Genomic DNA, 72089 nt, shown 5'->3' with positions numbered 1-72089 from the left:
TTACTTCCTCTTCTTCCCTCTTTTTCCCCTTCCTTCCTTCCTATATTTCTGAGCTTCTAATTAGGAAAACTTTCCATAAAGAAATCACTTACTATTTCCCTCAGTGCAGATCTGATTGGGATGCATTTCCTCAACTTTGTTTCATTTGAAAATATTTTTATTTACTTCTTTTTTTAATATATATTTATTTTAATTGGAGGTTAATTACTTTACAATATTGTATTGGTTTTCAAGGATATTTTTGCTGGGTATAAAATTCTAGGTTTTTCAGGTTTTCTTAAATCCCTTGAAGATGTCATTTCATTGTTTTCTGTCTTTTATTTTTCCATTGAGACTTCAGTTGTCCATCTTCCTAGCGCTCATTTAAAGGTAATGTTTTCTTTTTATTTTCTGGCAGTCAAAATATGGCTCACTGAAAAGCCTAATAAAACCAACACATCTACGGCAAAGCTTATCCAAAAAAAAGAGAAATAAAAAATACCACACTAGCAATACAAAAAGAAACATATGGTTCCTATGATTTCAAAATAATAAGAAGAAATATTATAAAATAGCATTAAGCCCACACTCTATAAATGTATTTTCACATTTATTTGAATGCACAAAATTATTGAAAAACACAATGAAGCAATTGTTATAACTAGAAACAGAAGATCTGTATAGTTTCATATCTATAACAGATATTTATTTATAATTAAAAACTTTAATGCAGAGAATGCTAGTCCAAAAAGGCTTCATTCTGAATTCTTCCAAATGTTTACAGGAGGGAAAGAAACCACTGATTTACATACACAAAGTTTCCAAAGAACTGGAAAAAAGGTAATACCTCTCAGTTTACTATATGAGACCAGCATAGTTTTGATACCAAAACCTGACAAAAACTTTATAAGAATGAAAGATTACAAGTCAATTTCTATCATATACACATTTTTAAAATTCTAAGCAAAATGTTAAGAAACTAAATCTAGTGATATAAAAAGAATAATACATCACAACAGACCTACATTTATGCTAAGAATGCAAGATTGGTTTGTTACTATTAAATCAACCAATATCTGGAGACAAATAAAAACAGAAACTGTGATCTAAAAATCTAAGGGACACAGCAAAAGCAGTTCTAAAAGGGAACTCTACAGAGATACAAGCCTACCTCAGAAAACAAGAAAAATTTCAAATAAAACCTAACCTTACACTGAAAGGAACTATAAAAGAATAACAAACAAGACCCAAAGTTAGCAGAAGGAAAGAAATCATAAAGACCAGAGAAGAAATAAATAGAATAGAGTCTAAAAAAAAAGGAAAGATGAATGAAACTAAGAGCTAGCTCTTTGAAAAGATAAACAAAATTGATAAACGTTAAGCTAGAATCATCAAGAAAAAGAGAGGAGCCAAATAAATAAAATCAGAAATGAAAAAAAAGTGACAACTGATATCAGAAATACAAAGAATCACAAGAGACTACTATGAACAATTATATGTAAATAAAATAGACAATCTAGATCAAATGAATAAAGCAAAAATAAACAAATGGGACGACACCAAACTAAAAACATTTTGCACAGCAAAGGAATCTACTGACAAAATGAAAAAGTCACCTACTGAATGGGAGAAGATATTAATATTTGCAAATGATATTTCCAATAAGTGACTAATATCCAAAATACATAAAGAACACATATAACTCAATATCCAAAAAATGACCTGATTTAAAAATGGGCAGAGGATCTGAATAGGTATTTTTCCAAAGAAGACATGAAGATGGCCAACAGATACAAGAAAAGATGTTCAAAATCACTAATCAGCAGGGAAATGCAAATCAAAACCACACTGAGATATCACCTCATACTTGTCAGAATGACTATTATTAAAAAGACAGCAAATAAGAAAGAAGTATTCATGAGCATGTGAAGAAAACTGAACCCTGATGCACTGTTCATAGGAATGTAAATTGGTGTACCATTATGGAAAACAGTATGATGTTTCCTCAAAAGATTAAAAACAGAACTACCATATAATCCAACAATTCCACTTCTGGACACTTTTCTAAAGAAAATGAAAACACTAATTTGAAAAGATATATGGACCCCCTATGTTCATTGCGGCATTGATCACTATTAATATCCAAGATATGGAAGCAACCTAAGTGTCCACCAATAGATGAATGAATAAAGAAGATGTGGTGTGTGTGTACACATATATAATGGAATATTAGTCATAGAAAAGAATAAAATCTTGCCATTCATGACAATCCGGGTGGATAGTGAGGTTGTTATGCTAAGTGAAATACATCAGACAACAACAAAAACTGCATGATTCCACTTACATTTGAAAAACAAATATAAAAAAAACAATGAATAAACAAAATAGAATCAAAATCACAGATATAGAGAAGAAACAAGTGGTTGCCAGAAGGGAGGAGGGTGGGAGATGAGTAAACCAGGTAAATTAAGGGAAATTAGGAGGTACAAACTTTCAGCTATACAGAATAAATGAGTCACAGGTAAAAAATGTACACTATGGGAAACACAGTCAGTAATAATATAATACCTTTGTATGGGGACAAATGGTAACTAGACTTATTATGGCGACCATTTCATAACATATAGAAATATCAAGTCACTATGTTGTACACCAGGAATTAAAACAGTGCTGTAGGTTAATTATACTTCAAAAACAAACTCATAGAAAAAGAGATCAGATTTGTGATTACCAGAGGTACGGGTAGGGAAGAGGGGGAATTGGACAAAGGTGGTTCAAAAATACTTAATCTTAAAAAGCCCTAATTTTGAAAGCAATTTCAAACAAATGAATCTAACTCTATGTAGTTTGTGGCTTAACTACACAGAGATGAACTATTCCAAGATACTTTAAAACATGACAATTTATAAAGAATCTGCCTGCCAATGCAGGAGACATGGGTCTGATCCCTAGGTAGGGAGGATCCCCTGGAGAAGGAAATGGCAAACCACTCCACTGTTCTTGCCTGGGAAATCTCATGGACAGAGGAGCCTGGCAGGCTACAGTCCAAGGGGTTGCAAAAGAGTTGGACAAGACTTGGCAACTAAACAACAATTTGTACAAGTCTAGTAAAATGCAGCCTACAAATGAAAAGAATGCCAAAAACATTAAACTGTTACTGTAACCACATTATTGGTGTAGTGCTGGTACTGTTTTCTGAGTCTGTTCTTTGAGTAGTGTGTTATAATAAATTAGTAATTATGTTGATATAAATGAACACTAAGATTTTTATGGTGAGAGAAAGGAGATACAAATGTAAGAGTAATGAAATTAACTAAATACCTTATAGTTCTTAACTTGAATTGGAAAGATTAGTATGAATTTGTGATTTTACTTTTTAAAAATTGCATATCCCTTAGTTCGGTAACTGAAAATACCTAGAAACGTTGACTCAATCCTGTAGGAATGAGCACACCTACCACCCAGATTATATGTCTGAATAATATCTCCCACAAAAAAGAACTGAAGGATCCTGGGAGAATGGTTGATTCCAGGTCCGAGGCAGGAAATTTACAAAATGAATCTGGGTATTTATAACACCAGAGAGCAGACATTCTCTTAAAAATGAATGAAATGAATCCCTCACTGCAAGGAAAATGAATGATAGTATTTGTTGCAAATACTAAAATTTAAGATTTTGAGTGACAGTTATAATTTTGGAAAACTTTCCTCTACCATGGTGAGCCGGTAGCTTCCCAATAATAAAAGACCATCTGATGAGAGCAATGGTGGTATTGATAAATATTATTTTTATTGCATAATAAAATGTGTCCACATTTGGAAGATCTGTATAACTCAGAGAGTCAACATTTCCCAAACAACCAATTGCTGTTGTTGTTGTTTAGTCATTAAGTCATGTCTGACTCTTTACGACTCCATGGATTGTAGTCTTCCAGGCTCCTCTATCCATGGGATTTCCCAGGCAAGAATACAGAAGTGGGTTACCATTGCCTTCCCCAAACAACCAATAAACCTGATTTTAAAAGTATATAGTGGAAGGAAGGGACAAATGGTCTAAGCACTTTAATATTCACCTTGTAGACTTTCCATATTCACTTACTACATGAAAAAAAAAAACCTAGCTCAAATCTAGAGTTTAAATTTTAAAAATGAGATATGAGTACATACCACTATAATGATGAAAATGTAAAAGGCTGGTAATACTAGTAATACTAATTATTCAAGAATGTGGAGTAACTGTGCGGAGTAACTTAAAACTCTTAAGTTGGTGGGAGAATAACTTGAAACAACTAATTTGGGAAACCACTGGCAGTATCTATTAAAGTTGAGAACACTCATACTACATAAACAAGCAATTTCTACTACTAGATACACTGTTAACAGAAATGCTATGCTAACGTGTGCACCAAAAGACATAGGGAAAATATCCATAGCAGAATTGTCTATAATAGCAAAAATAAACTTGAAAAAATGTCCATCAACAAAAAAATGGATAAACAAATTGTGATATACTCATACAACATGATAAACAGCAGTTTAATGGATGGATTCTTGCTACACACAGCAGGCCAGATGAATGTCACATGTATAATACTGAATTAAATTAGCCAGACACAAAACCATAATACTATATGATCCTATTTTTATGACATTGAAACTCATTACAATAGTGATATTTTCAGATGAGAGTAATGAGGTATTAGTGGTTCAGTCATGTCCAACTCTTTGTAACCCCCATGGACTATAAACCACCAGGCTCCTCAGTTTATGGAATTCTCTGGGCAAGAATACTGGAGGGGTTAGCCATTCCCTTATCCCGGGATCTTCCCAACCCAGGGATCAAACCTAGGTCTCCTGCATTGCAGGCGGATTCTTTACTGTCTGAGCCACCAGGGAAGCCCAATGATAGAGGAGGCTGAGGGGGGCTTGGGGTGCTGGTAATGCTCTTCTACTTCCTTATCTTCATGGTGATCGCATGATTGTGTTGGCTTTGATTATTCAGCAAGCTGTACATGTATGATATATGAACTTTTATGTATGCTAATATATGATATATGAACTTTTATGTATGTCATACTTCAAATAACATTTTAAAAATAAGATTTACATGAATCAGCTAGTACTAAGTGGAAATTTTGGGGCTTTAAATTCATAAATCCATACATTAGAAACAACAAAACCTGAAAAACAAAAAGCTAGAAATCAAATAGCAAACTGATTATAAAGAAATATGAGAAGGTAAATAATGTTAAGAGCAGAAGTCAATGAAATAGAAAGAAAATATACAAGAAAGAGAATCCCCAAAACTTAGTCCTTGAAAAGGATATTATAATAAGTGACTGCCAAGTCTAACCAGGAAAAATGAGAGCTGACAATAATATTAGGATTGGAAAGAAGAATATCACTACAGATCCTGTAAATGTTAAAAGATTACAAAGAGGACATTATAAAAAAAACTTTATGCCATATTTAGTGTATATTTTAGCTTAAATATTTGAAAATTTAGCTAAAATTAATGTATTTCTGGAAAAGAGAATTTATAGAAATGAAACAAGAAGAATAAAATTACTAATATTTCTTTTATGGTAAAGAAATGTGATTTTGTGATTTAAAACTTTCTTACAAAGAAAACTTAAGGCCCAGAGAATATCCTTAGTGAATTCTATGAAGTATTTGAGAAAGATATGTCACCAATCTTAATATGACCAGAGACTAGAAAGAAAGGAGAGGAAAAAAGAAAAACACTTCCAACTTGTTTAATTAGGCCAGCATAACCTTGATAGCAAATCCTTAAAAGAAAGGAAAATGACATGCCAATCTCAAGTGATGAATACATTATTAAGATGTCTTTATTGGTTGTTTTTATTTTATAAGAACATCATTTTGATTCTAAACAAAACAGCTGTAATGTTTGCTTAAAGATTCCAAAGAGTAAGCATAATGTACCTGAATTCAGAGAGTACGTTTTTGAGGTATGTCAATAGAGTTCAGTTATGAAAATAGTGTATGTGTACATGGCAATCAGATGGCTCTATGAACAGCCAACAATTTGAGTTGGGACAGAAAGGCTTTTCTCTTTCTCTGCAGCACAGAAGACTACACGATCTCATATTCATCCCTAGATTCTAAGACAAGTCCCAGATGAATACATAATGACCTTCTGTGTTTAAAGATTGAGGAGGAAATTCTTATCCTAATTATTTTTCACATGGCACTTCCCTGGTGGCTCAGATGGTAAAGTGTCTGCCTACAATATGGGAGACCCGGGTTCAATCCCTGGGTCAGGAAGATCTCCTGGAGAAGGAAATGGCAACCCACTACAGTATCCTTGCCTTATTATTGCCAATTATTTTTCATAAATGCAGTATAAAAGAGACATGTAACTTATTTATATCTTGACCCATTCTCTCCTCATCAATTAAAATTGGGAACAAAGTGAGTAACCACCTTTATCATTAAGTTTTGGTTTTAAAGAATAATCCTTACCAATAAATTCTTCACTTCCCATACTTTAGTCAGAATCCTAGATTGTGATCTATATTCATTTGACATTCTGCCAAATGATATTTCTGATATTCACATTATACGCATTTGAGCAATATAAAAACCTCTTAGTAATTCAGTCTACTTTCATCCCAACCCAGCTAAAGAGTATTTAGACTCTGAAATACTACTGCAAATATTGAAGGCAACGAAAATCAATAGGTCATTAACATTATCATACATGCTGTCAAAACTTTCTCACTCATACATCTCCCCAAAGCATTGCTTTTCTCTTTTCTAATTAAGTTATGATACTCTTCTCTCCTTTTCACTAGTTTGAGGTTTCCATATTATACAAAGAATACTAGTGTGGTGTCTCCATATATATGAATCTGAACATATTTCATATAGCCTGCATGCTTCCTTAGATTCTGCACTCTAACGTTTTTCAAAGTGTGGTTATCAGCTTCAAAGGCAAAATAGATATAAGGAAATATCCAGTTAACCTATGGGCAAGTCTACTTGGGGAATATACGTTAGCAAATAAAAACATCCAGAAAGCCAAAAACAGGCTACCATCCTGTTAACAAATGACACTGCAAAGGGGAAATATCTTATGCCCCATAGATCCTGGCAAAAGAGAAGTTGCTTTAATTTGGTTTAGTTTAATTTAGACTGGTATGTTAAAAATATAATTTTCATGTGAAATTTTTAATAAAGTCAGTTTATGCTGTTGTGCATTTTGGGGACACTAATATTTACTATCTTTAAAAAACTGCCAATGCAGTTTTTAATAGGAAGTAGATATATCACAGATATCATCTAAAAAATTAAATTATCAAGAATCTTAACAGAAAAAAATTGACATGAGACTCATATTGCTTAGCTGTTGCACAGTAGGTCAATTTTGTTTATATCTGTTAAATATTATCAAAGGAGAGATACAGATAAAATGTTTTCCTGAATTTCTTTTTTCCTGAATTTCATAAGCTGCTTTTTTTAGTATTGTAAACTATACTAATGTACTCTAAAATAAGAGAGAAGAGCTTAGAGTAGAACAAAATGGAAGTACATATACATCAACATGATTCTGTGTGATTCGAACACAGTTAAAATTATGAAATTGCAGGCTTTTCAAAAGATAGATCATTTCTAAAACTGAAGCAAGAAATACCTTATTTCTTGAATTCTGTAGTTGTTCTTAAGGCATTCAATGAACACCATGACAAGCATTCTTTTCTAAAGCATCAAAAGACTGGATCAATATGCACTTCGAGGAAAAAGTAAGTGATAAATGCCTGTGTTGAATTACAAATACTCCAGCTTCATAGAAGTTATTTTTGTCCATGTTTTTATACAGTAAACTTTCTTTATATGTAAGGAAATATCCAGCCCATAGAAATTAACAATGAACCACCGATAAAGCAAAATATCAACGATGATGGAAAGATTGCTCAACTGGATGGATGATATGGCACAACAGTCCTCCATGACAAAATAGTATATATCTCTGTTACTTTATCACTCACATAAGTTTAAACATTCTGTGACAGGGGACATATTCCTGTTATTAGCTATATTCTTTCCTTCTAAGTGGATAATTTTCCTTCTAACTCTCAGATCCATTGATCTTCCTAATGCTTACTTATGTTTCCTTTGCAGTCTAGTCAAAATTTTTCTCTCAAACAATTCCTAATTCTCAAAATTCATGGACATTACTGATATTCTTATCTCTCCTTGTTACAGACAGCAACGAAAAAAAGAAAGAAATGGTGAATTCTCTTAACAGAAGGAGAGTTTATACATTGTGTTTTGATACCTGAAATACTAATATTCTGTGCACCAATTTTCTCCCTTAAAATTAGCTGCACTTTAATTTTCATTCATGCAAATTTCACAATGTAATTATGTGCATTCCTGCTAATCACTTTGTCATCTACAGAAACTGGACTGGTATTTAGCCCCAGAAAACAGCATTGATGTTGTTCATGCTAGCTTTAGACCAGAAAATCCCTATTGTGTTGTTTCATGATTATATATCATAAGGAAGAAAATAGTTATTGAAATAATGTATTTGAAAAGGGCCTTTAAACTGCTAGCTATATATAAACATAAAGTAAAAAAGTAAATTTTTCTCTACCACTCAATTCATAGATTCACAAATTGAATCATTTATTCATCAATAAGTATTGACTAATCATATAGTATATAATGGATTCCATTGTATCATGCTGTAAATATTAAATATGCAAAATTATAAAGATGCGGTTAACATCATTATTTGAAGTAGAGTAACTTATAACCCAATTTCCCCCTTATTATCTGAAATGGTATGGTAAAATGTTCCCCTTCCCTAACTTCTGCGTACCTTCCTCCCTTGTATCCATGATCTCTATAAGAAGTCGGAAAGAAATACCGGGAAATTGCTAATCCATTGCTCCCACTTCACTTAGAAAGTTTTGAAATACCAAGGGCCACTGTAGATGAACGGAAGTATTCAAATAATTTAATCTTTCTTAGGTGCTGCTGCTGCTGCTGTATGTGCTTAGTCATGTCCGACTGCTGCAAACCCATAGACTGTCAAGTCCCACAGACTACCTGCCAGGCTCCTCTGTCTATGGGACTCTCCAGGCAAGAATACTGTAGTGGGTTGCCATTTCCTTCTCCAAGGGATCTTCCTGACCCAGGAATCAAAGCCTGGTCTCCTGCATTGCAGGCAGACTCTTTACTGACTGAGCTATGAGGGAAGCCTTCTTAGGGACATTACATCTTAACATGGTATTTACTTATTTCAAATTTTACTGGCTTCTAAAATAATAAGAAAATTAAATCCAAGTTGAATGGACTTTAAATGGGAAGTGCACCTTGAACACACAAATGTTTCTGACATGGCAATTACGCATCTGTCTTCTTTGTGAAATGCATCAGTAAGAACACATAATAAAAGATTGTCAAGTCCTATACCCAACTGTATCATCTTTCTGTCAGTACAAATAAGTGTTCTCAGACATGCTTATTATTTCTATATATTTACAAATACCGTGTGGAACTATTATCTATGTTTTGGAATATCATTATCAAAAAAGACTACTTTGTCAAAGTGGTAATCATTGTAAAATATAGCCTAGGGAATATCCTGCATTTTATTAAATGGTATAGCATTCACAATCCAATTCACTGCCTTCTCTACCACAAAACCTTCTCTGATTCCCTCTTCCCTGTCTAGATGTTCTCTTTCTCCCTTCTTTGAATATCTGTTACAATTTATTTTTACATGTTTTAGGTTATCATCATGTTTAAATCATGTATTTGTTATGGTTTGAGTAAATGTCTCATCATCCATGGTATTAAGTTTGTATTATGCAAAGACTCTTCCATAATTTTCATTCTCAACTTAGGTATCAGAATGCCTTAAACATATCTGTCGCTCAAAATATGTTTTCTAATGAAAGGATATTTGTTTCAAGTAATTCCTTAAAGAAATTCATAAAAGGAATTATTCAAAGACATCCCAGGTTGTTTATTACCTGTTCCAGAAACTTTGGTGGTTTATTCTTTTCAATTTTATAACTTTATACTGTATTACTTTAATTGTTCTTTAATAGATTTGAATTTCTTACCTTGGTTTTTCAAAAATAAACTGTAACCTCCTTGAGGCCAAAAATGATCTCTTTTAACACCTGAATCTTCCCAGAATCCTTAGTACAGGGGATGCTGAGCAGGAGTGTTCAATTCTATGGATTACATGCTGCCAAAGACTCATAAGAAACATTTTAGAAACACCTAGTGACCATCTCCTGGTCAAGGGAATCAAATTCCATAAAATATGCTTACCATGGCATTGACATTTGCATGATCCCCTTTCCTATTCCGAATCTGGATACAGGATATTGGTACATTCAGTTCTACCCCAGAGGCCAGATTTCTCAGGTCAGCAGCAGTGTATTCCCCATGCAACAGCAAACTGTTATCGTAACCAAGTCCCAGGGAGGCCCAATAGAGATAAGTATGAGAAAGTCTTTCAACTGTAGTGACATCTATTGTGTATGATGACATGCAAGGATTCGAAGCCACCTTGCTTCCATACCTCAGCTCCTCTGGAGAGTGACAGCAGCTCTGAGTGCAACAACCTGCACTCTGGCTCAACTTGCTACACACAAAGAAAAGTAAACACCCCAGAAATAAAAAGGAAATACAGGCCAGGGCAATTGTTAAATACAGGTTCTGGGCAGAAAGGTGCCCTCCTGTTTCCCAGCCATCTTCAAAGTCTGGAAGGACCTGAGGGGCAGAGCTGCTCAACAGCACACCCAATGTGACAGAGGTGGAAAGTGATGGGTCTCCATGGTCCTGAACCACCACCACCACCTTCTGTTTAACTGCATCAGTGGGAAGAACTAAACGAGCAGTACGGAGCTCTCCCACGTTGGCTAAAATTCTGAAAAGGCTCGAGTCAGAAGCCTGAAAGATGTAGTAGGAAAGCCAAGCATTGGAGCCACTGTCTGCATCTTCTGCTATCACTTTTGTGATCAAGTATCCTGTTCTGGCAGAGCGGGGCACGATTTCCACTGGGACAGAGCCATTTTTGGGCAAGGGAAACAAGATGACTGGAACATTGTCGTTCCTATCTACCACAAACAAGTTCACAGTCACTGTTGCACTTCTGGGAGGAAAGCCACCATCCCCGGCTTCCACTTGGAAGTGAAACCCCCTGAGCTGTTCAAAGTCAAAGGAAATTTTGGCAGTGATGGCCCCACTGAATGAATCTACTGCCACCAAGCTTGAGGCTGCCTGCCCTTCAGAGATAATATCCAACAGCTCATAGAAGACAAGGCCATTCTTCCCCAGATCTGGGTCCTGGGCAAACACATGTCCTATGGAGGCCCCAGGGGCATTGTTTTCAGCCACAAAAAGTTCCTGTTTCGATTTAGGAAAACTTGGTGTGTTATCATTCACATCAGCAACTGACACAGTCAGTGTCCTGCGAGTGCTAAGTGGAGGTGAGCCACCATCCAAGGCAGTGATCAGAACCTGGTATTCACTGACTTGCTCCCGGTCCAGCGGCCCATCAGTCAGCAAGCTGTAGTAGTTGCCAAAGGAAGCCTTCAACTTAAAGGGGCCTCCACTGTACATGCTACAGGTGACTTTACCATTGGGACCAAGGTCTTCATCCCTTACACTAAGGAGAGCAATCACTGTGCCAGTGGCGGCGTCCTCGGAAACGGGACTGCAGAGAGTGAGAAGGTTCACCTCAGGGGCGTGATCGTTCACATCAGTCACCTCCACCAGCAGTTTAGCGGTGCTGGCTAGACTGAATGCACCTTCATCCCTTGCCTCAATGTATGCCTCCAACAGCGTTTCAGGAGGACCTAGCGAAGCAGCGACCCGCACTTCCCCATTTCTAGGGTGCACGTGGAAGTAGTGTCGCAGTTTGGCTTGGGTGCTATCGCTTAAGGAGTACCGGATTTCCCCATTGGAGCCTTCATCCGGGTCCGAGGCTTGCACTCGGAATAACACAGTCCCTTTGGGTGCAGTCTCTGGCACCTTGGTGCGGTATACTGAGCGCTCAAATACAGGTGCATTGTCGTTTGTGTCCACCACGACGATGGTGACTTGTACCTCACCGGAGCGCGCTGGCAGCCCGCCGTCCCGAGCGGTGAGCACTAGCCGGTGGGTGGCACGCTGCTCCCGATCCAACGCTTTCTCCAACACCAGCTCTGGGAATTCGCTGCCGTCGACCCGCGAACCCATGTCCAGGCGAAAGTGCCGGCTGGGGCTCAGGCTGTAGCTTAGCAACCCGTTGCTTCCCTCGTCGGCATCTTCGGCATTAGGGAGAGTAAAGCGGGCTCCTGGCATAAGGAACTCAGGAATATGGAATTGCACGTCGCCGGCAGGGAAGTGAGGCGAGTTGTCGTTGATGTCCAGAACGTGAACATGGACCTTGTGGAGCTCTAGCGGGTCCTCGAGCACAAGCTCATAGATCAGGACGCAGACAGCTTTGGCCCCGCACAGCCGTTCGCGGTCCGCCGGCTCTCGGACCACCAAGCTTCCGCTGGCCAAATCAACCCCGAAGTAAGTCTCGCCGTGGCTGGAAAGGAAGCGAAAGTTCCGCAAGGACAGAGAGGCCGCTGACAGCCTCAAGTCCTGGACAACACTGCCTACGACTACGCCCCGTTCGGTCTCCTCCGACACTGAGTATTCGAGCTGCCCCGCTACAGAGCCGCAGGAAATCCACAAACATAGAACCGCCGCCCTCCAGCCCACCATCCCCCTCCCTCTCGGCGTCCTCGCTCCACCAGCGGTGACCCGGGACCATGCTCCGGACTCCCGGAGAGTGCGAGCCGTGGTAAAAGGAAAAAACCGAGGGCCGGTCGGCCGCCGCTGCCCGCTGGAGGTGCAGAAGCAGCCGACATTCGCCTTCCGAACGCGGTAATTGCCCGGGACCGGCCGGCCGAGAGCAAGGCTTGCTAGACCGGAGGTTCGGCAGCCGTCTGGGAAAGCGGACCTGCGGGAGCGGAGGAGCGCAGCGCCGCCTAGGGGTGCAGAGGCGAGGAAAATCGCCGGGTTCCGGGAAGAGCGGTCTCCGTTCCCCGCCCACTGGGAACTCGCCCCGCGCCCAGGCTGCGAGCGCAGGGCGGGGCAAAGAGATGCTCCGAGAAACTAACACATCTTCCCTTAAACTGCGTTTCCTAGGACAACGCCCTGACCGCCTCAGTCTTAACGTCTACAAACTCTACCTGAAGACGGCTTAAAACTGGGGCTGAGCTCGGCTGGGCGTCTCTCAACGACTATTTTGAGAGCCGAGCATCGGGTCCCGGGCGCTCGGACCCACTGACTCCCTACAGTGCCGGCAGAGAGGGAGGAATTCCGAGAGGAACGGCCGGGCCTTACACGTTGGGAGGTGGGACCACGACCAAGAACCACTACGCCTTCTAGGCTTAAGGAAACAGGAACCCTCAAATCAAGTGCTATGGTGCGTTCCGTGCTGGATTCTCAGCCTCTCCGCTGCGAGTTTAAGTCTCTCCTGCCCTTTCTTATATCCCCGGAGACGCCAAGATTTCTATAGCGAGAACCAGCGAGGGGCATATGGGGATCATTCCCTGGCACTCTCGCTTTTCAAGGCACAAAACTAGGCGAGCGCAATTCCTGTTCAACGTTCCCTCTTTTTTTCCAAATCAGCAGCTTTTCTTCTTTCCCCAGGAGCCCCTAAGGGGAGTGTTCTGCAAGCTCTGGGCGAGGAAAGTGGTTAGAACCCAGTCAATATCAAGCATTAGAAACTCAGAAAGATTGACAGCTCATCCCCAAACTGGACCTGGACATACAAAACGAAGGGGGAAATACTGAGATACTCCCCAGAGCGTGACCAGGAAACTGTTCTGTAAATTTGCTCTTATTCAGAAAACAGTGGTGTAAGAGCAGACCTGATGCCCGTCGGTTCCCCAGCTTTGTTTTTAGCCGGTCTTCGGCACGGAAATTGGGACAGTGATCTGTTCTATGAAAAACAGCTCTTGCCCACAATACTTCCAAATTCCACCTAGCACCCTACAACCAGTGGCTTCTCCTGAGAGGGTGGAGAGCTGAAAAAGCTTAAACACTAAACACTAAATTCCTCACTCAAATCCTTCTTTTAATACAATTTCAGTGTCCAAAGCTCCAAGAACCAAAATTTGAAAGACAAAAGCTGAATACAGATAAAAGAAATGAAGCTCTCGGGGCATTATATTTACTGGTCAGAAAACTGCCTAAACATACGGCTAATTACTGAAGCTGAGTACTGGATACATGGAGTTAATTACACAATTCTCTCAACTTTACTGTATGCCTGAATATTTCTCTAATAATTTTTTAAACTGTCACTTAAAATGTAGGTGGGGCAGGCAGGGATAAACAGGCACCTCCAGGTTTCTGGTTTTAAGACAAGTGTGATTGGTAACTTCACTGTGCCACTAAACACCAATCACCTCCTCTGTCCATCACAAACCCACCCCTTCTTTCTTTCAAGCAAGGAGGGTAGGCTGCCTCTTGTCGTTTTAGTCACTAAGTGGTGTCGGACTCTTTAGGACCCCATGGACTATAACCCACCAGGCTCTTCTGTCCATAGGATTTCCCAGACAAGAATATTGAATGGATTACCATTTCCTTCTCCAGGGGAATCTTCCCAACCCAGGGATCGAAATTGCCTCCCCTGCAGTGGCAGGCAGATTCTTTTACCACTGAGCTACCTATTTATTTTATTTATGAGCTGCCTATTTATTTAATATATATGATAATTATAACAAAGCACAAATGCTTCTATTATACTTCAGTTTTTAAAATAATTCTGCCTCAAAGCCTGTCATAAAGTAATCATTGAAATGTGGCATGTCAAAAGTTACTCCTCTGCTATCAAGGACTATAAAATGAAAAATAATACATATCACTCCTCCCCTTGGGTTTCCTTGGTGGCTCAGTGGTAAAGAATCCACCTGCAAAGCAGGAGCTGCAGCAGACACAGGTTCAACCTCTGGGGTCGAGAAGATCCCCTGGAGGAGGGCATGGCAACCCATTCCAGTAATCCTGCCTGGAGAATCTCAGACAGAGAAGCCTAACAGGCTACAGTCCATAGGGTCACAACGAGTCGGACACGACTGAAGCAACAGCACACACTCAATGTTAACTGATATAAACTAGAGTTTGTGGGAAAGTAATATTTAGATATCTAAATATTTGGATATCCAGAAGATGAGAAAGTCTTAAAACTTTTTTTCTTATGTATAATATTACTGCTGCTGCTGCTAAGTCATTTCAGTCGTGTCCAACTCTGTGCGACCCCATAGACAGCAGCCCACCAGGCTCCCCCCATCCCTGGGATTCTCAAGGCAAGAACACTGGGGTGGGTTGCCATTTCCTTCTCCAATGCACAAAAGTGAAAAATGAAAGTGAAGTCGCTCAGTTGTGTCCAACTCTTAGTGACCCCATGGACTGCAGCCTACCAGGCTCCTCCATCCATGGGAGTTTCCAGGAAAGAGTACTGGAGTGGGTTGCCATTGCCTTCTCCGATAATATTACTAGTTAAGGTTAAAATCATGAATTAACATAACTTCTCTATAGCAGAACCCTTCCTTTCTAATATTTCATTTTGCCAGTACATGGCATTTTCTTTTTTGTGTGTGTGTGCAATAAAATTTTATTAAAGTATAAAGGAGATAGAGAAAGCTTCTGACATAGGCATCAGAAGGGGGTAGAAAGAGTACCCCTGGCATTTTCTATAGTGTCTCCTAATTCAAGTATTTTCAAGCTTTTAATTAGGTGCAAGTGCAACTTTAAGAGGACTCTGTGCAAAAACATTGTTCTGATTCCTGCTTGGGTTCTATTGCAAAGACTATTATTATAAAGCTCTCCCACCAAACTTGGTTGTAATCTGTAAATTCAAGAGATTGCTAGTCATAATGCATAAGTTCATGTTAGAGATCCTGAAGCCAAACAGGAGAACGATCTGAATATCCACCAGAGTTTGTCAGTAAGATGTTATTGTACTCAAGATTTTCTTAGTAATTAAGATTATTCTTTTGGGAGTATATTCTGTACTTAATGGGAAGTAAATTAAAAAACTGGACATCACAACCACATTAAGCAAATTTTTATCCCATAATATTGCTTTATGAAGGTTTCAAATCAAGCCTAACAGAGTGTGAATTGTTTGAGGGTAGAGATCTGTATCACTCAATTTTGTCTCTGAAATATCTAGCTAAGCTCTAGGCACATAAATTAAGTGGCTCAACTACTCTCAGTACACAACAGCCTGTGTCAATCATTGTTTTTTTTTTTTAACCTAAACACTTCACCAATAGCACATTACTATGGAACATCTTTCTCAAGTTTGTACAAAGTTTTTCTCCATAACATATTATATAAAGTGTCTCAGACATTTTTTTCATGAATCTTCACTCTAATTAACTCTATGCTGTGTTTTCTTACTCCTTTTTATAACTATGCTAATTTTTCTAGAATTACCTTTTTATAAAATCTTACTCTATTTCATCTTCAAAGTATAGTCCTCAGAACTTAAAGTCATGCTCCAGATTGGTCATAATATCCAAGGAGACGAGATCTTGCTTTTTCATTCTAAATACTCCATATCAAGTAAGGGTCTAAACTTGCATCTGGTTCTTTAACAGCCACATCACATAACTTTTTTATGATGGATTTAAAGCTAAAATTCATATGTGCTTTTTTCCTAGATGTTATTAAGCCACAGATCAAAAAATCCTAGACTTTTACACTTAATTTTTTAAAGCCAAATTGGCTGAATGTCATTGTATTAAGAGCTAGCCAGTCTGGTTCAATCACATATTTTACCTATATCAAATTTCATATTCCTACATATTTGGTAAACAGTCACACCAGATCTTCCTCTCAGCTGATGAAAAAAATTTCATCACATGCGGCTGAAAAGGAAGGCTTGCAAACACTACCAATCTCCCTATCTGACATCAGCTTTATAGGAGTGCCTAACCTAAAATAAAGATCTGACAAAGGCACTATCAATATTCTCCAAAAAAGAATCTACATAAATCTCACATTATAGTTTCAAAATGAAGTATTTCCAGATCATAATTATTTATATGTTTTTTTTAATTTTGATAAAAATTTCACAGCTATCACCCCCTAAAATGGCCATTTTTATTTTAAACAATAATAATACCAGAATTATTGCCATGAAAAATCATAACAGCACACTTTATGTAATAGCTATTATTCAATACTGACTTAGAAATTCTAGACAACACAAGATAAGGAAGTGTGTATGTATATGCGTGTGTGTTAGAGAGGAGGATAAAATAGACTGTTACTAATAGATGATAAATTTATAGGTAATAAAATTTTCTATTCATAAACTCCCAGAGAATTAAAGAAAAATAAATTGAACTAAAAGAGAGCTCAATGAGATGACTAAGTTATAAAACATAGTTTTCCTACATATCTGCAATAACTAGACAAAAAGAGGGATTTCAATCAATTATGGATAAATGAAAATGGATTTCTTCTCCATAAAACCTACCAAAAACAACAGGAGAATAGCCAACAAAAAGTAAAACTGTGTCTTTGATGAAACTCCTTAAAGCATTTGAACTTCAACCATAGTATATATGGAGAGAAGTTACCAAGTGCTAAGAAAATTGGACCAAGATGCCAGAAAATGCTGAGAGAGTATTCTTGCCACTGGAGACCTTGGAAAGAGCTGGTAGATTAGAGTTTTCCAAAGTACTACTTCACACTGAGATATAAAACAACAGATCCCTTATTTGAAACAAAAATATCTAGGTGCCTAAGTTAAATCAGGCAGGGCTTTTCCATAATCCTATTTGTCAGCACAAAATAGGAGAAAAAGCAGGAGTGAATGCACTAGTGAGCAGATGCACAATTATTTCAAGAGTGAACCTAAGTATGAGGTAAAATTAAGAGAAAACTGTGGAGGACAAATTGCTCTGTAGCTGCCAGTTCTCATTATTGGGAGATATGCAAAAGCTAAGGTATACACAAACCCCTCTGCTGCTGCTGCTGCTGCTGCTGCTGCTGCTGAGTCGCTTCAGTCGTGTCCAACTCTGTGTGACCCCAGAGACGGCAGCCCACCACACTCCCTCGTCCATGGGATTCTCCAGGCAAGAACACTGGAGTGGGTTGCCATTTCCTTCTCCAATGCATGAAAGTAAAAAGTGAAAGTGAGGTTGCTCAGTCGTGTCCGACTCTTAGTGACCCCATGGACTGCAGCCTGCCAGGCTCCTCCATCCATGGGATTTTCCAGGCAAGAGTACTGGAGTGGGGTGCCATTGCCTTCTCTTACAAACCCCTCTAACAAATGGTAAACAGGAAATGCTCACCTTAGTCCAGAGCACTACTGGCCCATCCATCTACATTTTCACCTGCAGAGAGCTGGTCCTAAAGGAGCTCCTCTCAAAGATAAATACTAATCAAAAAAGAGCCAATGCAGGACCTATATAAATATTACAAGAAGGAATAAGAAAATAAATATGAAAAATAACAGATAATAACACAGAGATCTCTAAAGGTCTCTAGTCAAAAGATTCATGAAACAGTTTTAAAGAGTCTCGGAGAATTAAGAACTCAGGGATACAGAATTTCAAAAAGAAAATGAAAATGCCACAGAAGACCATGAAAATGGAGCTGATACAACTCATGAAATAAGTGGAAAAGAAATATAAAATCAGAAATAATAGAATATAATAACAGAAATTAGAGCCACATTGGAAATAGTAAAAAAAGTGAACAAGCTCTGCTTGGTATTAATACATAGTCAAGAACAATAAGAAACACTTGAGAAGGCTGAGAAAAGTACGTAGAAAGAACAAACTTCCAGTTTCACCTTCAACACGTAAAGAGCTTAGAATTTATCACTTTTTTTTTCTTGTAATAACAACAAGAAAAGCTAGATACATGACTTTTCCTGAACCCATCAGAGAACTGAGTTTACAGGAAAAACCTCTACTCTAAAATCTGGAAAGAAAAAAAGTGAAAATGAAGTCACTCAGTTGTGTCCAACTCTTTGTGACCCCATGGACTGTAGCCTACCAGGCTCCTCCGTCCATGGGATTTTCCAGGCAAGAGTACTGGAGTGGGTTGCCATTTCCTTCTCCAGAGGATCTTCCCAGCCCAGGGATCAAACCTGGGTCTCCTGCATTGTAGGCAGATGCTTTACTATCTGAGCCACCAGGGAAGTCACAAAAATCTGGAGAAATAAGCAAATGCAGAGAGTCAAGCAAGATCTGTTTCCATGGAGCAGAAGCCTCTAGAGGCACAGCCTGGTAGAAACACCTAAATGGAAAATTTGACAAATTGCTGGAGGCTGAGTTGTGGACTATCTTAAGAGTGAGAAACTCATGGAGGTCACAGTTGGGGTGAAGGTGGAGCATGCCTACTTTTATGGACTTTACTTTCAGGAATCCCACTAGGTTCTCAAAGTGAACATCCAAGAAAGATCTCCTTGGCTCTGGCAGGGAGAGAGGAATAGTATTCCTTCTGAGGTAGGCCCAGAAGCTTCTCCTTTCTTCTTTTAAAAAACCAATTGTATGTAACAATATGTACAAACATATTTCTGGGCTTATAATATATAGAAATGAAACAAAATTGCTAATTATAGTACAAAGGAAGTAGATGGAAGAACAGCTGTATTGGATAAGGAAATTTCAATGCAGGGCAATAAATTAACAGAACCAGAAATGGGAAATGAGAAACACTATAAATATATAATTGCTTTCCTTTTTCCCTCAACATCTTTAAAAGACATAAAATTATATAATGTAATAATTGTAACAATGTACTGTTGGGTTTGTAATGTATAGAGATGTGTATTGCTTTCCTATAGCTGCTGCAAAAAAGTTACCACACATTGGGTGGCTTAAAACAGTTTTTCTCACAGTTCTGGAGGGGAGAAATTCAAACTTAAGGTGTTGGTGAGGCTGCACCCCTTCTGGAAGCTCTAGCAGAGATTTCATTTCTTGCCACATACAGCTTTTGATGGCTGTGTTCATGACTCCACTCTGCTTCTATCTTTACATGGCCTTACCTCTGTGTCTGTGTCCTCCCTTATTCTCTCTCTTATAAAAAAACACTTCTCGTTGGAATTAGTGCCCACTAATTCCAGGATAAACTCCTCATCCCAAGATCTTTAACTTAATTACGTCTTCAAAGTCCTTTTTTTCCCCAAATAGGTCACATTCACAGGTTCCAAGGGTTAGGAAGTGGACATACTTTTTGGAGGCCACAATTCAACCCCCTATAAGATGTAATACATATAATAATAGAACAAAGAGGAAGAAAGAAAAAGAGTTATATAGGAGTAAAATCTTTATACCTTAATAGAATTAAGTTACTATAAATCTGAAGGAGATATAGATATTATAATGTATATAATAAACTCTAGAGAAACCACTGAGAAAATAACTGAAAAATACAGTTTAAAACCCATTGAAGGAATTAAAATGTTACATTTGAAAATACTCACTTAATAAAAATATTGGTAAAGGAGGAATATAAAAACAAAGAAGAATTAAGACATAAAGAAACCAAAAGTAAAATGGCAGACAAGAGGCAATTGCAGAGCAGTTTGCCTATATGCACGCCTCTTGTGCCATGGTAGAAAGACTTTTTCCCTTCCCCATTAAAAACAGATACAACAGGACTTCCCCGGTGGCACAGTGGAAAAGAATCCAGCTGTCAATGCAGGGGACAAGGGTTTGATACCTGGCCTGGGAAAATTCCACATGCCCCGGCACCACAACTACTGAGCCTTCACTCTAAAGCCCATGAGCTGCAACTACTGAGCCTTAGTGCTGTAACTACTGAAGCCTGCAGTGCCCTAGAGCCAGCATACTGCAACTACTGAACCCTCAAGCTGCAAGAAATGAAGCCCACATGCCTAGAGCCTATGCTCTGCAATAAGAGGAGCCACCACAGTGGAGAGTAGCCCCCACTCTCTGCAATCAGAGAAAGCCCACCCACAGCAATGAAGACCCAGTGCCACCAGAAAAACAAAACAGATACAACACACCCCGATGTTCAGAGCAGCACTGTTTACAACAGCCAACACATGGAAGCAGTCTAAGTGGCCATCAACAGATTAACAGGTAAAGAAGATGTGGCATGTGTGATATACACCCACAATGGAATACTGCTTAGCCATGAAAAGAATGAACTCTTGCCATTTGCAGCAAACCTGGATGGATCTAGAGAATATCAGACTAAGTGATGGAAATCAGAAAGGCAGATATTATATGATATCACTTAAAAGTGCAATCTGAAAATGCAAATGAATATATTTACAAAACAGAAATAGACTCACAAAAATAACAAACTCAAGGATACCAAAGAGGAAAGGGAAGGAGGAGGGATAAATTAGGAGTATGGAATAACATATCATTGTTCGTTGCTAAAAGATTCATACTACGAGTGAGTGACTGAAAGTTATTCAGTCATGTCCAGCTCTTTGCAACCCCATGGACTACAGCCCACCAGGCTCCTCTGTCCAGGCAGGGATACTGAAATGGATTGCCATTCTCTTCTCCAGGGGATCTTCCTGACCCAGGGATTGAACTCAGGTCTCCTACATCACAGGGGGATTTTTTACTGTCTGAGCCATCAGGGCAGCCCTACTATATGTAAAATACGGAATTCCCTGGTAGTCCTATGGTTGGGACTCTGTGCTTTCACTGCCAAGGACCTGAGTTTGATCCCTGGTTGTGGAACTACGATTCCACAAGCCTCACAGTGTGGAAAAAAATAATAAATAAAATAAAATAGATAAACAAGGATTTACTGTAACAATTTTTACACAGCAAACAATTTTCTATAATGAAAACTAATCTGAAAAATTATACACACACACACACACACACACACACACACATATTATGTGGGCTTCCCAGATGGTGCTAGTGGTAAAGAACACACCTGTCAATGCAGGAGACAAAAGAGATGTGGATTCGATCTCTGGGTCAGGAAGATCCTCTGGAGGAGGGCACGGCAACTGACTCCAGTATTCTTGCCTGGAGAATCTCCATGGACAGAGGAGCCTAGCAGGCTAGATTCCAGTTCAGCTCAGTTGCTCAGTTGAGTCTGACTCTCTGCAACCCCACGGACTGCAGTACACCAGCCTTCCCTGTTCATCACGAACTCACGGAGCTTGCTCAAACTCATGTCTGTTGAGTCGGTGATGCTATCCAACCATCTCATCCTCTGTTGTCCCCTTCTCCTCCTGGATTCAATTTTTCCCAGCATCAGGGTCTTTTCCAATGAGTCAGCTCTTCGCATCAGGTGGCCAAAGTATTGGAGTTTCAGCTTCAGCATCAGTCCCTCCAATGAATATTCAGGACTGATTTCCTTTAGGATGGACTGGTTGGATCTCCTTGCAGTCGAAGGGATCCCAAGAGCCTTCTCCAACACCACAGTTCAAAAGCATCAATTCTTCAGCACTCAGCTTTCTTTAAAGTCCAACACTCACATCCATACATGACTACTGGAAAAACCATAGCTTAGACTAGACGGACCTTTGTTGGCAGGGTAATGTCTCTGCTTTTTAATATGCTAAGATTGTCATAGCTTTTATTCCAAGGAGCAAGCATCTTTTACTTTCATAGCTGCAGTGATTTTAGAGCCACCAAAAAATTCTCTCACTCTTTCCATTGTTTCCCCATCTATTTGCCATGAAGTGATGGGACCAGATGCCATGATCTTAGTTTTCCGAATGCTGAGTTTTAAGCCAACTTTTTCACTCTCCTCTTTCACTTTCATCAAGGGGCTCTTAAGTTCTTCTTCACTTTCTGCCATAAGGATAGTGTCATCTGCATATCTGAGGTTATTCTTATTTCTCCTGGCAATCTTGTTCCAGCTTGTGCTTCATCCAGCCCAGGATTTCACATGATGTACTCTGCATGTAAGTTAAAAAAAGGCAGGGTAACAATATACAGCCTTGACGTACTTCTTTCCCAATTTGGAACCAGTCTGTTGTTCCATGTCCACTTCTAACTGTTGCTTCTTGACCTGCAGACAGATTTCTCAGGAGGCAGGTAAGGTGGTCTGGTAGTCCCATTTCTTGAAGAATTTTCCACAGTTTGTTGTGATCCACACAGTCTAAGGCTCTGGTGTAGTCAATAAAGAAGAAATAGATGTTTTTCTGGAACTCTCTTGCTTTTTTGATGATCCAATGGATGTTGGCAATCTGATTTCTGGTTCCTCTGCCTTTGCTAAATCCAGCTTGAACATCTGGAAGTTCATGGTTCACATACTGTTGAAGCCTGCCTTGGAGAATTTTGAGCAGTACTTTGCTAGTGTGTGAGATGAGTGCAATTGTGCGAGATGAGTGCAATTGTGCATTGCCTTTCTTTGGGAATGGAATGAAAACTGAACTTTTCCAGTCCTGTGGCCACTGCTGTTTTCCAAATTTGCTGGCATATTGAGTGGAGCACTATCACAGCATCAACTTTCAGGATTTGAAATAGCTCAACTGGAATTCCATTACCTCCACTAGCTTTGTTCATAGTGATACTTTCTCAGGCCCACTTGACTTCACATTCCAGGATGTCTAGCTCTAGGTGAGTGATCACACCATCGTGGTTATCTGGGTCGTGAAGATCTCTTTTGTATAGTTCTTCTATTCTTGCCACCTCTTCTTAATATCTTCTGTTTCTGTTTGGTCCATACCATTTCTGTCCTTTATTGAGCCCATCTTTGCATGAAATGTTCCCTTGGTGTCTCTAATTTTCTTGAAGAGATCTCTAGTCTTTCCTATTCTATTGCTTTCCTCTATTTCTTTGCATTAATCACTGAGGAAGGCTTTCTTATCTCTCCTTGCTATTCTCTGGAACTCTGCATTCAAATGGGTATATCTTTCCTTTTCTCCTTTCCTAAAATGTCAGTGTTCACTCTTGCCATCTCCTGTTTGATCACTTCCAATTTACCTTGATTCATGGACCTAACATTCCAGGTTCCTATGCAATATTGTTCCTTACAGGATCGGACTTTACTTCTATCCCCAGTCTCATCCACAACTGGGTGTTGTTTTTGCTTTAGCTCCATCTCTTCATTCTTTCTGGAGTTATTTCTCCACTCTTCCCCAGTAGCATATTGGGTACCTACCAACCTGGAGGATTCATCTTTCAGTGTCATCTTTTTGCCTTTTCATACTGTTCATAAGGTTCTCAAGGCAAGAATACTGAAGTGGTTTGCCATTCCCTTCTCTAGTGGGCCACATTTTGTGAGAGCTTTCTACCATGACCCATCTGTCTTGGGTGGCCCTATATGACATGGCTAATAGTTTCATTGAGTTAGACAAGGCTGTGGTCCATGTGATCAGTTTGATTAGTTTTCTGCAATTGTGGTTTTCATTCTGTCTGCCCTCTGATGGATAAGGATAAGAGGCTTATGGAAGCTACAGTCCCTAGGGTGTCACACATGCATGCATGTATATCTGAATCACCTTGCTATACACCTGAAAATGTTACAATATTATAAATCAACTATACTTCAATAAAAATAAAAAGAACTTTTTAATTGGAGTTGGATAGGTGCCACATGATGTACATGCTCCAAGCAGAGCATCTGTTGAGCCTGAAACAGGGAAATGTAGCCCCACATTGTATATATACCTAGCAAAGGCTGTATGGACTCTTCATCTCTTGATAAGGAAATGTTCCATTCCTTATCAAGACCCATTCTATTTTCTTAGGTATAATTTTTTGTTGTAAGTTCACGTATTTAAATAAACAACTCATTTTTGAAAATGTACAAACTGTGTAGCCATAACAATCCCACTTTAAAACAATTTTATTACTTTACAGCACAAATATTTCTCAAACATGAGTGACTACATTTGACAATACCTTCTTTTTTAAAATAAGTTACATATGTACACCATACTGGTTCACAGTTACTATAAAATACAGGGTATATTCCTTGTGATGTACAATATATCCTTGTAGCTTTTTTATTTTATATATAATAGTTTGTACCTCTACAAACTACTATGTTTGTATTCCCTCCCCTGTTATCCTTCCCCATTTCCCTCTCCCCACTGGTAACTACTAGTTTGTTTTCTATATCTATAGGTATATTTCTTCTTTGTTACATTCATTAGTTGGTTTTATTTTTTAGAGTCCATAAATAAGTAATATCATACAGTATCTGTCTTTCCCTATCTGATTTGCTTCACTTAGTATAATACACTCGAGGTCCATCCATGTTGTTACAAATGGGAAAAGTTCATTCTTTTTTATGGCTTCATCTTCTTTATCCATTCATCTGCTGATGGACACTTAGGTTGCTTCTATTGGCAATTGTAAATAATAGGCTGCCATGAGGGCTTCCCTGGTGACTCAGACAATAAAGAATCTGCCTGCAATTCAGGAGACCCGGGTTCCACCCCTGGGTCGGGAAAATTCCCCAGAGAAGGGAATGGCTACCCACTCCAGTATTCTTGCCTGGAGAATCCCATGAACTGAGGAGCCTGGCAGGGTACAGTCCACTGGGTCACAGAGTCAGACATGACCGAGTAACTAAGCACACAAACATGCTGCTATGGACACTGGGGTACGTGTATCTTTTTGAATTTGTGTTTTCATTTTAAAATATATATATATATCCAGAACTGAAATTCCTGGGTCACATGGTAGTTGTATTTTTAGTTTTTTGAGAATATATCATACTGTTTTCCATAGTAGCCACCAATTTACGTTTCCACAAACAGTGTACATGGGTTCCCTTTCCAAGACCCATTCTTATGTAGCTGAACGAGGGTTGAAAGACTGTGCACATGAGACTGCCCTTCTCAACACTAAGTCATAAAACAAGCTTCAATAAATTGTTTAAAATTGATGCCATACAAAGAATATTCTCTGCCCACAATGATATGAAACAAGAAATCATAACAAAAGGAAGTTTGAGGAATTAAAAAATATGTGAAAATTAGATGACATATGCTAAAATAACCAATGGGTCAAAGAAGAAAGAACAAGGAAAATCAGAAAATACTCTTAAATGACCAAAAATGGAAACACAACATATGAAAACTTATGGGATGCAACTAAAACAATCCTTATAAAGAAACATACAGCTATAAATGTTGACATTTAAAAAGAAGAAATACCTCATATTAATAACCTAATCTTCTACTTCAAGACACGGTAAAAAAAAAAAAAAAGCAAATAAAATCTAAAGCAAGCAGAAGATACAAAATAATTAGCATTAGAGCAGAAATAAATGAAACTAAGAATGGTAAAACAGCAGAGTAAGATAATAAAGCCAAAAGTTGGTTCTTTGAAAATATCAACAAAACTGGCAAAACTTTAGCTAGGTTGACCAAGAGAAACAAACCCGAAGACTAAAATTACTTAAAACCAGAAATGAAATAAGGGGCATTATTGGTGATCTCACAGAAATAAAAAGGATTATAAGAGAATACCATGAACAATTGTATGCCAATATATACATAGATTATATAAAAGACAAATTTATATAAAATACAAATACAAAACCTGAGTCAAAAAGAAATCAAAAACCTGAATGGATCTATAAAAAGTAAAGAAACTGAATACATAATGATAGAAATACACACAAAATGAAAACAAATAAATAGGACCAAAAGTTACTATGAATGAATTCTACCAAACACTTAAATAAGAATTAACACCTGTTCTTTACAAACTCTTTCAAAAATAGAAGAGAAGTAAACACTTCATTCTGAGGGCAACATTATCCTGATACCAAAACCAAAGACATCACAAGAAAAAAACTGGAGACCAATATCTCCCGTAAATATAGAAACATACATTATCACCAACATACTAGAGAACCGTACTCAGTAAAGAAATTATTCACTATTACCAAGCAGGAGTTATTCCAGGAATGCAATTGATTTAACATCTGAAAAATCAATAAATATAATACACCACAGCCAACATAATATTCAAAGGTGAAAAGCTGAAAGCCTTCCTGCTAAAATCTGGAGCAAAACAAGAATGCCCACTCTGACCACTTCTATTCAACATAGTATTGGAAGTCCCAGCTATAGCAATCAGACAAGAAAAAGAAAAAAAAAATCCAAATTGGAAGGTAAAATTGTCACTATATGCAGATGACATACTCTATAAAGAAAACCCTAAAGAATCCACAAGAAAACTATTAGAACTGATAAACGAATTCAGCAAGGTATAGGATCAAGATTAACATACAGAAATCTACTGCATGTTTTACACTAACCATGAAATATCAGAAGGAGAAAGTTTTTTTAAAATTCTGCTTAAAATCAAATTTTAAAAAATGAAATACCTAGAAATAAACCTGACAAAGGAGATGAAAGACTTACTCACTCAATGAGAGCTATAAAACATTGATAATGAAAACTGAAGATGATTCAAATAAATGGAAAGATATTACATGTTCTTCGATTGGAAGAATTAATATTGTTCAAATGGCCATCCCACCCAAAGCAATCTACAGATTTAATACTCTCCCTATTAAATTACCCATGATGTTTTTCACAGAACTAGAACAAATAATCCTAAAATTTATATGGAACCACTAAAGATCTGGAATTGCTAAAGCAATCCCAGAAAAAAGAACAAAACTGGAAGCATAACCCTTCCAGACTTCAGACAATACTATAAAGCTACAGTAATCAAAACAGCATGGTATTGGCACAATATATGGATTAACAGATACATAGATTAATGGAACAGAATAGAGAGCCCAGAAATAAACCCACACACGTATGGGGAAAAAAACTTTAACAAAGAAGGCAAAAATATACAATGGAGAAAAGACAGCCTCTTCAGGAAATGGTGTTGGGAAAGCTGGACAGTCACATGTAATCAATCAAATTAAAACACTCGCTCACATCATACACAAAAATAAATTCAAAATGGTTTAACAACTTAAATATGACACACCACCATAAAACTTCTAGAAGAGAACATAAGCAAAATATTCTTGAACATAAATCATAGCAATACTTTCTTAGATCCATCTTCCAAGGCAAAAGAAATAAAAACAAAAATAAATAAATGAGACCTAATCAAACTTACAAGCTTTTGCACAGAAAGGAAACCATCAACAAAACAAAAAGACAAGCTATGGAAAAGGATAAAATATTTGCAAACAATGTGACTGACAAGGGCTTAATTTCTAAAATATAAGAACAGCTTATATAGTTCAATATCAAAAAATAACTAACAGTTAACAAATGGACTACTACTGCTACTGCTAAGTCGCTTCAGTCGTGTCCGACTCTGTGCGACCCCATAGACGGCAGCCCACCAGGCTCCCCCGTCCCTGGGATTCTCCAGGCAAGAACACTGGAGTGGGTTGCCATTTCCTTCTCCAATACATGAAAGTGAAAAGTGAAAGTGAAGTCACTCAGTCGTGTCCGACTCTTAGTGACCCCATGGACTGGAGCCCACCAGGCTCCACCATCTATGGGATTTTCCAGGCAAGAGTACTGGAGTGGGGTGCCATTGCCTTCTCCGAACAAATGGACAGAAGACCTAAATAGACATTTCTCCAAAGAAAGCATACAGATGGCCAAAGGCACACAAAAAGATACTCAATATTAATTATTAGGGAAATGCAAATTAAAATTACAAAGAAGCATCACCTCACACCGGGCAAAATAACCATCATCAAAAAGTCTGCAAATACTAAATGATGGGGAGAGTGTGGATAAAAGGGAACCTTCCTACAGTGTTGGTGGGAATGTAAATTGGTGTAGCCATTAAGGTAAACAGTATGGAGGTTTACTTTATCTAAACACAGAGTTACCATTGTCATTGTTGTTGTGTTATACAGCAACTATTGTTGTTGTTGCTCAGTCCCTAAGTCATGTCCAACTTTTTGCAATCCCATGGATTGCAGCACATCAGGTTCCTCTGCCCTCCATGATCTCCTGGAGTTTGCTCAAACTCATGTCCATTGAGTCAGTGATGCCATCCAACCAACTCATCCTTTGCTGCACCCTTCTCCTTTCGCCTTCAATCTTTCCCAGCATCAGGGTCTTTTTCAGTGAGTCAGCTCTTTGCATCAGGTGGCCAAAGTATTGGAACTTCAGCTTCAGCATCAAACATTCAGGGTTGATTTCCTTTAGGACTGACTGCTTGGATCTCCTTGTAGTCCAAGGGATTCTCAAGAATCTTCTTCAGTTCAGTTGCTCAGTCGTGTCCAACTCTTTGCAACCCAGCTGCAGCATGCCAGGCTTCCCTGTCCAACACCAATTCCCAGAGCCTACCTAAATTCATGTCCGTTGAGTCGGTGATGCCATCCAACCATCTCATCCTCTATCGTCCCCTTCTCCTCCTGCCCTCAATCTTTCCAAGCATCATGGTCTTTTCAAATGAGTTGGCTCTTCACATCAGGTGGCCAAAGTATTGGAGTTTCAGGTTCACCATCAGTCCTTCCAATGAATATTCAGAACGTAGTTCTTTTAGAACTGACTGGTTGGATCTCCTTGCAGTCCAAGCAACTCTCAAGAGTCTTCTCCAACACCACAGTTCAAAAACATCAATTCTTCAGTGTTCAGCTTTCTTTATAGTCCAACTCTCACATCCATACATGACTACTGAAAAAACCATAGCCTTGACTAGATGGATCTTTGTTGGCAAAATAATGTCTCTGCTTTTTACTATGTTGTCTAGGTTGGTTGCTGGACATGAGTTTGAGTGAACTCTGGGAGTTGGTGATGGACAGGGAGGTCTGGCATGCTGCAATTCATGGGGTCGCAAAGAGTCAGACACGACTGAGCAACTGAACTGAACTGAACTGACTGAACCAGGTTGGTCATAACTTTCCTTCCAAGGAGTAAGCATCTTTTAATTTCATGGCTGCAGTCACCATCTGCAGTGATTTTGGAGCCCCAAAAATAAAGTCTCTCACTGCTTCCACTGTTTCCCCATCTATTTCCCATGAAGTGATGGGACCAGATGCCATGATCTTAGTTTTCTGAATGTTGAGCTTTAAGCCAACTTTTTCACTCTCCTCTTTCACTTTCATCAAGAAGCTCTTTAGTTCTTCTTCACTTTCTGCCATAAAGGTGGTGTCACCTGCATACCTGAGGTTATTGATATTTCTCCTGGAAATCTTGATTCCAGCTTGTGCTTCTTCCAGCCCAGCATTTCTCATGATGTACTCCGCATATAATGCATGCTGTTCCACATAATGCATGCTGACTCATAGCTCAGTCGGTAAAGAATCTGCCTGCAATGTAGGAGACCTGGGTTCAATTCCTGGGTCAGGAAGATCCCCTGGAGGAAGAAATGGAAATCTACTCCAGTATTCTTGCCTGGAGAATCCCATGGACAGAGGAGTCTGACAGGCTACAGTCCATGGGGTCGCAAGAGTTGGACATGACTTAGCGACTAAGCCACCCACCACCACCACCACCACTTTGCATATAAGTTAAAAAAGCAGGGTGACAATATACAGCCTTGACATACTCCTTTCCCAGTTTTGAGCCAGTCTGTTGTTCCATGTTCAGTTCTAACTGTTGCTTCTTGACCTGCATACAGATTTCTCAGAAGACAGGTCAGGTGGTCTGGTATTCCCATCTCTTTAAGAATTTTCCACAGTTGGTTGTGATCCACACAGTCAAAGGCTTTGGCTTAGTCAATAAAGCAGAAGTAGAAGTTTTTCTGGAACTCTCTTGATTTTTCAATGATCCAGTGGATGTTGACAATTTGATCTCTGGTTCCTCTCTCTTTTGTAAATCCAACTTGAACATCTGGAAGTTCACAGTTCACGTATTGTTGAAGCCTGGCTTGGAGAATTTTGAGCATTACTTTGCTAGTGTGTGAGATGAGTGCATTTGTGCAGCAGTTTGAGTGTTCATCAACAACTTAAGTGTTTATCAACAAATTACTGGATAAAGAAAAGTGGTGTAAATATATACAGTGGAATGTTACCTACTCAGCCAAGAAAAATAATAAAATAATGCCATTTGCAGCAACATAAATGGACCTAGAAATTGTCATACTTAGTAAAGTAAGTCAGATAGAAAAAGACAAACATCATATGATATCACTTGTATGTGGAATCTAAAAAAAATGATACAAATGAACAAAACAGAAAGATTCTCACACAGAATACAAACATATGATTACCAAAGGGGAAAGGCAGGGATAAATTTGGAATTTGGAGTTAATAGATATACATTACCATATATTAAACAGATAAACAACAAGGATCTCTGTATAGCACAGGGAACCATATTTAATATCTTGTAATGTTGCTATTAGTCATGTCTGACTCTTTGCAACCCCATGGACTATAGCCCACCAAGCTCCTCTGTCCACATAATTCTCCAGGCAAGAATACTGGAGGAGATAGCCATTCCCTTCTCCAAAGGATCTTTCTGACCCAGGGATCAAACTCAGTCTCCTGCATTGCAGGCATATTCTTTACTGTCTGAGCCACCAGAGAAGCCCATTTTATTTTCTTGGGCTCCAAAATCACTGTGGATAGAGACTGTAGCCATGAAATTAAAAGACATTTTCTCCTTGCTGTCAGAATAGAAAGTCCCAGCCCTAATTCTCCCACAAAAATACTAATTAGTAATGATATGTGTAATGAAATACCCTTACAAGAAATCCATAATAAAGTTAAGAAGTTGGAGTACCCAAATGAATTTAAAACTTGAACAGCTGTATTGAAACAAATAAGAAGAGTAATTTTACTTTACTCACATCAGCCCTTCCCAGAAGCTGGCATAGCTCAGCACCAGGAAAAAATACCCTGTTCCACTCTCCCACCATCAAGGGGAAAGAGAAGAGCAGAGCATACCTCCAATGTTTCAGCTCCTTGGAGAACTTTATGAGGGACTAGTTTCTATATATTGCCCTACTCAGAGAACTGATAGGACTGGCATAGTTTGGATGCCTGGGAGTCATGAAAAATAAGCAACTTCTTTGCTAGCAAAAAGGCAGCTAGCTCCTTTAGGAAGGAGGGAGAAAGGGCGTGAATCCAGCCCTTCTGGGTTTTGGAGGGCTGCTCAAGGAACTAGCATCTTTCTCACTTGACTTGAAACTGTCAGGGAACCACCATAGTTTAGATGCCTAATGGCCACTGAGAACAAACAATAGTAGCTTGCTGCTGTAGAACAAGAAAAATTGAAATGCTACAGAAAGACAGTAGAAGGAGCAAGACAGATCATTTAAAAATATCTGATAAAGAGATGTGAAAAGAAAGAAAATAGTGAGCCCACACTCTAGAGCCCACAAGCTGCAGTTATTCATCTCATGTCCTGCAACTACTGAAGCCCGTGCACCTGGGGCCCGTGCTCCACAACTAGAGAAGCCACTGCGATGAGAAGCCCACACACTACACTCGCTACAGCTAGAGGAAAGCCCAAGCAGCAACTGAGACCCAGCATAGCCAAAGATAAAGAAATACTTTTTTAAAAAATAAAGAAAGAATGGTGAGAATTTCCCAAACCTGGAGAGGGGTTTGGACATCCAAGTTCATCAAGCCGATAGCTTACCTCAAATTTTCAATGCAAGACAATCTTCTTCAAGACAAATTACAATAAAATTGTATAAAATCAAAGAAGAAAAAAGACAATTTTTAAAGCAACAAGAAAAAAAACTGTATCTTATATAAGACAACTCTCATAAGGCTATCAGCAGATATTGCAGCAGAAGCATTGTATGCCAGGAAAGAATGGGAGGATATATTCAAAGAGCTAAAAGAAAAAATGCCAACCATGAAAACTTGACCCTACAAAGCTGACCTTCAAAAATGAAGATGAGATAAAGACTTTCCCAAACAAACGAAAGCTGAGGGAGTTCATCACCTACTATTAGATGTGCCTTACAAGAAATGCTGAAAGGAGTTCTTCAAGCTGAAATGAAAGGCAGCTAATAACATGAAACCATATGAAAATACACGATACACTGGTAAAGGTAATATATAGTCAGACTCAGAATAATCTAATACTGTAATATGATGGTGTGATAACCATTTAACTCTAGTATAAGGGTTATAAAACAAAGGTGTTAAAAATAAATATAGCTACAATAATTTATGATACAGAATATAAAAAAGATGTCAATTATGGCAACAAAAACAAAGTAAGGGGAGAGGGAAAAGAGTAGTGTTTTTTAATATGATCAAAGTTATCAGCTTAAAATAAACTGTTTTATCTGTAAGATATTTCAAGTAAGCCACAGGGTAACTACAAAACAAACAAAAAACTACAATAGACACATACACACGAGATAAAGAAAAGGGAATCAAAGTATACCCCAGTGGAAAATCATCAGTTCACAAAAGAAGATAGCAAGAGAGGAAGAAAAGAACAAAGGAACAATGAAACAACCAGAAAACAATGAACAAGATGGTGACAGTAAGTTTTTACTTATCAAGAATTACTTTAAATGTAAGTGGATTAAATTATCCAATCAAAGGGCACAGAATGGCTGAAAACGATTAAAAAAAAAAAAAGACACAACTACAAGCTGCCTCCAAAACATTCACTTCAGCTACTACACAGGCTCGAAGTGAAGATATGGAAAAAGATATTCCACCAAAAGAGAGGGGAGAGTTAAACTATCCTTAGATAAAATCAACTTTAAGTAGAAAACTGTAACAAAAGACAAAAAAGGTCACTAAAACTGATAAAATGGTCATGTCATCGAGAAGATAAAACAATCATAAATACATATGTACCTAACATCAGAGCACATAAATATAAAAACAAATAATAGCAGATCTGAAGGAGTGAAGGGAATGATAGACAACATTACAATATCCACTTGCATCAATGGATAGATTCTCCAGAAAGAAATCAATAAGAAAACATTGAACTTGTACTATACTTTACATCCAATGTACCTAACAGATATACATGTAGAACATTCCATCCAAGGGCAGCAGAATATACATTCTTCTCAAGCACACATGGCACATTCTCCAGGATAGATCAGATATTAGATCCAAACCAAGGGTAAGCAAATTTTAAAAGACCAAAATTATATGAAGTATCTTTTCCAACCACAATGGTTAAATATGTGGAAATTAAACAATACATTCCTGGAAACCAATGGATCAAAGATGAAATCAAGGGAAAATTAAAAAATATCTTGAAACAAGTGAATATGAAAACAGAACACATCAAAACTTATGAGGTGGGCTTCCCTGGTAGCTCAGTAGTAAAGAATCAATGTGCCAATACAGGAGATTAGGGTTCAGTCCTCGATCTGGAAAGATCCCACATGCTGCAGAGCAGCTAAAGCCCCTGCACCACAACTGCTGAAACTACTGACGCCGCCATGCCTAGAGCCCACGCTCCACAACAGGAGCCATCACAGTCAGAAGCCAGCGTGCCGTGACTAGACAGCATCCCCCACTCGCTCACGCAGCAACAAAGACCCAGCACAGCCAAAAATAAATAAATAAAATCATATTTTTAAAGAAACTTATGAAATGCAGCAAAAGCAATGCTAACAGGGAGGTTTATTGTGATAAATGTCTACATTAAGAAAAAATGATCTCACTTATGTGGAATCTAACAAACTTATAGATACAGAAAACAAATTCGTGGTTGCCAGATGCAAGGGGTGGGTGCAATGGGTGAAGGTGGTCCAAAAGGACAAACTGACAGTTATAAAATAAATAAGTCCTAGTGAAATAATGCACAGTATGGTGATTGTAGTTAATAATGCTGTATTATATATTTGAAAGATGCTAAAGAAAGGATCTCAAAGGTTCTCATTGAAAAAAATTTTGTAACTATGTATAGTGATGAATGTTAACTAGATTTATTGTGGTGATCATTTCACAATATATACAAACACTGAATCATTACATTGTACACCTGAAATTAATATCAATTATACTTCAATTTTTAATTAAATTAAATTTAAATGTTTTTAAATGAATTTAATTAATGAATGTTCAGTATAAATCTTGGGAAGATATCCCTAAATAAACTTAAGAGACTTTAAAATCCATAACAGGAAGCAGAGAAATTTTTAAGATAGTTTTATATGGCAAAATATACCCTAAACAAATCAATATATAGGAGGAAAAATATCTGTGATATAGATGGGAGATAAAAGCTAATTATTGACAGAGAACTTTCCCAAATTAAAAAACAACCAAAAAATTTAACTGACAAATCAATGAAAACCAAATGCTGATGACATTATGCTCAAAGCTGTACAGGAATTAAAATTAAAGTAACGAAGATACCATTTTATACATATCACATTGGCAGAATGTAAGACCTCTATTGCTTTTTTTTTTCTCTATTGGTTTTAAAGATAAAAGGGAAAGTGCTCAAACTTGTTGGTAGAGATCATAAGAAATTCAAAATTTTGGGAAAGTAATCTAGAAACATATATTTAAATTAAAATTATTCATACTCTTAGATTCATCAATATCTGAAAATGAACTTTATACAAATAAAGGCACAAATATTTTAGGAATATGTAAAATGATATTACAGCACAGTTTGCTGCTGCTAAGTCACTTCAGTCGTGTCTGACTCTGTGCGACCCCATAAGATGGCAACCCACCAGGCTCCCCCCATCCCTGGGATTCTCCAGACAAGAACACTGGAGTGGGTTGCCATTTCCTTCTCCATTGCATGAAAGTGAAAAGTAAAAGTGAAGTCGCTCAGTCGTGTCCAACTCTGAGCAACTGCAGCCTACCAAGCTTCTCCATCCATGGGAGTTTCCAGGCAAGAGTACTAAAGTGGGTTGCCATTGCCTTCTCCACAGCATGGTTTATGAGGGCAAAAAAAAACACAAAGTACTCATCAACTGGTGAATAACTGATAAATGATATAAATGATATCATATAAATGGTACATCTACACTATAGAGTACTACACAGCTATTAAATGACTCAGGGATTTCCACAAAGTACTGGTGACTGTGAAATGTAAAATGCAGTATCTATGCTAACAAAATTTCCAAAAGAAACAATAACAAAAACCCACCACGTGTATGCATGTATGTGAGTAATTATGTAACTGCAAATAAAAATGTTAAAGGAAAATCATAAGGTTTTTCAGATTGTATACAGACGGGAATGGTGATGTGCCAGAGTAAAATAAGGAAGGAGCAAACAAAAAAGATTCTTTAAGAAGGAAGAAAAATGCACCTTTAAGAAAACCTTTAAAAAGTTATGGCCCCATTCAAAACAAAATCTGTATGTGGGTATATCTATAAATTTTAAAGACACAGATTTTAAAATGTTTATGGATTTCTAGATGCTTAAGTACTCACAATGTGGAGTTTCTTGAAAAATGCTTATGTAAGCAATAAATATTTTAAAACTGTCAAGAATTCAACAAAAGCAAATAATTAGTATTATGACTAAAACTATGGTTTTTACTAATATTTAATTTGAAGATTAATGGAACTCATGATGTCAGTAACACTCATTAACACCATAATGAGCAAATTAAAGAATGACCTTAAAACTGAGATTGAAGAATCTTAAACAGAAAACTGTGAGGATGGCTAAAACAGAAAGAAAATTTAAAATATGACCTCACCTTTTTCAACTGCTCTAATTCTGCTTCTATTTCACCTGGTCCCTCCGCAGAACTCAGACAAGGAGGAAGACTGGGACTGAAGGCCATGAGGTCGGTCTTGGGCGGCCCCTCCCCAGAGCACACCCTCTGCTGCTTCTGCTGAGAGTAAGACCAGCTCCCCACCGCGCTGGAGCTCACCAGTCTGGGCTTCACCGGCCCGCACGTGCCTTCGCTGGGCGGCGCGGAGCACCGCAGCGCCGTGTACAGCAGCAGCGTGAGCACAAACAGGCTGGACACCGCGCAGATGGCGATGATCAGGTACACGTTCACATCCACTAACGCCGTCTCTGCGCCAGCTGCACCAGACAACGCCCGCGAAGAGGCCTTGGGCGCCTGGCCGCTGTCCTCCAGCGACAGCAGCACGGTGGCCGTGGCCGTCAGCGCCGGCTCGCCGTGGTCTTTCACCAGCACCAGCAGGCGCTGGCGGGGCGCGTCCGCCTCGTCCAGGGCGCGCGTCGTGCTGATCTCGCCGGTGTACAGCCCCACGCGGAACGGGCTGCTCGCGCCACCCGCGGCCAGCTGCAGCTCGTACGACAGCCACGCGTTGTAGCCCGAGTCGGCGTCCACCGCGCGCACCTTCTCCACCACGTGGCCCGCCTCCACGGACCTCGACACCACCTGGGTCACGGCGCTGGGTCCTCCGCCTGGCCCGGGCGGCAACAGCGTAGGCGCGTTGTCGTTCTCGTCCAGCACGAACACCTGCAGCGTGACGTTGCTGCCCAGGGGCGGCACGCCCGCGTCGCGCGCGCTCACCTGGAACCTCAGCAGCTCCAGCTCCTCGTGGTCCAGCGGCTGCAGCGCGTACACCTTGCCGCTCTCCGCGTGCACCGACACGTAGCTCGACAGAGCTCGCTCGCCCACCCGCCGCTCCACCAGCGAGTAGGACACCAGCGCGTTCTCCTGCACGTCCGCGTCTCGCGCAGACACGGTGAAGATGTGGCAGCCGGGCGGGTTGTTCTCCTTCACGAACACCGTGTACTCGGGCTGCGCGAACACCGGCGCGTTGTCGTTCACGTCGGCCACCTCCACGGACACGCTGGCTGTGGCCGAGAGCGACGGCAAGCCCCCGTCCCTCGCAGTCACCACCACCTCATAATTCGCCACGCTCTCGCGGTTCAAGGTGTTGTCCAACACTAGTGAATAGTAATTCTTGAAGGTGGACACCAACTTGAACGGGCTATGAGGCATCAGGGAGCAGGTCACCTGCCCGTTGGCGCCGGAGTCACGGTCGGCCACGCTGATCAAGGCGATGAGAGTGCCCACCTGAGCGTCCTCTCGCACCGGAAGAGCCGAAGAAGTGATGGTAACTTCTGGAGCATTGTCATTTATATCTACTATTTCCACCAAAATGGTACAATGACCCGCCATTGGAATATTCCCTTTGTCAATCGCTTCCACGGATATTTCATACAATTTATTTTCTTCGAAATCCAATTTACCTTTTGTTCTAATTTCTCCACTGTCGGGATTTATGTAAAACGCATATAATACTGCAGGTGATACAGGTCTTCTAAATGAGTAGGTTATGTCTGCATTTGTACCATCATCAGGGTCTGTGGCATTTAGTTTGATCACTAATGAGCCATTAAGTGAGTTCTCTAACATTCTCACTTTATAAATTAGTTGGTCAAATTCTGGTGTGTTGTCATTCACATCCAGGATTGTAATCAGCAGCTGAACTGTGCTGGTCAACTCGGGTTTACCTCCATCACTAGCTGTCAATAATAAACTATGTTCCTGAATTTCCTCTCTGTCCAGTGATTTCCTTAACACAAGTGATAACGAAGACATTTGTTCACGACTATTTTGTGTGTCCAAAGTGAAATAATCGTTGGGATCGACTCGGTACGTCAAGGCGGAGTTTACTCCAATATCTGCATCAGATGCGCCATCTAGCGGGAACCGAGTTTCCGGAGGTCTAGATTCAGCAATGATTATTCTTTTTTCACTTTCTGGGAACACAGGCGGGTTGTCGTTAATATCTGTAACTTCCACCTCCACATGGAACACCTGCAGCGGCCGGTCCACGATCACCTCCAGGTGGATGCTGCACTCCGCGCTCCGCCCGCACAGCTCTTCCCGGTCGATCCGAGAATTCACAAACAAAATGCCATTCTGCAGATTTACCTCCAGAAGATCCCCGCGGCCTTTGGACGCCACCCGGAACAGGCGGGGCACCAGCTCCGCCAGCTCCAGTCCTAGGTCCTGGGCGATGCGGCCCACGAAGGTGCCGTGTTTTGCCTCCTCGGGAACCGAGTAATGGACCTGGCCGCTCCCCGACTCCCAGGCTGCGAGGAGCAGAAGAGCGAGCAGCAAAAGCTGAGCTCCTGGGCCTTCTCTCCAGGAAAACAGCATGGTACACTCAAAAGCCTTCAGAGATATCTGAAGTCTCTAGGCTACCTTACTTCAAATGCCCCTCCAGGTCTAATTTTACGGCCTTCTATTGCGGGAGGATTCGCGGCTGTTTTCCACTATCTGCCAATTTTCTCCAAGAAGGAAGGAGCGGAGGCGCTTTCTTCGCGGAATTCTTTTCAGTGAAGAGCGACACCATGCGCATGAATGTGTAAGTGTAATAACGACTCAGTTCATAATTTCCGTTGCCGTAAGGGATTTATTTTTTCTTCTTGCATTTCATGACATTTTTCACTGCAAATACGTAATGGAAGATTAAATGTTTTTCTCTCCAGCAACAGTAAATCACTGTATTCTGTTCAGCATTGGCTTCTAGTTGAAATCGGTTGATGAGTTCCATCTTTCCACAAAAACATTTTTGCATGTGTAAAACGTAGTGCAGAATTTGTGAAAAGAGGTAGTAGTCCACATTCGCTTTTGGAAATCAGACTATAGTTCTTCACAGCTTTGTGGGACTGTCCTTTTCCTGTAATATTTTTGAGACCTACTCACACAACTCCCTTGACTCCAAACAGAAACATAATGAATCACATAAGAATGAAATAAATGAACATGGAAAATTCGGTAACTGATATACCAGATTTTCAATAAATACAATATTTTTAACTTCCCCCAAACATGATTGTAAATTTGGATAAAATATTTGTATTGGAAGAAAATGTCTATCAATGTAAATATAAGTTTGTATGTGAGTGTGTATGTACATAAACACACAATATTGACCATTTAGATAAAACAATACTTTGAAGTCCTGGATTTTCTTTGTATAAAACATGCCAAGAACTAGTATCTCATGTATTTGCTAAAAATGAAATTACTACCAGTAGGTTAAACTTCCCTTTTCTTTCTCCCTAACTTATACCATTACTGGGGAATTTCCTACTATCATTTAAGTTGACTCTGATTTTCCAAGTAACAAGAAGTAGATACAGATGTTAACACACCTCTAGCAAGGAAGAAAGGGAGGGAATCTTACTTTTATCTTTACTAAGTCACCAAGTTCCATGCCAACAGGGCTAGGAAAGAAAGAGTATAGCTCCATAACTCTCTTGCCTGTTTTGTGCCCAACTCTGCAGGAAATAAGAGTTGGGTTCATTTCTGAATCTTTGCTCCCCTCTGAAAATGTGAGTATTTGATATTCTCTCACCATCATTCTCCTCATTGCTCCATTACTTTTATTAACACACCTTTACTTTTATAATGGGAATAGTTTCTTGATTCTAATTGTTTTTGTGCATCAGGCCCCAACTTGTCTTTTTTACCTCTCCATCTAACCTAGACTACACAGTCAAGCATTTAAAACATGCCTTTCCAATAGTTCAGGAGTTTGCTATTGACATGTACACACTGCAATATTTAAAATGGATAACCAACAAGAACCTACTGCATAGCACAGGGAACACTGCTCAATATTATGTGGCAGCCTGGATGGGAGGGGAGTTTGGGGGAGAATGGACACATGTGTATGTATAACTGAATCCCTTTGCTGTCTACCTGAAACTATCACAACATTGTTTATTGGCTATACTCCAACACAAATTAAAACTTTAAAAAAATAAAACATGCCCTTTCAGATACCCTATGGGTACATATCTTCTTATATCACCCCTCTTTAACATTTTCTTTAGCTTTCAATACACAGCCTAACTATTCATTTTCTCCATGCTCTCTATTGAACTCCTCAGTTCATTAGCCACTTAACATTACTATATTCTCTACAAGTTTATGCTCACCTTTACCTCAATTGACCCCTCAAGTGAATTCATAATTTCTGCCCATAGAGATTCTTCCATACTTTCTTCTTTTTTCTCTAATTCCCAACCTCATTCTAACCATGTGGTTCTCAGATGACTTACCCAGAAAGATAAGTCATCAAATACAAACTCAATGGCTCTCTTCTTATGTCGACATTTCTCTTTATATTCTCCATTATTCATTCACTACTAAGGAAAAATCGTGCCACCTTTAAGGCCAACCCTACTGTCTTATTTTCTCTATTCTCATTCATATGTTTCATCTTCATCTTCATTCCTTCTCTGCCTGTCTGATTTTCAGTATCTCCCTCTTTACTTACTTCTTTCCCTCACATTAAAAAACACTCTGGAAAGGCTTTTTGTGGAAGAAAATTACAAGATGTAAAATACACTTTTAGAAGATTCACCTGATAATTGTATCAGAGCAGTAGCATGCCATAATGGGTTGATGATCCTCCAAAACTGGGTTTGAGTCACTTTGCACGATCTATGTGGCTTAAGTTTCAGACTTCTTATCAGTAGAATGCTAATAACAAATATTGTACCTGCACTGTAGGGGTGATTTCATAACTAAATGAGATAATACAATTAAAGATCTTAGAACAGGTCCTGGAAAAAATAGGGGGTGATAAATATTCTTTGGTTGTGCTGGGTCCCAGACCAGGGATCAAACCCAGTCTTCCTGCTTTGGGAATGCAGAGTCTTAGCCACTGGGCCACCAGACAAGTCCTGAATAACTATTCTTACATTTTACGGAATCAAAGAAATGTTACTAATTGTAAGATGTGTCATTATTTGTGTGCTACCAAGAAAAAGAATCAGTTAAATTGTTATAAACCATTAATTATAAGGTGCATCCTGCTTTAGATAGAATTACAATATTTAAATGGCATATTTTATGGAAATAACAACAGTACTGTAGCCAATCACAATGGAAAGAAAGAAGGTACTCTATGGGAGCAATAACATAAATTACTCATTTTTGAATTGATAACAATTTTTATTATTGTTATAATACTGGAAAGGGGATTGTACTGCAACTAGATTGGTGATCAAGAAGAATATTTTACAAGTCTATGCACATAAACAGCAGTAAAGGAATCTAGTTTATGATATCTGGGAACTCTCTACACTAACCTTGCAAATTTCATTTAATTATGAAATTGAGTACAAATTTAAAATAAATTTATCAGAACTTGGTTTTTATTCAAATGTACTTATTTCTTTCAAGGCTAGAAATTCATAGATAATCTGAAAAATTATAGAGCCAGGAAACTTTAAATCTGGTTATCTGTGGCCTCCATTTTATCCTCTCCAATTATTTAATGCTTGAAATGCTGAAAATAATTGGAAAAGATAAAGTGGAATGCTGGGAAAGAGTGAAGGCAGAAGGACAAGGGGATGACAGAGGATGAGATGGTTGGATAGCATCACCGATTCAATGGACATAAGTTTCAGCAAGCTCTGGGAGCTGGTGATGGACAGGAAAGCCTGGCATCCATGGGGTCGAGAAGAGTCGGACACGACTGAACTGAATGCTTGAAAATTTGGGCTAATACATGAAAACTACAAAATGACTAACATACTTAAATGATATCAAGGACTTACTTCACTGGAAGGATTTAAACAATCTTCTCCAGACGCTGGAAGACAGGGGCTGAAGGCGATGAGGTCGGTCTTGGGCGGCCCTTCCCCAGAGCACACCCTCTGCCGCCTCTCCTGAGAGAAAGACCAGCTCCCCACCGCGCTGGAGCACACAAGCCTGGGCTTCACCGGCCCGCACGCGCCCTCGCTGGGCGGCGCCGAGCACCTCAGCGCCGTGTACAGCAGCAGCGTGAGCACAAACAGGCTGGACACCGCGCAGATGGCGATGATCAGGTACACGTTCACATCCACTAACGCCGTCTCTGCGCCAGCTGCACCAGACAATGCCCGCGAAGAGGCCTTGGGCGCCTGGCCGCTGTCCTCCAGCGACAGCAGCACGGTGGCCGTGGCCGTCAGCGCCGGCTCGCCGTGGTCCTTCACCAGCACCAGCAGGCGCTGGCGGGGCGCGTCCGCCTCGTCCAGGGCGCGCGTCGTGCTGATCTCGCCGGTGTACAGCCCCACGCGGAACGGGCTGCTCGCGCCACCCGCCGCCAGCTGCAGCTCGTAGGACAGCCACGCGTTGTAGCCCGAGTCGGCGTCCACCGCGCGCACCTTCGCCACCACGTGGCCCGCGCCCACCGAACGCGCCACCACCTGGCTCAGCGCGCTGGGTCCTCCACCTGGCCCGGGCGGCAGTAGCGCAGGCGCGTTGTCGTTCTCATCCAGCACGAACACCTGCAGGGTCACGTTGCTGCCTAGGGGCGGCACGCCCGCGTCGCGCGCGCTCACCTGGAACTGCAGCAGCTCCAGCTCCTCGTGGTCCAGTGGCTGCAGCGCGTACACCTTGCCGCTCTCCGCGTGCACCGACACGTAGCTCGACAGTGCGCGCTCGCCCACCCGTCGCTCCACCAGCGAGTAGGACACCAGCGCGTTCTCCTGCGCGTCCGCGTCTCGCGCCGACACGGTGAAGATGTGGCAGCCGGGCGGGTTGTTCTCCTTCACGAACACCGTGTACTCTGGCTGCGCGAACGCGGGCGCGTTGTCGTTCACGTCGGCCACCTCCACGGACACGCTGGCAGTGGCCGACAGAGAAGGTGAGCCACCGTCCCTCGCTGTCACCACCACCTCATAGTTCGACGCACTCTCGCGGTCCAGGACGCTGTCCAGCACTAGAGAATAGTAATTCTTGAAGGTGGACACCAGCTTGAAGGGGATATGCGGTGGTGTGAGTGAGCAGGTCACCTGCCCATTGGCGCCGGAGTCACAGTCGGACACGCTGATCAAGGCGATGACAGTGCCCACCTGAGCGTCCTCCCGCACTGGGAGCGACAGCGAAGTGATCATTACCTCAGGGGTATTGTCATTCAGGTCTAGAACTTCCACCAGGACCGTGCAATGACCAGCCATGGGCGGAATCCCTTTATCAATGGCGTTAACCTGGATTTCATACTCATTATTCTCTTCAAAATCCAGTTTCCCGTAAATTCTAATTTCACCTGTTTGTGGATTTATTAAAAACATACATTTCTCACTCAGTGGCAGAATCATTCTGATTCCATAGGAAATTTCTCTGTTTGGTCCTTCGTCTAGATCAGAAGCGTTTAGTTGAATGATTCTGGTGCCGTTTGGGACATTTTCAAACAGCACCACTTTATAGCCAGGCTTATCAAACTCAGGAGCATTGTCATTAACATCCAGGATGGTTATTTGAATCTGAACAGATTCTGTTAGCTGGGGTTTACCGCCATCCAGAGCGGTCAGCAACATATTAAGTTCTGGTATTTCTTCTCTATCCAATGACTTCCGAAGAATGAGTTCAGGCAGTATACTTTTGTCGGTTTTCGTTATTAGTTTAAGAGTAAAATACTCATTTAAACTTAACCTGTAGGTCAGGAGAGAGTTTAGGCCGATATCCGCATCAGAAGCGCCCTCTAGAGGAAAACGAGACTCCAAAGGCGCAGATTCAGAAATGAGTACCTTTTGTTCTCCTCTGAATACTGGAGGATTGTCGTTAACGTCCTTCACCTCCACCTCCACATGGAACACCTGCAGCGGCCGGTCCACGATCACCTCCAGGTGGATGCTGCACTCCGCGCTCCGCCCGCACAGCTCTTCCCGGTCGATCCGAGAATTCACAAACAAAATGCCATTCTGCAGATTTACCTCCAGAAGATCCCCGCGGCCTTTGGACGCCACCCGGAACAGGCGGGGCACCAGCTCCGCCAGCTCCAGTCCTAGGTCCTGGGCGATGCGGCCCACGAAGGTGCCGTGTTTTGCCTCCTCGGGAACCGAGTAATGGACCTGGCCGCTCCCCGACTCCCAGGCTGCGAGGAGCAGAAGCGAGAGTAGCAGGCTCCGAGTTTCGAAGCCTCCTCGCCAAGAAAACACCATTGCAGATAAAGGGATCTCTGAGGTGAGACTGTCAGTTTTAAGGGATAGTTCGCCTGCCAACATTTAAGACCAGTCTCCCCTTCTGTAAGTATACCTTCAGTAAATTTTACCCAGCTTTCCGGTCAATATGGAGTCTATCCTATTCTGTGGATTGTTGGAATCTGGACTTGGAGAATTTTCCCTTTTCACCTTTTGAGTATACAGCGACATCATGTGACTGATTATGTAAGTACAAGAAAGATCCTGGGGTTCTTTTTGGTTTAGCCACTTCTGGGTTCACTTTAAATCTGTATCAACTTTTTGGATAGTTTCATGGATCATTTGCAAATGCCTATTTATTTAATATATATAATCTTAACAAAGCACAAATACTTCTATTATACTTCGGTTTTTAAAATGATTCTGCTTCAAAGTGTATCACAAAATAATTATTGAAATGTTGCATGTCAGAAGTTACTCGTTAGCTAGCTATCATGGAAAATAAAATGAAGAATAATATGCATCACCCCTGCCATTGGGCTTCCCAGGTGACAAAGTGGTAAAGAATCCACCTGCCAGTGCAGGAGATGCAAGAGACGGGTTTGATCCCTGAGTGGAGAAGATGCCCTGGAGTAGGAAATGGCAACCCACTCCAGTATTCTTGCCTGGAACATTTCATGGACAGAGGAATCTGGCAGGCTACAAGTGCATAGGGTCGCAGAGTCGGACATGACTGAAAACACCGCCCTGGCTCTTATATTGCTTGCAATTCACATTCATAATGATTTTCATCCTTCACAAGCACTTCATTCTAAGTCTTTATGAGAAAGCCAAGAATTTCCTTGTCTAGTAAAGGAGAAAATATTTCATTCATATAAACTATTTTATTCATAAATATGGCCAATATTAGAATTCATCATAAATATGGAAGATGTTATTTTTGGTTCCTTGATGCTCACATGTGATGACTTTTCATACAACTGGTATCATTCTTATAATATGTTGAAAAATGAATTGTGGGTGCAGATTCTAGAATATTTTACTCTAGCAGGATTAAACATTTTCATGTAAAATGTTGAGTCAAAACCTCCAAAGTTCATGGTATTCTGAAGTGGTAGTAGAGCACTAATCTGACAAAGATCTCATGAAATGTTTTGGAGCCCAATCTCTTTGACTAAAGTCAAAAGAATATGAACTTCATAGTGACCATTTAGTTTCCCTCTATATCCTTCCTTCTGGGCCAGTTAGTAGTTATATAAAATAAGCTTCTCTTCAGAAGACCACAATGGTGACTATGATTCAAGGGAGAATCAAAATATTTCTCATAATTTTATTCAGTAACTCAAGACTAGCTTTAAGGGAAAACAAAACACAGATAAGATCTTACAGCTAGTTGTAAAAAAAAAGAGTAAGCATATTATTTAGAAGCTCATTTAAATTTAAATCAAAATCTTTAAACCAATAATTTCTCACCATTCTTTTAATGCATAATAAAAATACTGAGAAGTGAAACTTTTAAAGAGCCAGAAAATAATAACCAAGAATGATTCTACAAGCATAAAATAACTTAAATCAACTACCACACTCACTCTGAATTAATGAAACACATATTTGAATTTTGATGCTATGGGACTATTCAAACTGTCTATCATCATCAAGCTTATTCATTTTATATCTTCCATTTTCAAAAAATGTGAATGTACCATAATTCACAAGGAACCTTACTGTAATGTATTCAGAAGACACAATGCATCCTTGCTCACTGTCAGACATAATTAAATGATTAAACAGATAGAAAAATCCAAAGTTAGCTCAATACTTAAACAATCAAACTACAAAATAAAACGAAATAACAATTTTGCATTCTAGAATGTAATCTTAAATTTTAAATTAAGTATAAAAGACACTAAATTTGTAAAAATTAATCTACGTAACTTGGAATTATCTAAAATGTGTATTGATTACTTATATATTATGCAATAGTAACAATTTGCAAACTTTTAACCTGTACTTAAAACATTCCAATATGTTTTATATTAAATTAAAATGATGTTGAGTCATTCTAAGAAGTTAGTTTGGATATGGGTAATAATACATGCCCTACCTAACATTCACATTTATTTATATTTATAAACTTTCATAAATGATATGATTAATTACTTTTGAGCCTGAAATATTTTATATTTTAATCTTATTGACTAATTTTGAATAAAGAACGTTCTTAGACAATTAATCCTGAGATACAAAGTTTTATAAATAGAGGCCCAAGGATGAGCTTCAGCATGGAGTTCTTGACTATTATGCCAAGGGTTTGCTGTGTGATTTTAAAGGGAGAATGACTTTCATCAGCTTCTCAAAAGAGGTCAGCAATTCCACCATCCTACATGTGGCTAAGAACCACTGAATTAGAAGGATGACCTAGAGGCAAATGATTTTTGCTAGAATCTTCAGATGTGGTACATGGGCATGTATATACATGGGTATACTACATGGAAAGACACTTTTACAAATGCCAGCAATAAAGCACTTAAGGGTAGGAAATTTAAAATGAAAGAAATTGATAAATGTTAATAGGCTTCACTTTGATAGAATTAACTTTTTCTGTCTAGATAAATCCAGAAACTTAGGAAATAATGCCAACTAGCATATATTGCCGATGTTATAGGCCTATATGCATGTTTGAATGACTTGATTCAAGAGTATTAATAACCTTATTTGCCTTGTTACTCTGGCAGCATAAACCTGGGAGCTTTGTTTCAGTACATAGTAGACAAATTTCTCCCCAATTCAGAGAACAAAATTACAAAATTAAAAATGGACAGAAATTTAAGTTATATTATTTCAATGAAATAAGCACACTAAGACAAAAGGCTGCATTCTTTTACCACAAATAATATGAAAACAGGTTTTATCTTATTGTTAGAGGAAAGGCTGAGGATTATTTAATGTACAATATATGTATGATGAATGTTCAAAACCAAAAAAAAAGAAAAGAAAGAAAATAAAATCCTTTCAGAACTAATTAACAGTGTTAATTTTTGGTAGAAGACTGAAGTGACAAAAGTCATTGGTCTAATAATGTGAAAATCTCAAACCTAAAACTTGTTTAAAAAAGCAGAGAGGATGAGTAAAAATTTAAAAATCCATAGTGATTATCTACAATAATTAGGATTAAAGATGACGAAGTGATTTGGGTAGATGAGTTGAAAGTAAGAAATTATTTCTAATTAAGTTATGACAAAGTCATTCTTGCATCTTTTTTTTTTAACATGTTCTTACAAAAGATTAGGAGAAATAGGGTATTTACTGGCTAAAAAGCATAAAACTTTATATGATTAAAATAGGATGTGTGTATCCTTTGGCATTTCGCTAACGTTCTTTAAAGGTTACTCGAAGTATAAGACATCCATGAAATAAACTGGATTTTTTTTAAAACAATTAACATAAACTTCAAGAAGAGGGGAAGGATCTATAGAACTCACCAGACCAGAATGAGGTGATTCTGCCTCCTGCCTTTCTTCCCCGACTTCTCTATCCAGACCCGGAGGTAGACTGGGGCTGAAGGCCATGAGGTCGGTCTTGGGCGGCCCCTCCCCAGAGCACACCCTCTGCCGCCTCTCCTGAGAGAAAGACCAGCTCCCCACCGCGCTGGAGCACACCAGCCTGGGCTTCACCGGCCCGCACTCGCCCTCTCTGGGCGGCGCCGAGCACCGCAGCGCCGTGTACAGCAGTAGCGTGAGCACCAACAGGCTGGACACCGCGCAGATGGCGATGATCAGGTACACGTTCACATCCACTAACGCCGTCTCTGCGCCGGCCGCACCAGATAACGCCCGCGAAGAGGCCTTGGGCGCCTGGCCGCTGTCCTCCAGCGACAGCAGCACGGTGGCCGTGGTCGTCAGCGCCGGCTCGCCGTGGTCCTTCACCAGCACCAGCAGGCGCTGGCGCGGCGCGTCCGCCTCGTCCAGGGCGCGCGTCGTGCTGATCTCGCCGGTGTACAGCCCCACGCGGAACGGGCTGCGCGAGCCGCCCGCGGTCGGCTGCAGCTCGTAGGACAGCCACGCGTTGTAGCCCGAATCCGCGTCCACCGCGCGTACCTTCGCCACCACGTGGCCCGGGTCCACGGACCTCAGTACCACCTGGGTCACGGCGCTGGGTCCTCCACCTGGCCCGGGCGGCAGCAGCGCAGGTGCGTTGTCATTTTCGTCCAGCACGAACACCTGCAGCGTCACGTTGCTGCCCAGGGGCGGCACGCCCGCGTCGCGCGCGCTCACCTGGAACTGCAGCAGCTCCAGCTCCTCGTGGTCCAGCGGCTGCAGCGCGTACACCTTGCCGCTCTCCGCGTGCACCGACACGTAGCTCGACAGCGCGCGCTCGCCCACCCGCCGCTCCACCAGCGAGTAGGACACCAGTGCGTTCTCCTGCGCGTCCGCGTCCCGCGCCGACACGGTGAAGATGTGGCAGCCGGGCGGGTTGTTCTCCTTCACGAACACTGTGTACTCTGGCTGCGCGAACGCGGGCGCGTTGTCGTTCACGTCGGCCACCTCCACGGACACGCTGGCGGTGGCCGAGAGCGACGGCAAGCCCCCGTCCCGCGCTGTCACCACCAACTTATAGACAGACACGCTCTCACGGTCCAGGGTGCCATCCAGCACTAGTGAATAATAGTTCTTGAACGTGGACACGATCTTGAAGGGGACGTTGGGCGTTAGAAAGCAGATTACCTGTCCATTGTCCCCAGAGTCTCGATCAGATACACTGATCAGCGCAATGACAGTGCTTGGCTGAGTGTCCTCTCGTACTGGTAGAGACAGGGAAGTGACAGTGATTTCAGGGGCGTTATCATTGGCATCTAAGATTTCAACCCAGACTGTACAGTGACCTGCCATTGGGGGATTCCCCTTATCTGTGGCCTGTACTTCAATTTCATAAAACTTGTTTTCTTCATAGTCTAAAGTTCCATTGACCTTCACTTCTCCGTTATTTTCATCTAGTGTAAATAAAGGTTTTCCATTGGGCTTAATTGACATTAAGGAGTATGTTACCTCCCCATTGACTCCTTCATCTTCATCTGTGGCATTTAACTGTATCACAAGAGTTTCTTTAGCTGAGTTTTCCATCAATCTCACCCTGTATTCTGATTGTTCAAATTCCGGATCGTTGTCGTTAATATCCAAGACGCGGATGAAGAGTTGAACAGTGCCAGTGAGCTCGGGTTTCCCTCCATCTGCAGCCGTCAGTAGTAAATTAAATTCCGGAATTTTCTCTCTGTCTAAAGACTTCTTTAACGTAAGTGACAGTTTTTTAGTCGGCTTACTATTTATTGGTAATTCTAAAGAAAAGTACTCATTTTTGCTTAGTCTGTAGGTCAGTTGAGCATTCTCTCCTATATCCGCATCAGAAGCTCCCTCTAGAGGAAAACGAGAGTCAGGTTGTTTAGATTCATAAATCAGCAGCTTTTGTTCTCTGAGAGAGAACACGGGCGGGTTGTCGTTAATGTCCTTCACCTCCACCTCCACATGGAACACCTGCAGCGGCCGGTCCACGATCACCTCCAGGTGGATGCTGCACTCCGCGCTCCGTCCGCACAGCTCCTCACGGTCGATCCGAGAATTCACAAACAAAATGCCATTCTGCAGATTTACCTCCAGAAGATCCCCGCGGCCTTTGGACGCCACCCGGAACAGGCGGGGCACCAGGTCCGTCAGCTCCAGTCCCAGGTCCTGGGCGATGCGACCCACGAAGGTGCCGTGTTTGGCTTCTTCAGGGACGGAGTAGTGGACCTGGCCGCTCCCTGCCTCCCAAGCTGCGAGGAGCAGAAGCGACAGCAGCAGTCGCCCATTGCCCAATCCACTTCTTTGAGTCGCGGACATCTCATATACTGACTTCCAAAATACGATACTTTACACTTACAGTACCATAGACTCCAGTTCCGGGTTAAATATCTTGCTGAATCTTTGAGAAGTTTCAAAGGATCCTTTAACGGTAGCATCCGGCATGACGGAGTCTTTAAATGGGGAGTTTCTGGCTGCTCAGACTAACCCTTGAATCAACTACTTCCTCCAAGTAAAGAGCGACACCTTGTGCCTGAAATTGTGAGTATTGTACCCTACATCCAACACTACAGAATTTTACTTGAAGAGAAAAAAATAAGTTCATGCGTTTCAAGCTATTTTATCCCCCAAATCGTATTTCCAAAGTGCTTATTTGTGGAACATTCAGATTTTAAGTCATATTGAAATTGACATATATGGAAATGGCGTTTTTTTTCTTGATTAACGTCAAACCGAAATGTTTGTTCCTATGTTTGATTTAGAGTGCTTTTACTTATCTACACGTATACACACACCGAGAGAGAAAGACAGAGAGGGAGAGATCAATTCTATAGGTAGCCTTATGAAAAAAGAGTCAAACATTTCCTCATATAAAAATTGTTTTACTTCTAGTCTCCCTTGTTACTTCAGCTGCTAGGAAACTCAGAGACAAATCTGAAGCTTTAATAACAATTCTTTAGTCTTTAAGCCTATGTATTGTATTTTTATCTATGTGTACTATGTGTACTTGCTTTCTATTTACATTTTTATTTAGTTCTAATTTTTTATTATTTACATTTAATTGTGTTCCTGTTACAAGAAACTTCATATCCAGTAAAGAACAACAAGAAAAACAAAAATATATTTCAAATTTGGTGATTTAAGACATGGAATTCACAAGAGAAAAGTCTGTTGATGTAAATGAAATTTATATTTGGCATATATGATTTCTCATGTAAGCTGCATTGCTAACAATATAATAACAGGTTATCAAAATGATTACTTTGTTACTTTATGTAATGGTGTCAGTATATGAAAGACTACTTCTTTCATCCCGAACTTTTTTACCATTCAATGAGATAAAAATTGCCATGAAAACTTCTGTGCCATATTGGTATTTCCATTCAACAACATTGGCTTTTATATATTTATCAAGATATAGTAATGAAAATAGCTGACCTATTTCTTCTTTAAAAAAAATTCTGGGTTTGAGATTGTAAGTTTATCCAAAATAAGGGAAATTATTTTTAAGCACTTTGCCTCTAAGTGCCTAATATTTTGCAAAAGAAAATAGAAAATAATCGATTTAACCAAAAGCTAAATGACCTTAGTGTTAATGGAAATTCAATTTCATAAAATATCAACTAGAAAATTGGAACTGATGAATTTTCATTGCCTGAAGTTGTAATTTATTTACATGTCCTTTATTGTTTCACATTACTTTGAGATTTGAGGAAGGAAAAAAGGGTACAGTGAAAACTGAGAGAAGAAAGTCAGGATAAATATCACTCTAACTTGAGTATTTTGTTGTACAGTTTTGATGGTTCATATCCAATCTAAAAATATTACAGTGAAAAAATTGCTAGTATATTTATTTGTATTGTTAACATTTTCTTTTATCTTGAATACACACATATGTTCTATTGCTAATTTCAAATCTTGTTTCATTTATTTCAAATTTGTTCTTTTCCCAACATTATTATTCTGCTAGAACTGTCTTTAAAGTAAATTTAAAGTTCCTTCTTAAAAAACTAACAAAATAGACTGATGACCATTTGTGACACTGAATTCTCTTATGCATTTATTAATAGAAAACAACCAGTCAAACAGGCCTATTTTCAAAGTATACCATTAGGCTAGAGAACAGTAGATCTAACATGATATTTGAAGCCTGTCAGATTTGGTAGAAGAAAGAAGCAACAGACTTCCAACCACTTCTGTAAGGAAACTTGAGATTGAGATGTTACATGCAATGTGAAGTTTTTAAAGGTAGAGAAATAAATATGAGAAAGTTTATCTGAGAGATTATATTACATGTCTAAATTCAAACCAGATGTTACACAAGTATATTAAGTGACACTGGAAGAATACCAAGCCATAAAAGAGTTGGATATATTGTATGAACCAATGTCACATCTTTTGCATTTTGTCTGTGATACTTCAGATTTCATCATCTCAACTGGCTCCTATAGAACAGATCTTTGAACTCATCTTTGGGGATGGGCCTGAGATCTGGTAATAGGCTGGTAATAGATCTGGTAATAGGCTGGTGCCAAGAAATCACATCTATATAGTTAACATTGATTTTGTAAGACTGACTGAAAAGACTAAGGAACTTTGACCCTGACCTTTTCAAAATCAATATGGTTAGTCTTAAATTCCAGCTGTATGTCTTGCTAGTCAAGTATGTTCTGCCAGTCCTCATCATCCACTAATATTCCATAATAGATCTAGTACTACTATTTATTGAAAACATAGAACCAAAAATAAATCTTGAAGCCACTCCTGGAAATCAGTAGGTTTTCCAAAATTAATGGATTAGAAGTACCATTCAGCATTGTATCTACAAAACTACAGAATATAAGCAGTGATGTTCACTCTGTGCTATCATGACTCATTGAAATACACAGTTATTTGATCACAGATTATTTGTTCAATTGGCACAATCTCTCAGGCAACAGTAAGACTGAAGAAGAAAGAAAGACCCACACATGTTCAAAGATTTTTATGGGAAATATACACCTTTAAAGCTATTACTGAAGTATATAATTTTGGAAACACTTACTGATCCTTCACTGGTAGTCAGGATCCAAGAAATAATCATATTACCACTTAAATGTGTCAAAACATAATTATTATTGTATTAGTGTAAAAAGGATAGGTATATGTATATATATCTATATATATCTATATATATATATATAATTTGGGTTTGGTGTTCTGCAAGACTGTAGCAGAGCACAGTCTTCTGCTTTTCCTTATATATTAAGTGATTTTGCTTATTTATATCACTTCCAAACAAGTGATCAACAGTGCTTATTGGACAACCCTTAATTATTAATAATGCAAATCTCCTATCTCAATATGGCATTGACTAAGACAAATGATAATGATGACCATGAACATTCTGAGAAAAGAATCACTTAGCAACATAAAAAAAAAATTAATTCCTATCTCAGTTATGGTATTGTTCCCTGGTGGCTCAGAGGTTAAAGTGTCTGCCTCCAATGTGGGAGACCCGGGTTCGATCCCTGGGTCAGGAAGATCCCTTGGAGAAGGAAATGGTAACCCACTCCAGTATTCTTGCCTGGAGAATCCCATGGACGGAGAAGCCTGGGAGGCTACAGTCCACGGGATCGCAAAGAGTTGGACACAACTGAGCGACTTCACTATACTACAATCATGAAGATAATCATGGAGGTTTTTTCCTAAGTAAAACAGGAGAATTAACATGTATACAGCTTGTGCTTGATTTTTCTAGCCAGAACTATGGTTGGATGGCATCACCAATTCAATGGACATGAGTTTAAGCAGACTCCGGGAGACTGTGAAGGACAGGGAAGCCTGGTGTGCTGCTGTCCATGGGGTTGCAAGGAGTCAGACACAACTGAGCAACTGAACATTAGATGAAAGATTTACTCTAAAAAGTTGTACAGTTAATAAAAGAATGGCTCTTTAAGAGATGTGCATTTGAATATCAACTCCATCATATATTAACTGGATGGCAGTGGACAAGACAGACAAGCATCTCACCATCTCTTATCTAATCTTTAGAACTTGGATAGTTGAATGTACTTTAGAAGTTGCTATAAGATTTAAACAAAATTATTATTTAAGCCCTTTATATGATATCTTACAGAAATATCTCAAATAGTGGTGGTTGATTATAGTTAGTGACCAATGTTGTCTCCTTGACTCTTGTAGTCTGTAGCTGTGGATGAAGAAGATTCCAGTGCCATAAACCAAGATATGACTTTTCCTTTTCTGAAGATTTTCTAATGTTCATCTTTATGGAAATCATCCTACTTTCTGGGTAGAAAATAGCTATCTCAGAATTTCTATTAACTTTACCCTATCTATAATGTGGTTCTCCACCTACATGTAAATATATCATATATAATTTATTTATCCATACCATACAATTAAAGAATCTCTAGTTTTCACAATTGAGCCAAAAAGAACAAAATCAACTTCCACATTATTTGATTCACACCCTTACAGCTCTAATTTCAAGTTCTCTGTGACCTCTTTAGGGAAAACCATTCACATGAATATAGCATTGGAGCAAAAAGAAATTTGTATCAAATATATCTAAAGTACACAATGTTTTAAAAAAATTTAAGTACACAATGTTATTTTGAAATGTTGTCAACAGCACCATTGTCAAGTGGAAGTGTCAAGTGCCTTTATGGATATTCCATGGTTATTAGGCTTAAGTTATTTAAAGCAATGTTATTTTGAAGTCCAAGCTGATTGGTGAACATGGACAGAAGTATCACAGTTCCGCATATATGAGAAGACATTTTTGAAACTCAAAGCACAAAGGAGTAGGAATTTTCCCACAGCCTCATTAGAGGTACCATGAATGCAAGAAATAGAAGTATAATAAATGCTCAAATAAATCTTCCAAATAAAAATCAGCAAATTAACGTGGAGGAGAGCAGCAAGCTACTGGGAAATTAGCAAACCCATCATTATATTAGAAAAAAATATAGTTTGTATATCTCAAGCATCTGAAGACTATGAAGAAAAGTTTAAATCATGAAGGGATTAAAGGCAAAAAACTAAAATCATACCTAAAAAAAGGCTAAAATTCTACCTACTTTATGAAAGAAGCATGCTATTGATTATAAAGAAATGAAATTATTTATAAAATTAAGCCACCTTAACAGCCCATGCCTGACAGTAATACAGAAATTTATAGAAAGGTAAGAATTCTAACATGTTTAAACTCAAATTAACCAAATTATGGAACTACGAATTATTGTGGAAAATTTGAAGGCACAAACATGAGTGGAGGGCACCAAATAATATAGAATAAAAAATAAACAGGAAGAATGAACTTGCTGCAAAATTGAGAAGTAGAATATTTGAGCCTCACCCACATGCTCCATTTCCATCAGTGACACTTTCCTTCTTGGCTGACTTAGCCTTGCTCACTTACAGGAAGCTGTGACAGTCTACTTCATCATTACTGTTATTATTATTTCCAACAACTAAATAATATTCTCAAGTGTGTTTAAGAAGATTGCGGTGAAAAGAAATAAAATGACTGGATTTCCATTCTGCTTTAGAATAAGCCATCACAAGAAAAAGACAACAAATATTTCAAGCAATGTACTTGTAGTAATTTGTTGGTGAACTACTACGTGATTGACATTAATAGGCATGATACATCCCAGAATTACTGTACTTACATTCTCGCAAAACTCCTGTTGGTCTCCAGTATCTCCAGAATTCAAACCTGGGGGAACACTAGGACTGAAGGCGATGAGGTCGGTCTTGGGCGGCCCCTCCCCAGAGCACACCCTCTGTCGCTTCTCCTGTGAATAAGACCAGCTCCCCACCGCGCTGGAGCACACAAGCCTGGGCTTCACCGGCCCGCACGCGCCCTCGCTGGGCGGCGCCGAGCACCGCAGCGCCGTGTACAGCAGCAGCGTGAGCACCAAAAGGCTGGACACCGCGCAGATGGCGATGATCAGGTACACGTTCACATCCACTAACGCCGTCTCTGCACCAGCTGCACCAGACAATGCCCGCGAAGAGGGCTTGGGCGCCTGGCCGCTGTCCTCCAGCGACAGCAGCACGGTGGCCGTGGCCGTCAGCGCCGGCTCGCCGTGGTCCTTCACCAGCACCAGCAGGCGCTGGCGCGGCGCGTCCGCCTCGTCCAGGGCGCGCGTCGTGCTGATCTCGCCGGTGTACAGCCCCACGCGGAACGGGCTGCGTGCGCCACCCACGGCCGGCTGCAGCTCGTACGACAGCCACGCGTTGTAGCCCGAGTCGGCGTCCACCGCGCGCACCTTCGCCACCACGTGGCCCGCGTCCACGGACCTCGACACCACCTGGCTCAGCGCGCTGGGTCCTCCACCTGGCCCGGGCGGCAGTAGCGCAGGCGCGTTGTCGTTCTCGTCCAGCACGAACACCTGCAGGGTCACGTTGCTGCCCAGGGGCGGCACGCCCGCGTCGCGCGCGCTCACCTGGAACTGCAGCAGCTCCAGCTCCTCGTGGTCCAGCGGCTGCAGCGCGTACACCTTGCCGCTCTCTGCGTGCACCGACACGTAGCTCGACAGCGCGCGCTCGCCCACACGCCGCTCCACCAGCGAGTAGGACACCAGTGCGTTCTCCTGCGCGTCCGCGTCTCGCGCCGACATGGTGAAGATGTGGCAGCCGGGCGGATTGTTCTCCTTCATGAACACGGTATACTCTGGCTGCGCGAACGCGGGCGCGTTGTCGTTCACGTCGGCCACCTCCACGGACACGCTGGCCGTGGTGGACAAGGAAGGCGAGCCCCCGTCCTTCGCGATCAGTGTTAGAGCATATTCTGACACTTTCTCTCTGTCCAGGGATCTGTCCAGCACTAGCGAATAGTAATTCTTGAAGGTGGACACGAGTTTGAAGGGGACATAGGGTGTTAGTGAGCAGGTCACCTGGGCATTGCTACCTACGTCACGGTCGGTTACACTGATTAGAGTGATGACTGTCCCTAGTGGAGCATCCTCTGGAATAGAAAGCAACAGTGACGTCACTAGTAACTCCGGAGCATTATCATTGATGTCCAAGACTTCTATCAAGACTGTGCAGTGACCAAACATTGGAGGATTTCCCTTGTCAACTGCTTCTATTTGAAGTTTCCATAATTTAGTTTCTTCGAAATCTATTTTTCCATTTACTCTTATTTCTCCGCTGTTTGAATCTATGCGAAAACAGGCTTCTGTATTAGAGGAAACATCAGTCGCAAAGGAATAAATAATGTGGCCGTTTGAACCCTCGTCCAAATCTGAGGCGTTAAGTCTAATAATCAGTGTGCCGTTTCTTGCATTTTCCAGTAATTTTATACGATGAACTGCTTTGTCAAAAACTGGGGCGTTGTCATTTGCATCCAGCACTGTGATGTTTATCTTTACAGTGCCTGTCAGTTCAGGTTTGCCCCCATCCGTTGCTTTGAGCACCAAGAGAAGCTCTGAAGCGACTTCTCTGTCTAAACGTTTTTTTAGTACTAGTTCGAGCGGTTTTACCTGCTCATCATTGCTCGGTACTTCCAGAGAGAAATACTCGTTGGCGGTCAGTCTGTAAGTCAACAGAGCGTTCTCCCCGATATCTGCGTCTGAGGCGCCCTCTAGTGAAAAATGAGACTCAAGAGCCCTAGCTTCGGAAATAAAGAGATTTCTGTGTGTCGCTGGGAACACAGGCGGGTTGTCGTTAATGTCCTTCACCTCCACCTCCACGTGGAACACCTGCAGCGGCCGGTCCACGATCACCTCCAAGTGGATGCTGCACTCCGCGCTCCGTCCGCACAGCTCCTCCCGGTCGATCCGAGAATTCACAAACAAAATGCCATTCTGCAGATTTACCTCCAGAAGGTCCCCGCGGCCTTTGGACGCCACCCGGAACAGGCGGGGCACCAGCTCCGCCAGCTCCAGCCCGAGGTCCTGGGCGATGCGGCCCACGAAGGTGTCGTGTTTGGCCTCCTCGGAGACCGAGTAGCGGACATGATTGCTCCCAGTCTCCCAGGCTGCGAGGAGCAGAAGCGAGAGCAGGAGGCGCCGGGCTCGCCGGCCACCAGATCCTGAAGCTAACATCGCTCCTGGTTAGTAAATCACATTTCCCGAGTCGAAATACGTAGTCCTTTCGAGATCTTTCTTTTGAGTCTTAGTCCTGATATCCCAACTAATCTTAACAATATGGTGTGTGTATAGTCTTTAAAGCACCGGAACAGTGACGGGTCTTTCTGTTCCGGGAATAATCTTTACTTTTTTCCGTTAAAACAATCCTCTCCTTGGAGAACAACGACATCCTGTGGGCCAAAGTGGAAGTGCGTTTGGCGTTCATACTATTTCTTTCACTTACTTGGCTTCTTCCTTGATTCCTTCATATTAGTCTGCTTTTGTCAGCCTTTAATTCTTTCATTCCTTGTGTGTGACCACTAATTCTTTAAAGGTGGTTTGGTTTTAGAAGTTAGAATTCCAAGAAGAGTTCTATTTTTGATACAGTCATCTAAGAGAACATACTACTGCACTATTAGGTATATGAACGTGAAAAAAATCCGTGTTACTAGTGATACGGTTTTTTAAAGGTTTTCAGAACTTGATCATTTTGAATGGCCTCTTACTAAGTTTATTTAATTGCTAACACTATAATTTTCTACTGCTTAAACCTTATAATGTGTTAAATTACTCTAAACATTTAGTCCAGTTGTGTACAAGATAACTCAAAATGCCAACTGTCTGTTACCTTCTCAACATGATGATGTTTCAAATCAATGCTAATATGAAACTTCTAAGTTGTCCAAAAACTTATTTGCTCTGATGTTAATGAATTTACCAAATACTGACTCCTGGAAATATGAAACATGTTTATCTTTGTCTCATTTAAAAGTTTTTTTCAATTACTAAATTTGCCCAGGGTGAAAGTCGTCATTTCCATCCTGAAGGACAATTTAAATTTGTGTTATATCCACTGTTATCTGTAAAAATAATCTTTCTAATCCCCCCCAAAACCATACTGATCAGAAATCCAAATTATATTTGTCACTTTGTTCATACCCATTTTATTCCAAAATTGGCTTAAGGAGACTAGGGTGTAAAGAGCATTCTAAATATCATGTAATCACTCAGTTTTGTTTTCCTCTTTTATCTCAAATTTTTTTAAAACAATAAAATCTGCATAACTATTCATTGATTGCAATAAAGCTTATCAGTGTTGTTTTAGAAAAAATGTTTTACTCATTCTCAAGATTGATAAGGAGCCAACTATCCAATATTTGACATCTTTCCAGGAAGAGAACAGTCATTTGGAAAATCCCATTTCTCTCCTTAAAAAAATTATAAGTGGTTATCCAAAGAAATCTCACATTTCATGTAAAAGTGAGCTACAATATTTATCCTGAACACTTTATAAACTAGTGAGTCAATAATTATAAATCTATGCCAAAGATTTTTCATTCTAATTACTTCTCTTTTATTAATTGTGGAAACCATAAATTCAAGACCAACATATTTACCTAAAAGACAGCAGGAAAATTTTAGCATATAGGTGTGACTAAATTCAGAAAGAGATATGACAAGAAAATAAACCTCTGCATGTTTGCTGATAGAAATACTCCAGTTCCTATGGGAATGACTGCATGCTGAAGATCTGTTCCACTTTTGGCTTAAAGAGTTGCTTCATTGATTAAGAACATATGAATGATAGCTTTTAAAGCTCCCACATTCCAAGGCTATCATATAGCTAAATTACAATATATTAATAAACCTGTGGGTTCTTCAGTCATCTTGAAACAGGCTATCACAAATGCTAAGCCATTGAGAGCCAGGGATACTAATAATGTGCCTCATTTTAATGCCATCTAATACAGAGCATGTTAAACAGAGTTATAAAAATAAGATGTTATAGTTTCAAAACAAATGGACTAACTCCTTTTTTGGCAAGAATGTTATAAGCAATCCTTGGGGATTTCCCTAGTGGTCCAAAGGTTAAGATTCAGTGATTCCCCTGCAGCAGGCTCTGGTTCCATCCCTCCTGGAGAAATTAAGATCCCTCCCTCAAGCTGGGTGGCTCCCAGAGGGAGGGGGTGAGAGTAATCCTTGACTCAGGAAATTTATTTGACTTCATTCTAAAAGTCAGTCCTTCTGAATTGAATGAAAGAAACTGTCCACAAAGTTGTTAAAAATATTTATGTAGGGCTTCCCTGGTGGCTCAGTGGTAAAGAATCTGCCTGCTAATATAGAAGATATGGGTTCCATCCCTCGTCTGGGAAGATCCCACATGCTGCCAAGCAAGTAAGCCCATGCACCACAACTGTTGAGCCTGTGCTCCAGAGCTCTGAAGTGGCAATTACTGAACCACGTGCTTCAACTACTGAAGCCCATGAGCCCAAAAGCCTGTGCTTTGCAAACGGAAGTCACTGCAAAGGGAAGTCACTGCAATGAGAAACCGATGCACAGCAATTAGAGGGGAAGCCCTACTCACCACAACTTGAGAAAAGTCTACACAACAATGAAGACTTAGTACAACCAAATATTTTAAAAGATAAATATATTTATCTTAACAACAGAGCCACTGGAAGATATTGTCACATTAAAATGTAAAATCAGTATAAAATAAATAAAAACAAAAATGAAAAATATTTTTAGTCCAAAACATTTAATTACATTGATTAGGACATATTTTATGAACTATCTCCCAGTCTACATACTCCAAGGTGTAAACACTAAGGTTCAAGTATGCATTAAAAGTTATCTTGCACTACACATATTCTTTATTTAAGGAGCAAAACCCACAATTTTCCCATAAAGGGAGTTGATCATAGCAGTCTTTCTGTTAATGCAATAGGGTCATTTCAAATTTTAGATTTAATAATAAAGTACTTTTCTTACAAATATTTGTAACATAAAAAGATACTGGTTTTTGGAAAAAATACATCAAAACCTGCAACCTACACCAAATATTTGTACTGGAAAATATAAATGAATTTACTACACATGGCATTTACTAAAAATTGAAGTATCAACCAAAAGGTGATGCAGAGGGTACTGTAAAAATACAAAGTGAATTTTTAGAAAAAAAACAATATTACAAAACTTATTACAAGAAATGCTTGAGATATTTTATAGAAATATACATTCTTTAGACAAAAGATAAAGATACCGCAAGAAATATATTTGAGGCGGGAAAACGGGGTAAAATAAAATATTCACGCAGCAAAGCATGACAATAAAAAAGCAATAACCCACCTTGATAGAGTGGTTGCCTCCAATAGACTGTTCTTCCACTTCCACCTCTGGTTGCGGACACGGCGGAAGACTGGGACTGAAGGCGATGAGGTCGGTCTTGGGCGGCCCCTCCCCAGAGCACACCCTCTGCTGCTTCTGCTGAGAGAAAGACCAGCTCCCCACCGCGCTGGAGCTCACCAGTCTGGGCTTCAACGGCCCGCACGCGCCCTCGCTGGGCGGCGCCGAGCACCGCAGCGCCGTGTACAGCAGCAGCGTGAGCACCAACAGGCTGGACACCGCGCAGATGGCGATGATCAGGTACACGTTCACATCCACTAACGCCGTCTCTGCGCCAGCTGCACCAGAGAATGCCCGCGAAGAGGCCTTGGGCGCCTGGCCGCTGTCCTCCAGCGACAGCAGCACGGTGGCCGTGGCCGTCAGCGCCGGCTCGCCGTGGTCTTTCACCAGCACCAGCAGGCGCTGGCGCGGCGCGTCCGCCTCGTCCAGGGCGCGCGTCGTGCTGATCTCGCCGGTGTACAGCCCCACGCGGAACGGGCTGCTCGCGCCACCCGCGGCCAGCTGCAGCTCGTACGACAGCCACGCGTTGTAGCCCGAGTCGGCGTCCACCGCGCGCACCTTCGCCACCACGTGGCCCGCCTCCACGGACCTCGACACCACCTGGCTCAGCGCGCTGGGTCCTCCGCCAGACCCGGGCGGCAGCAGCGCAGGCGCGTTGTCATTCTCGTCCAGCACGAACACCTGCAGGGTCACACTGCTGCCCAGGGGCGGCACGCCCGCGTCGCGCGCGCTCACCTGGAACTGCAGCAGCTCCAGCTCCTCGTGGTCCAGCGGCTGCAGCGCGTACACCTTGCCGCTCTCCGCGTGCACCGACACGTAGCTCGACAGTGCGCGCTCGCCCACCCGCCGCTCCACCAGCGAGTAGGACACCAGCGCGTTCTCCTGCGCGTCCGCGTCTCGCGCCGACACGGTGAAGATGTGGCAGCCGGGCGGGTTGTTCTCCTTCACGAACACTGTGTACTCTGGCTGCGCGAACGCGGGCGCGTTGTCGTTCACGTCGGCCACCTCCACGGACACGCTGGCTGTGGCCGACAACGAAGGCGAGCCCCCATCTCTCGCAGTCACCACCACCTCATAGTTCGCCACGCTCTCGCGATCCAAGACGCTGTCCAACACTAGTGAATAGTAATTCTTGAAGGTGGGCACTAGTTTGAAGGGGCTTTCAGGTGTTAGTGAGCAGGTCACCTGCCCGTTGGCGCCAGAGTCACGGTCGGACACGCTGATCAGGGATATGACGGTACCTACTTGAGCATCCTCTCGCACCGGGAGAGCCAAAGAAGTGACAACCACCTCAGGTGAATTATCATTTTCATCCAGGATTTCCACTAGGATGGTGCAGTGACCAACCATGGGTAGGTTTCCTTTATCTGTCACATCTACATGAATTTCGTAAGTGTTACTATCTTCGAAGTCAATGGCATCGTTGATTCTTACTTCTCCCGTTCTTTCATTAATTAAAAATTTCCTTCTTATGGTGGGTGGAACCAAAGAGCTAAATGAATATATTACTTCCTTGTTTATCCCTTCATCCGCATCAGAAGCATTTAGCCAAATGACTAATGTTTGGTTCGCTGAATTTTCATACATCTTAACTTCGTACACGGTTTGGTCAAATACAGGTGCATTGTCATTGGCATCCAACACCAGGATCAGCAGAGTAACAGATCCGGTAAGTTCAGGTTTGCCTCCATCAGTTGCCGTTAATAACAACCGAAGCTGAGGGTTTTCTTCACGATCCAGCAGTTTGCTTAAAACAAGCACTGGTAATTTGCCTTTGTCCTTTTTGTTTATAATATCAAGAGTGAAAAACTCATTTGAACTGAGTCCGTAAGTAAGCATTGCATTCTCTCCAATATCCGGATCAGATGCGCCTTCTAGAGGAAATCGAGAGTCAAGCGGTTGAGATTCCAGAATTGAGAGCTTTTGTTCTGAGGTGGAGAAAACCGGCCGGTTGTCGTTAATGTCCTTCACCTCCACCTCCACATGGAATACCTGGAGCGGCTGTTCCACGATCACCTCCAGGTGGATGCTGCACTCCGCGCTCCGCCCGCACAGCTCCTCCCGGTCGATCCGAGAATTCACAAACAAAATGCCATTCTGCAGATTTACCTCCAGAAAGTCCCCGCGGCCTTTGGATGCAATCCGGAACAGGCGGGGCACGAGCTCCGCCAGCTTCAGCCCCAGGTCCTGAGCGATGCGACCCACGAAAGTGCCGTGTTTAGCCTCCTCCGGGACCGAGTAATGGACCTGGCCGCTTCCAGCGTCCCAGGCTGCAACAAACAGAAAGGAGAGAAGCAGGCGCCGGGTGCTCAGACCGCTGGGTCTGTAGACCAACATCATACCCTTCTTCTGTTTTACAAATCAATAACTGGGTCGTCTAGAACACACCCGCACGCTCCGAATTTTCCTGTTCCATATCTTACATTCAATTTTATCGAAATGACTGAGATCTCCGAATGTAGCTCCTTCCTCGTCCTTGAGAAACAGCATTGAGTCTGTTCTGAAAAGCCATTTTTGTGGAAGACAGCGACATCCGGTGGCTTAATGTGTAAGTACAATTCCATGAGTTTAACAACTCATTCGTATCTTTTCATTCTATTTTCACAAATTCGTATCTTTATGAACTTTCAAAGACACATCATGTTTCTTTTGTAAATAATAATCATTGTCCATATGCAGTGCAGCATTTTCTTGAATGGCAAAGCACCCAGAAGTAATTCCTTCCAACCATGATTGCCATTAGCTAAATTTGAAGACAACTTTTCCTATTTGTATAATACTGAGTGTACTAGCATTTTGTTGGATAACGAATTTAACTCTTCAACTTCTAACACAATTCACTCTCTTCATCATTATTTTGATATTAAATAAACCTTATTCAGACACTAATTTCAATCATCAATTCTCTGTCAGGTATTTGCAACTTCTAAATGCCAATCATCACTGGAATGCAGAGAGAAGGTCACAGGCTTCAACATCAGAAATTCCTCTCTTCTTATTCCTAGTCTTCAACTTACTAGCTGTGTGACTTAGGGAAAATAATCTAACCTCTCCATCTCAGTTTCACTTTGATAACATTCATAGAAGATCAATAATAATATGGTGGTCACATGAATTATGATATATGAAGTGCCTAGGATAGTACTTTAAGGACAGTGAATGTTTCATAAATGGCTGTTACTCTCAGAGCTCACTTTAGCCACCTTGTTTTCATAATGCTCAAGACCAAAACTGGCTCTTTGGGAAAAACTGTTACCTATAGAATGGTGTCACCCTATAAAGCCTTTACTACTGCTACTGCGCAGGCTGAGCAGTGTTCCTATCTTTAAGGAACAGAAAAGTGCTTGTATTGAGAAATTACTTATAGAAGGGGAAGTTTCAGTTTTTTATACACATCTTACATGAGCAAAAAATCTTAATTATGATTTAGAATAAAATAATTTTATACTTTGATTTCTACTTTCAGAGACTTCATCTTTGTCGTATTTATGTTTTTTCAAATACCCCAAATATAGAGTTTTGGCATTATCTAATAATTTTGTGTTTCAATAGTTTTTCATTGCCTGTGGTGAAAATATTTTATCTCAAAATTCTTGGAATCAAATATTCAGTAACTGAAATTCTCAATTAATACACCTACACTAACGATAAAACCTGAAGTTTCTCCTTTTCCAAAAAGGAAAACTTAGGAGTTTTGCCTGATCTAAAGGATAATTTCTTTAATTATGTTTTTATTTTTTAAAGAAATCAATAATTTTGAACTCTTACAGTTATTAAGAGCTGGAAATAGAATATTTATGAATATGAAAATTTATAGAAATGAGGGTCAATTAATTCACTGATGTATGTATGCTGCTAAATTCTGATTTTATGGTCCTATACTCCTCTAGAATGATTCTAGTGTCAAAGTCTATTCAAATCCTGATTTTAAGAGTTACTTTTCTTACAAAACATAATAAAAATTTAAATGAGTTCATCTATCCATCCATAATAGCAATGTTCAGTGTGAGCTATCAATACTATCTGAAGTTTAAAAATAAGTTTATCATTGATTAATCATCTCAACACAAGATAATGATATAAGGTAAATTCTATTGCTGTTAATGAGCATTTTTGAACCAATTAATAGCATAAATGTCCCAATATAAATCTCCAATAATGAATAAAAAGTAATGTAGTTAAGTTACATCTTGTCAAATAATAAGAACGTACTTTCCCAAGCAACTCATTAGAGCTATTGCATCTAAAACTTCAGTTGGATAAGAGTTACCTGGAATGCTTGTTAAAATACAAATTTTACTGGTAATTTCAGAAATTTGAGATGATGTCTGGGAACCAGAATGTTCAGTTTTGAGGCTGACCACAGACCCCAGTCTGCCTGGATACCCTCTATGTTTGTCTGCATTCTTCTATAAATCTATATAGTGCCCCTTTCACTCTCAAAAGTGTCTAAATGTCATAACTTTAGTTAGCCCTATCTTGACACTACAATTCAGGGACTGGCATAGGGGAGCTTCATTGTTGGTCTCATGATTCTGGCTTAAAGTGAAGAATGTTATCTACAGATAAACAGAGGGGTAGTTACTAGGTAGGCGAAACACTGAAGTGTCTTCTAAGCTCTCAACTCTCTGTTTTGGACTTTCCCCCTGTTTTGGAACTTCCCAGTTCCCTGAAATATACTGTGCTCATGCTTCCTGATGACCCAAAAAATCAATTAGTAAGATGTTTACTGATTTGAAAATTTGCACACAATGATAACCCATGTTCTGGGAGGGAATAAAGATTAGTATAAGGGACTAAATTACTAATTACACTGATACAATTTAAAATGATAAAGAATAAAATGTATAATTATAGAAGATGTAATAAGTACTTAATGAATTATACTAGGTCTAAGATACTAGAAGAGTGGTGGGAATTTGTGGGGGGGGGGGAGCAAATGACATTTCTAGTATCCCTCAATCCATATAACATAATCAAATACCTGGACCCACATAAAGGTGGCATATGGAAACTGAAAAAGTACACAGACAGAAATAATTGAAAGTATAAGTCTGGATATAAAGTGAGTTATGCCAATAGACATAGGTTTTATGACAGGAGTTCAGAAAATACTCGTTTTGAAATAAACAGAATTGAAAAAAGTAGATTGCTTTGTAGCATATACCAAATGTGTTCTTTGGAAAAAAGAAAAGCACTGAAGTGTTTTATTTTAAGAGATTTTACTAGCACATATATGGTTATATGGTGGCTGTACTCTCAAAGCCATTCTGATTTTCCTCTGCTGAGTTTTTAACTAAGAAATACCTTGTAAAACACCTGACACAATAAAGAATAAAATCCCTGAATAGAAATACAAGGTGCATTACAAAACTACAATGCAAGAATAAAGGAAGTTTTAAAATATAAATTAGAAAAGAAAATGAATGTTCAGACTAACCATAGAGTGTGGAGAACCACCAATTTGAAATTCACAAGCCACAGTCCAAGAAATGTAACTTTTACATGTAATAAATTTAAAGGTGTACAACCTCATCTACAGATTTCTGTCTTTTGGACTATTTAAATGGAAAAAAAAATCCTCTTCTAAACTGCTTAAGTTCCATACAGTTAATTTCAAGAGAATTCAAAGTGCAGAAGATAGATATATTTTTAATGCTTGGGCATTATTATATCACTAACAGAAAAAAATTAAAAGCAGAAAGCCTTCTTGAGGAAAGAGAGTACCTTTCAGGAAGTATTTTCAATATCAGATAAAACATGAATTTCAGGAAATTCTCTAAGTGGTAGAAAAGATTCTTAAACAACATTTTCTTGTGAACTACACTGTCAGACAATGTAAAAAAAATTTTTTTTTAACAAGAGGGAATGAGTTATATTTGAAACACTTATATTCAAAACCAGATTCCTAAAGTAAAGCCTCTCTTTTCTAGGTATAGAGGAAGTTGCTCATTGATTTACAGATACTAATTAGTGCTGACCACCATGTCTCCAAAAAGGTAGACAACTACAAAGTTAACAAGGTCATGGTTACTCATATACCTGCTCTAGTAAAGTAAAGTAAAAGTAAAGTTGCTCAGTCGTGTCCAACTCTTTGCGACCACAGGCTCCTGTGTCCATGGGATTTTCCAGGCAAGAGTACTAGAGCAGCTTATCATTTCCTTCTCCAGGGGATCTTCCAGAACAAAGAATCGAACATTGCAGACAGACACTTTACCATCTGAGCCACCAGGGAAGCCCACTCACTATACCTGCTATGAGGTTGCTTAAAAACAAAAGAATTAAGACTACAGCACCATGCATAGTTTAGATTGGTGTTGCCGTTTACTTAAAGTGTAACGACTAAATCTGTTTACACCTAATAGTTTTCAGCTAAGGTGGCAACAATGGATCAGGAATTCAATATGCCCAGAAGAGGTTCTAAATAAAATGAATTCAGTCCCAATAAATATCTGTTTAATCCATGGTTTATAATAATTCTCTATTAAAGTACAAACAAAAAAACTCAAAAAATATAAATAAAGGTATTCACTTTCTGCAAATAAATTTAAACATCCTGGCAGAACTAGGATAAATGGATGAAAACCATTCTAATATGCCTTAGAAGATACGTAAGATATGTTTCAAGACGGAATGCAAAAATGAAAAATTAAATATTAGAATAACCCACCTTACCAGGGGAGTCCAAAGAAGCCTGTGGATCGTTGGCTACAGATCCAGGACACGGAGGTAGGCTGGGGCTGAAGGCCATGAGGTCGTTCTTGGGCGGCCCTTCCCCAGAGCACACCCTCTGTCGCCTCTCCTGAGAGAAAGACCAGCTTCCCACAGCGCTGGAGCACACCAGCCGGGGCTTCAGGGGTCCACACACGCCTTCGCTGGGCGGCGCCGAGCACCGCAGCGCCGTGTACAGCAGCAACGTGAGCACCAACAGGCTGGACACCGCGCAGATGGCGATGATCAGGTACACGTTCACATCCACTAACGCCGTCTCTGCGCCGGCTGCACCAGACAACGCCCGCGAAGAGGCCTTGGGCGCCTGGCCGCTGTCCTCCAGCGACAGCAGCACGGTGGCCGTGGCCGTCAGCGCCGGCTCGCCGTGGTCTTTCACCAGCACCAGCAGGCGCTGGCGCGGCGCGTCCGCCTCGTCCAGGGCGCGCGTCGTGCTGATCTCGCCGGTGTACAGCCCCACGCGGAACGGGCTGCGTGCGCCACCCGCGGCCGGCTGCAGCTCGTACGACAGCCATGCGTTGTAGCCCGAGTCGGCGTCCACCGCGCGCACCTTCGCCACCACGTGGCCCGCCTCCACGGACCTCGACACCACCTGGCTCAGCGCGCTGGGTCCTCCGCCAGACCCGGGCGGCAGCAGCGCGGGCGCGTTGTCGTTCTCGTCCAGCACGAACACCTGCAGCGTGACGTTGCTGCCCAGGGGCGGCACGCCCGCGTCGCGCGCGCTCACCTGGAACTGCAGCAGCTCCAGCTCCTCGTGGTCCAGCGGCTGCAGCGCGTACACCTTGCCGCTCTCCGCGTGCACCGACACGTAGCTCGACAGTGCGCGCTCGCCCACCCGCCGCTCCACCAGCGAGTAGGACACCAGCGCGTTCTCCTGCGCGTCCGCGTCTCGCGCCGACACGGTGAAGATGTGGCAGCCGGGCGGGTTGTTCTCCTTCACAAACACCGTGTACTCGGGCTGCGGGAACGCGGGCGCATTGTCGTTCACGTCGGCCACCTCCACGGACACGCTGGCCGTGGCCGACAGCGAAGGCGAGCCCCCATCCCTCGCAGTCACCACTACTTCATAGTTCGCTACTCTCTCACGATCCAAGGCACTCTCCAGGACCAGCGAATAGTAATTCTTGAAGGTGGACACTAGCTTGAAGGGGACATGAGGCGTCAGAGAACAGGTCACCTGTCCATTTTCACCTTCATCTCCGTCAATCACACTGATCAGGGCGATGATTGTCCCCAGCTGTGCATCCTCTTTGACGGGGAGCCAGAGAGTTTTGATAGTCAACTTAGGAGCATTGTCATTAGCGTCCAAAACTTCCACAAGAACTGTACAGTGACCAGCCAAGGGTGGGTAGCCTTTATCAGTCGCCTCTACTCGGATTTTGTAGGTTTTTCTTTCTTCAAAATCGATGTGTCCTGCAACTGTAATTTCCCCACTTACAGGGTCTATGTAGAACTTAAAATTTATATCAGGAGAAGCGTCACTAGAGAATGAATAAATAATATCCGCATTCAAGCCTTCGTCTAAATCTGAGGCGTTAAGTTTAATTACCAACGTTCCATTAGGGACGTTTTCTGCTAATTTCACAGCATAGAGTGTTCTATCAAAAACTGGAGCGTTGTCATTGGCGTCTAGCACGTTGATGAGTAACTGAACGGTGCCAGTCAGCTCAGGTTTGCCTCTGTCAGTGGCCGTGAGCACTAAATGAAGTTCCGGAGATTCTTCCCTATCTAAAGGTTTGCGTAATACAAGACTGAGAGGTTTTACCTGTTGGTCGGTGGTTGGTACCTCCAGAGAGAAATATTCACTGGAGCTCAGCCTGTAAGTCAACACAGCGTTCTCCCCGATATCTGCGTCGGAGGCGCCCTCTAGTGGAAACCGAAAGTCAAGCGGCCTGGATTCCGCGATAAACAGATTCTTTTGTGTCCCCTGGAACACAGGAGGATTGTCGTTAATGTCCTTCACCTCCACCTCCACGTGGAACACCTGCAGCGGCCGGTCCACGATCACCTCCAAGTGGATGCTGCACTCCGCGCTCCGCCCGCACAGCTCCTCCCGGTCGATCCGAGAATTCACAAACAAAATGCCATTCTGCAGATTTACCTCCAGAAGGTCCCCAAGACCTTTGGAATCCAACTGGAACAGGCGCGGCACCAGCTCTTGCAGCTCCAGCCTTAGGTCCTGGGCGATGTGGCCCACGAAGGTGCCATGTTTGGCCTCCTCCATAACTGAATAACGAACCTGGGCACTCCCTGTCTCCCAGGCTGCGAGGGTAACAAACAGTAGTAGTAGATTCCGGTTCCCTTGGTTGCCTTGACTTGCGCACAGCATTTCAAATAGTCAAGCTTATTTCTTCCTAGCGAAAAATTTCTCAGTATTAAGGGAAATCTTCTGATTCCGTCAGTTCCATCCTGCTGTGTTCGTCATTGTTCTGCACTAGGAAACTATAAAAGACTCGAGCATCTTTCCTAAGCCTCAAAGATGGCGGTCGCCTTGGGTCAGAGAATTTCTCGGCGGAGAGTGACATCACGTGGCCCACAAAGTAAGTACATACTCCATGGCTGAATATTTTACCTTATCCTGAGAAATTTTACTTCCTTCTCTGAATTTTTTCTTAATCTTTAATGAAATAGAGAACAGTATTTGTGTCTTGTTGGAGGCATTCTAGCAAACTAAGTACCTCTGAAAGTTTAGTATAAACCAAAATTGTGAACTTTTGTCACCTGAGAAAACATTCCACACAATTTTAAAATAATCACAGAAATGAAGTAAAAATAAAAATGATCGAACAACCAGGAATTTTAATGTGGAGATGTAATTTTGGGTCTTGTAATTCAGGATCTTCCACATTTATAGATTTAGGGTTTTGGCTATAACATTTTGGTGACTATTTCCAGGGTCTCTAGGAAAACCTACTGTTGAGAAAGAAACTCTCTCATGTCTGAAAAAATAATTTAGGAAATTGAGCAATTAACTGGGTATTTTCTTAAGTAATTTTATGAATTGAATGTATGTAACAATAAGAACAGAATTTGCTTCACTATATTGTGTACCAAGATACTATTCTATATTTTTATTAGAAATTATATAACTTGTTTCCATAAATGTGTTGCATGCCTATGTCTATATAGTCCAATTTTTCCAAGTCTTAATATTTATGAATATCTTTTTTAAAATCCCCAATATAGTTTATATTCTGTCTTTTCATAATATATTTAAATTTCATTATTGTTCATCTGTATTACTTAGGCCAGTTTCCGGTTTTGAAGCTATGCTTGGGATTCTTCCTTCTTAGTATCTACTTAACAAGGAAAGTTCACTTGTGAATTCTACTCTCATTTCAAACAGCAAATAGATTACTAGCATCTATATTTTAGTGCCTCTCAAGAGTCATAAGCCAACTATACTCCAATATAAAATTTTTTAAAAGTTTAATTGGTAGAGGAAAAATTATCAGTTTATGGTGCCACTGATGCTTCTATATATCTTTCTTTTCTTTCATATACCTACAGCAAGCTAAGAAACATTTTAACTTAATGCTGTTATCCTTGATTATTGCAGTAGCTTCCTAGATTTTCTTTCCATCCAAACTTTTGAAATACAATGTTGACTTCTTTGCTTAAAATTTTTTGCTAGCTCCCAACTAACTTCTGAAGAATCCAAATTTCTTAATCTACTACTCAAAGTGACTTAGTCTAGTACTCAAAATTAAGAGATATTTTCATATCACTTTTTGCCTTTATTTTATGTGAACCATATGTTTTCATCAAAATGGATTATTCCATGTTTCCAGTCAATTGAGGCCTGTGGGTGTCTTCAAGTTTGCTTAATTTTCTCCTTCACAGAAGTGTTCAGGGGAAATTTACTCATTTGAAAACACCATGACCC

At 40.7% G+C, this 72089-nt stretch overlaps 7 protein-coding genes across 7 annotated transcripts; all 7 read right to left on the bottom strand.

Annotated features, from left to right (window-relative positions):
• Positions 1 to 10272: 10272 nt before the first annotated feature.
• PCDHAC1 (protocadherin alpha subfamily C, 1) lies at positions 10273 to 12726 on the bottom strand. Its single transcript, XM_052643648.1, has one exon. The coding sequence runs from the start codon at positions 12724 to 12726 to the stop codon at positions 10273 to 10275; it is 2454 nt and encodes an 817-aa protein (XP_052499608.1).
• Positions 12727 to 36274: 23548 nt separating this feature from the next.
• LOC128051156 (protocadherin alpha-13-like) lies at positions 36275 to 38887 on the bottom strand. Its single transcript, XM_052643651.1, has 2 exons — positions 36538 to 38887; positions 36275 to 36309 (listed from the first exon to the last, which is right to left on the bottom strand). Exons 1-2 carry the CDS (start codon positions 38885 to 38887, stop codon positions 36275 to 36277), a joined length of 2385 nt encoding a protein of 794 aa, XP_052499611.1.
• Positions 38888 to 42294: 3407 nt separating this feature from the next.
• On the bottom strand, positions 42295 to 44736 carry LOC128051155 (protocadherin alpha-12-like). Its single transcript, XM_052643650.1, has one exon. The coding sequence runs from the start codon at positions 44734 to 44736 to the stop codon at positions 42295 to 42297; it is 2442 nt and encodes an 813-aa protein (XP_052499610.1).
• A 3302-nt stretch (positions 44737 to 48038) lies between these two features.
• On the bottom strand, positions 48039 to 50525 carry LOC128051027 (protocadherin alpha-11-like). The gene has a single exon (XM_052643528.1). It carries the CDS (start codon positions 50523 to 50525, stop codon positions 48039 to 48041), a length of 2487 nt encoding a protein of 828 aa, XP_052499488.1.
• Positions 50526 to 55768: 5243 nt separating this feature from the next.
• LOC128051026 (protocadherin alpha-10-like) lies at positions 55769 to 58264 on the bottom strand. Its single transcript, XM_052643527.1, has one exon. It carries the CDS (start codon positions 58262 to 58264, stop codon positions 55769 to 55771), a length of 2496 nt encoding a protein of 831 aa, XP_052499487.1.
• A 3027-nt stretch (positions 58265 to 61291) lies between these two features.
• Positions 61292 to 63814, bottom strand: LOC128051753 (protocadherin alpha-10-like). Its single transcript, XM_052644394.1, has one exon. The coding sequence runs from the start codon at positions 63812 to 63814 to the stop codon at positions 61292 to 61294; it is 2523 nt and encodes an 840-aa protein (XP_052500354.1).
• Positions 63815 to 68123: 4309 nt separating this feature from the next.
• LOC128051701 (protocadherin alpha-9-like) lies at positions 68124 to 70532 on the bottom strand. Its single transcript, XM_052644340.1, has one exon. It carries the CDS (start codon positions 70530 to 70532, stop codon positions 68124 to 68126), a length of 2409 nt encoding a protein of 802 aa, XP_052500300.1.
• Positions 70533 to 72089: the final 1557 nt, after the last annotated feature.

The sequence above is a fragment of the Budorcas taxicolor genome, chromosome 7 (genome assembly GCF_023091745.1).
Source record: "Budorcas taxicolor isolate Tak-1 chromosome 7, Takin1.1, whole genome shotgun sequence".
Lineage (NCBI taxonomy): Eukaryota > Metazoa > Chordata > Mammalia > Artiodactyla > Bovidae > Budorcas > Budorcas taxicolor.
This window is presented reverse-complemented; position numbering and strand designations above follow the sequence as displayed.

What these genes read in the sequence shown, in the direction of transcription:
- PCDHAC1 (XM_052643648.1), bottom strand. Translation starts at nt 12,726, where the DNA reads ATGGTGGGCTGGAGGGCGGCGGTTCTATGTTTGTGGATTTCCTGCGGC.
- LOC128051156 (XM_052643651.1), bottom strand. Translation starts at nt 38,887, where the DNA reads ATGCTGTTTTCCTGGAGAGAAGGCCCAGGAGCTCAGCTTTTGCTGCTC. An exon ending in TCCTTGTCTGAGTTCTGCGG is followed by an intron (nt 36,310 to 36,537) that starts AGGGACCAGGTG and finishes ATAGTTTTAGTC; the next exon opens with ATAATACTAATTATTTGCTT.
- LOC128051155 (XM_052643650.1), bottom strand. Translation starts at nt 44,736, where the DNA reads ATGTTGGCAGGCGAACTATCCCTTAAAACTGACAGTCTCACCTCAGAG.
- LOC128051027 (XM_052643528.1), bottom strand. Translation starts at nt 50,525, where the DNA reads ATGTCCGCGACTCAAAGAAGTGGATTGGGCAATGGGCGACTGCTGCTG.
- LOC128051026 (XM_052643527.1), bottom strand. Translation starts at nt 58,264, where the DNA reads ATGTTAGCTTCAGGATCTGGTGGCCGGCGAGCCCGGCGCCTCCTGCTC.
- LOC128051753 (XM_052644394.1), bottom strand. Translation starts at nt 63,814, where the DNA reads ATGATGTTGGTCTACAGACCCAGCGGTCTGAGCACCCGGCGCCTGCTT.
- LOC128051701 (XM_052644340.1), bottom strand. Translation starts at nt 70,532, where the DNA reads ATGCTGTGCGCAAGTCAAGGCAACCAAGGGAACCGGAATCTACTACTA.